Source organism: Gossypium raimondii, chromosome 3, assembly GCF_025698545.1.
Source record: "Gossypium raimondii isolate GPD5lz chromosome 3, ASM2569854v1, whole genome shotgun sequence".
NCBI lineage: Eukaryota > Viridiplantae > Streptophyta > Magnoliopsida > Malvales > Malvaceae > Gossypium > Gossypium raimondii.
In genome coordinates this window covers 20,862,717-20,923,664 of record NC_068567.1, presented here as the reverse complement: position 1 = coordinate 20,923,664, position 60,948 = coordinate 20,862,717, and the positions used below count along the sequence as shown (strand labels likewise).

The 60,948-nt window shown below is 33.1% G+C and overlaps 2 protein-coding genes across 2 annotated transcripts in view; both read right to left on the bottom strand.

Annotated features, from left to right (window-relative positions):
• Positions 1-8,949: 8,949 nt before the first annotated feature.
• On the bottom strand, positions 8,950-24,828 carry LOC105793836 (uncharacterized). The gene is made up of 3 exons (XM_052628193.1): positions 24,751-24,828; positions 24,571-24,638; positions 8,950-12,198 (listed from the first exon to the last, which is right to left on the bottom strand). Exon 3 carries the CDS (start codon positions 11,519-11,521, stop codon positions 10,727-10,729), a length of 795 nt encoding a protein of 264 aa, XP_052484153.1. The 5' UTR covers positions 11,522-12,198; positions 24,571-24,638; positions 24,751-24,828; the 3' UTR covers positions 8,950-10,726.
• A 34,184-nt stretch (positions 24,829-59,012) lies between these two features.
• LOC105793835 (rac-like GTP-binding protein 5) overlaps positions 59,013-60,948 on the bottom strand; it is a 2,118-nt gene continuing 182 nt past the window's right edge. The window contains exons 1-7 of the mRNA XM_012622694.2: positions 60,723-60,948; positions 60,259-60,346; positions 60,061-60,170; positions 59,897-59,960; positions 59,650-59,714; positions 59,498-59,563; positions 59,013-59,410 (exon numbers count right to left, since the gene is read on the bottom strand). The exon at positions 60,723-60,948 is cut by the window's right edge and continues 182 nt beyond it. Coding sequence (XP_012478148.1) covers positions 59,315-59,410; positions 59,498-59,563; positions 59,650-59,714; positions 59,897-59,960; positions 60,061-60,170; positions 60,259-60,346; positions 60,723-60,821 — 588 coding nt within the window. The 5' untranslated portion in view covers positions 60,822-60,948 and the 3' untranslated portion in view covers positions 59,013-59,314. The remainder of the gene's footprint in view (positions 59,411-59,497; positions 59,564-59,649; positions 59,715-59,896; positions 59,961-60,060; positions 60,171-60,258; positions 60,347-60,722) is intronic.

Below are 60,948 nucleotides of genomic sequence, written 5' to 3'. Positions count from 1 at the left end.
TTTTAAAGGCAATTGGTAAACATGCGTATTTACATTCTAAATTGAGGTTTTGAATTTTGTTTCTACAGATTCAATTTTATTTCAAATGGTTCTAGAATACGTTGCATGAGGATTTGAATTCGAAGCTTCACTTCAGTACAGCGTATCATCCGCAATCAGATGGTCAGTCTGAGAGGGTGATCCAGATTATCAAGAATATGCTTCATAGTTGTGCTATTGATTTTGGTGGCATCTAGGAGCGACATTTGTCATTGGCTGAGTTCGCGTACAACAACAGTTATTAGAGGAGTATTCAGATGACACCGCTTGAGGAACTTTATGGTAGAAGGTGTAGGATTCCACTATGTTTGTTGGACATGAAGGGTAAGGCGAAACTTATTTGTAAGCGGTTGAAGCCTACTTCAGACAGGCAGAAATCTTATGCTGACTTGAGACATCGAGATATCGAGTATCAGGTTGGTGATAAGGTGTTTTTGAAGGTCTTACTTTGAAAGAAATTTTATGCTTAGTTTGAGGTTCATTGGCCCTTACGAGGTGATTGAGCAGATTGGATCGGTTCCTTATCGTCTTCTGTTGTCGCTTGAGCTTGAGCGCATCCACGATGTCTTTCATATTCAATGCTTCGAAGTTATAGATCAGATCCTTCCCATTATGTTCTTGTTGAGGAGATTGAGGTTCGATCTGACCTTTCGTATGAGGAGGAACCGATTGTGATCTTAGACCGTGAGGTCAAGGTGCTGGGCAGTAAGACGGTTACATTGGTGAAAGTTTTGTGGCGTAACCACAAGACTGAGAAAGCTACTTGAGAGCCGGAAGATATCATGAGGCGTCAGTACCCATATTTGTTCGATTCAGGTAAATTTCTGGGACAAAATTTCTTTTAAGAGGGGGAGAGTTGTAAGACCCTAAAAAAGTCTAGTAGTTTTGGGTAAGTTTACCGGGTTTTGAATGAAAATTAGGAGTTAATCGGTTTTATTAGTGAATTTTTAGTTAGCTTAATTTCATTTAAAAATTGGGAAATATTATTTTGAAAAATAAAAATATTTTTAGAAAAATTAATTTTATATTTTTAAATAATTTTTGGGTAAAATAAATGTTTTGAGTCAAATTAGAATTGAAAATTAAATTAAAATAGGCGTTTAATTGAGAGAATGTAAAATATTAATTACATAGGACCATTTTACAAAAGAAAAGAAATATTTGGGTGGTTCTATTGAAAATGACCCATCTTTTTGGAATTTTGGAGGTAAAGGATTATTTAGTAAAACAAGGGAATTGTGGGAGTGGCTCGATGTCAATTTCCTCAATTTTTGGAAACCAGGTAGGGGTTTTTCAGTTCAAAAACATTGTGGCCTCCTCATTTCACACACAATTCTCACCCGATTTTTAAGCATTTTCTCTCATTTTTATTTTTCATTTTCAAAGTCCACATATCAAAGATTAGATCTCAGTTTTTATTCTCTCAAAATTCTCCAGAAAAGATTTCCAAAGTTGAGAAAAAACTCATCCGAGTTCTTTAAAGATCTTGATCCAATCTTCAATATTGGTGATTCCATATTGATTGAAGGTATTTTCTCAACTTTAAATTCATTCTAAGATTGTTTTTAATCATTATTTTCAATCTAAATTGCATAAAATTGTTTTTCAAATCTTGATCTCTTAGCTCTTGAACATGAGATTCATCAATGGTGAATTCATGGTTTTGGGTTGGAATCAAAGTTTAAATGAATATTTAAGCTCAAATCATGTTTATTAAAAGGTTTTTGATCAGAAAACAAAAGATCAAACTCATTTGGTTGATCAATTTTGACAAATCCGTTTTTAACTAAGAACATGAGTTGATTTTCTAGAAAATTATGAAACAACTTGTTTGATGAAATTGATGCTTAGGTTTTGTGTTGATAGATTAGGAATGATATTTAGAAATGATTTTTGGTGCAGAGAAGTTCATTTAGGGGCTGAAATTTTTGTTTCAGCTAGATCGTGAGTTTTCGGTAAGGTAGTTTGGAAAGGTGTTTTGAGACCTGTGTAGCTCATGATTTTTTTATTTTCTTATTTTTAATGATAGCTTATACCATGTATTTTACCTTTGTTTAAGATCCACATCGAGGAGGGGCCACTGCTAATCAGAATTGAGGTCCAAACATAGCTACTTAATACACTTTGGCTTGAGAAGCAAAGTGTGAATGTGAGTGGTTTTTAAAAGGCAATTGGTAAACAAGCCTATTTACATTTTAAATTAAGGTTTTGAATTGTGTTTCTAGATATTCAATTGTATTTCAAATGGTTTAGATTTCAAAATTGATTTTAATTTTATTAAAGCATATTTGTAAATGATTTATGGAAACTGTGAATAGAGTTTTTGATATGGTTGATTTGAATTATATTGATTAATAATTGGATCATGGATTACTATATATTAGAGCACTTGATGATGATTTTATAGTTGGTTTTAGATCCATGGACAAAGAGACTTATTGAACTTATCTATGTAGATGTTAAAATTGCCAAGTGACATGCTTTAAATTAATTTTTTATATATTGAATTAAGTGCTTAAATATCAGTGTTTATGCCTTATGTGTTTTGTTATATTGGCAATATTTCATGGTGGATCCATTAGATATAGATGGTGTGCCATAGGATTAGTGATTACTCACCACTATATGTGTTATATGTTAGCATACGGCTCTAGGAGTATTGATTTTGCTAGAGTGAATAAGGGAGTGTTGAGCCTTTTTTGCCACTCAATCATTGGTGATTTCAAGGTGACATAAGGGAGTGTGTGGCTACGCCCCACTCAACTGGAGTATTGTATTCGATATTTGGGAGATTTGAGATCTGTTTATCTAGTGCATGATCACATGTTTATATTTTGCCATGGATGTCATTTGCCAATATAAGTGTATATATTATATTATCATATGCCATAATAAACATGATTTTTACTTATGGAATAACATGTGTAATTATGATGTTATGATGTTGCATTGCTGCTGAAAATTTTAGTCAATTGAATGCCATAGTTGAGCATGAAAATATAATTGAAATTATGGATGTTATACTTGAAATTTGAGAAATGATTTGCCTTGGTTTAAGTATATCTTTTGCGTGAGTTACGTATTGAATTTATTTCCATTCACTAAGCTTTTTCAGCTCACACCCTCACAGCTTTGTGCAGAGTTTTTCAACTTTGGGGAGTCGAGGAATAAGGGCAAGGCTGATCCAAGTTTAAGGCTACTTGGTAGTATAGATTAAGGACTTTTCTATAGATACATTAGAGGTTATTGTGGCACTCAATTAGGATAATTTGATACACTCGTAATGGATGTTTGAGACTTACATTTGGATATTAATTTTGAGATGTTATATGTGTTTTAATGTTAGATTTTATGGTTAAATGTTGAGTGTATTATTGTATGTTTCTAAGTGATAACATGGTGATTGAAAACATGGTGATTGAAGCATGAAATTTTCACTAATATATTTTAATTGTAGTTTGTCCATGAGTGAATAGCTTTGTGACTAAGGTAAGTCCATTGTATGTTTTAATTGTTGTTTGTTAAGCATGATTTTTAATGTTTAAACTATTATACACATGTTATTTATTAGTTGTAATTAGATTAATTAGAGTTGTATGTATGAATTACAGTAATAAAACTTAGAGAATATAGCCTTAATTAATAAATAGATTAAGGAAAAATGGCTAATTAAAAAAAATTAGATAGTTATTAGTTAGAATTGACGTGTTATAAGGTTGGGGGTGTGATTTAGGTGATTTTGTGCTAGAGAGTCACTTTGGTGACTAATTTGTCGCTCTAGATTCGGGTCGGTCAGTTTTGGTTGGATTTGGGGTGTCACAAGTGGCGGTGCTTATTGAAATTTTCCCTTAATTTCCCTAAAAAATCGGGGGGAAAAAAGAAAACCCATTACTGTTTGACCAGTCATGGGGAGGGTCAAATCATTTCAGTTGACTCTCAACCAATCCCGTTACAAGAACCCACTTGAACAGTGCTCAAGCAAACCGAGCGTACTATACCTTGGCAATGATTCGCATATGGCGTGGTCTTAAATACAATTAAGTCTCCTACAACTTTCTCATACACTTGGTAGACTCTTCATGCTCAGCAAAAACTATGGGGCATACTCTTTGTTACCTTGAAATTAAATCCTTAGATACCGCTAACGAGCGAATACTTTAACGTTAGTATGTGTCAATACTCTAATTCGTTAGCAAGCGAGCAGGGTGGTGGATTATGCTACAACAGTGCGCCAAAATAGTTAAGTTGGATACCTCACTCTCATTTTTGGATCTATCATTTTTGGGGTGTGACAATTAGGGTTCATCAGGTAAAACAAATTACATAAATTGAGAAATTGAAATGAGACATAAGGATCTTGATATTCACTTGTGAAATGTAGAACTTGAACTTGAATAAGGTATTGAAGAAATGAAATTACCATGTATGGAATTGTTTCAGTCCATGGTTGTATAAGTTTTGAGCTAGTTAATCAAAATGACATCAATTTGGCATGATATGTGATTGTGGTATTTTATGTTTTATTTACAAGTTAAAACTAACCTTATTGATGCGTGGTTTGCTATGTCTAGCCAACTATGTCAAGCTTAGTAACTTATTGTGTTTAATTGAAAGCTAAGGTAAGATTTTGTTTAATACCTATGAACTTACTAAGCATTTTATATAGTTACCTAGTTTGTTTTCCCTTTTTCACTTGTAGATCGACACCTTGCAGAAAACGTCAAGTCAGACATACCAAAGCTCACACTATCTTATTATCGAATTGGTAGCTTTTTTTTCATCTTGATTCAAGGAATTGTGGCATTTATATAAGATTTCTTAACGTTATCCTTCTTGTATATAAGTCTTTACGAGTTGATTATGGTATTGAACTTGGTTTATGAGATTTAAATGTTGGTCCTGGTATGCGGTTTAGAAATGTATAATTTGACATTTGTGATGCCTAGTTGAAATTGTATATTTTGATTTATAAGCTTAAGATGTATTACATATAAAATTACATATTTTAAAATGGATAGGCATAGGTAAAGTAGGTATGAAATGACTTGTTGAATTTGTGGTAATTTCTATTGATTTGTTGAAGTTTAAATGATGTACATGTAAGGAATGTTTTGATGGAACCTTGAACATAGATGGTTGAACTATTTGGTATGTTTGGTAAGGTTTGAGATAATTGGGAATGATATTTTGATGCATCTTTGAATGATTGAAACGGAAAGTTTGAAATTGAGACTAAAAATGTGTATTTTTCCCAAAATAGAGACTTAGTGGTCTGTTTCGTTGTCGCGATACCATACCCTTGATATCGTGATATCGACCCTATTTTATTTTGAAAACTTTACAATTTGATCTTTAGGTTGGGAAGTTTGGCTACTGTCTTCGAGATCGCGATACCAAACCCTAGATATCGCGTCACCTATCTAACATATTTTGAAAATTTTTAGTTTAGTCATATTTCGACCTCGGGATGGTACTGAGCTTTTGTAAGCTCGATTATGTAACCCCTAAATAATTTAAGTCTGTTTTTGTGAAATATGACACAACTGTGTATCTACTTCAGTGGTTAAATGTTCTGGGTGTGTGTATGAGGTCTTGGGTTCAAGTCTCATATTTGGGAAATTTTGGTTATTTTTTATCCTAGCCTTATCCATGTTGAGTTGGCTTATATAAATTTTTTTGTTAATCCATATTAGAATTAGCCTACTGGTTCGAGTGGTAAGGAGTTGTTGTGCTAGAGGTTCTGTGTTTGAATCTCTACGTGAGCTTAGGTGATAATTTTTGCTTCGGGTGTCTGATAGAGGTTGGAAAGAACTGAAATTCTGAGGTGGTTGTGAGTTAGTAGGTTAGTGGGGAATGGGGAGTGAGAGAAAAATTAGGGATAGGTTATTAGATTTTCTGAGTTGTAATTTTAGTTTTTTCTCTTTTTCAAAAAAAAAACCTCTTCCCATTTTATAACATTTTTATTTTTGTTACCCACTGTCAATTTTCTCTCTTTTTCTTCCCATTGATTTCTATCTTCATCTTCCTATTAATTGCAATGTTTTCTGTTCCCTGTTTTTGTACGTTTTGGTAACCGGTGGTAGTAAGGTTTTGCTCGAGTTAGGGATGTTTCTTTTAGTGCCGTTTATATGATGTTGTCCTTTTCGTTAGTTTGATTTTTGGGTTTTGGCAGCAGTGAATCGTGAAGAATAGGAATTTCCTATCGTGGAATCGTACTCGGAGTCGTTTGAGAAATCGGGTAAGCAGTAAACACTCGAATTTCACCCCTGTCGGTTTCGATAGTTTGGTTTAACTGTGAGTTTAGACTGATTTTAAAAGATTTGTTGTATTGATTTTAGGTGCTGGTTGGCTTGGGAGTGATTTCGCATTAAAACGTACCAGGTGTGTACTCCTAAGCACATAAAACTGAGCTTTGGCGAAAGCCAAAGAAGCATTCTGTTGATGCCACATGGGCATGTGTCTAGCCATGCGCGAGACACGGTCGTGTGTTTGAAAAAGGCGTGGTCATGCGTAGGACACGACCATGTGATAGTGTGAGTGTGGCCATGTGGGCTACACGAGCATTCCACATGGGCGTTTGGGTTTTAGGCTAGGCCGTGTGGGCCACACGGGTGAGGCCAATCTGGGCGTGTGGGCTCACATGGGCATGTGGCATAATTCTAAAATTTTCCCTAGGGTCGCACTAGTCATTTCGATCAATTGTGAGCCTAATCTAAGGTTGGTAAGGGCTAACCAAACCCTATTTTTGTGTGCTATGATATTTTGATAGACTGATCTGAGTGGGGTACTAAATGTATGTCTAACTGTACTATTTGAGAATGTATGTTATATATATACAAGCATGTTAAGCATGTTAAATCTGTATCTGTATTCTGTATCTGTGTCGGGGTGAGTCTTGTATTCGTGGAAGAAGTGATCTGTATGGCGACACTTCACATATATTCTGATAGCTTGACTGCATATTATCTGTAATGTGTCGAATCGGCACTATATGGTGTGTAGGACTGGGTGGGTGTTTTTAACCCCACATAGTGTGATGGGATGGTCGAAGATGGTGTGAAAAGGATGGGGGTAGGACTCAATATATGTTCTGTTTATCTTATTCTGATAACTGTATCTGTTATGAACTTAGGTCCGAATTTGTATCTGATTGATCGTGGAAATCTGTGTATGTTGCATGTCTATTCCTATTGGGTTACACACTAAGTTTACAAAAACTCATATCTGTTTGTCTGTTCTGTTCAGGTAATCCACAGACTTAGACGGATCGGTGTGGCGGAGTCTCACGGTGACCATGAGTTCATAAACTGTTTTAAATAATGGTTTTATTTAATTTAAGGATTATTTTATGATAGTTTGTAACTATTGGACTCTCTAGACTATTTGGTTTTTATTTTGGTTTTTGATGCGTTTTAATTTTAATCAGGACATTTGACTAAAATCACGATTTTACGAAAACAAAGGTTTTTCTGAAAAAACGAATTTGATTTCCAAAATATAACGATTTCTAAGACTTCCACTGTAAATTATGTTTTGGCAAACGTATAAATTGAATAACGCTTACAGTAATAGTTATAAAACTTGGATGATTTATTGAACAACTATACAGCTTTATCGTAATAACACTGTTTTCAAAACCCTTCCTTGTAACACTTCCGAATTCGGCCATAACGTCTAGGCCGGGTTTGGAGTGTTACAGATTAAGACATGGAAATGATTGTTTATCATATTTGGAGTTTGATTAACACTTGATTACACGTATAAATGCTAGTATGTTGACTAGTTGACTGTAGTTGCTCCGGTAACGATTGTAGCAGCTTAGAATTCGGTCCTCATGGGAATGGTATCTTCTTTATCACTTTATTAATTGATTGATACGTACACTTGCATTACAAATTTTCATACATCATGATTAGATGTGTTCATGGGTCGGGCTAAGTTGGGCTCAACTAAAAGTTTAGGCCTATTTGTTAGGCCCAACCCGGATAAAAATGCTAAAACTTGGGCCCAGCCCGTCTGTATTAATTTTTTTATATTATTTTTAAATATATATAATACATCAAAAATAATAAAAACATCAAAATAAATATTTTCCAACAAATTGAAAATAAATTTAAAAAATATGTATATTTAATTTACACTAAAATATATGCAAATTAACAAGCAAATGCCTTTAAAATAATAACAAAATTAACAATAAAATAACTTTTATATAATATCCAAACAATAACAACAAAATAGTAGTAATATAATGATAAAATGGTAGCAAAATAGGGAGAAAACAAGAAAATAACATTAGAAAACTAAAAAAATAATTTTTTTGTCCTTTAGTGAATTCGGGCCGAGCCCGGGCAAAAAATGCCTTACCCGAGGCTCGGCCCATTTTTTAAATAGGCCTTTTTTTCTAAACTCATTTTTCGGGCCTATATATTTGCCCAAACTCTCTCACATTTCAAGCAGGCCTTTGGGCCAAGCCGGGTGACCCGACCCATAAACAGGTCTAATCATGATGCTACATATTTATTTTTAAATTCATTAAATAATGTAATTTTATTTCTTGCAATTAATGGAAACTAGTATTATTCAAACTAGGTTTTCTACTCGACTTTGCTCGAATATTTTAAATATAATCATAAATATATTTAATTTTATTTATATTGAATAATTATATTTTAATATTTAATTACTAACGTGGTAATCTATGTGTACAATTTTAAAATTTTTATAAATGAAATATTAAAATATTTTTTTATAAAAACATCATTAGTCTTTGCTTTTAAGTCTATATTTTAAAATTGTGAGAAAATCATGCGTGAATCATAAATCGAATTATTATCAGAATCTAAGACAAATGTTTTAAATATATCATTTAAAATTAACATTTTAATATCTTTAAAATTTTAATATTTTTAGATAATTGGAATGACCCTAAATCAAGAAACTTTTTTAAATGCAGAATCAATAATAATACATTAATTAAGAGTAAAAATATTTTTCTCAATATTCAAAACATTATGTAGCAAGTGTCACGGGGCTAGACCTTTCGTCTCGCGATCCGTGCGGCCTTAGGCGATCGGTTCGTCCAAACTCACTTAAGTCAGCCTTTACTCAAGTGAGGATTCCTTAAGAACTCCTCCAATGCACCAAATTAAAGAGCGGAAGCGATTTATGCCAAAAGAAGAACAACAAAGAACAACAGAAAGAGCGCACGCAAAGTGTTTGAATAAATGCTCTCAATTCTCTTATTCACAAAGAATAATGAAACAATGAATGGAGTGAGTACAAATGAGGGGGAGGCTTTCTATTTATAGTTGAGCTCCCCAAAACCGACGGTCAAGATACATTTACATCGACGGACGAGATTAACCATATCCCTTTATTTTAGGGATTTAGAAGATATGTCATATCAAAGCTAATCTAATATTTACAAGATATGATTCCCTCAATCTTCTAAGATTAGTTACCAAATTAGCCTAAGTTGTCATATCTTCATTATCGGGCCAACCAGACTTCAATCTAACAGGTTTCTCCAATAATTCTTTGAATTGGGCCAGTACTCGTGGGACAAATAATCCTCATATAAACAATAGACCTCCATTGGATGCATTTGGTACGATGGTCACGGGCTTTGAACTACGGCCATGACATTCTCCCCCACCCATTCTCGCAACGCTCTCGTTGCGACTTCCAAATGGCACTGACTTGATTCGCCTCGATTTCGTCTCGACGCTTTAGCTTTTCCCTTCTTTCGAGACTTTTACCTCAGCTTACATCACTTCTTAACTCAAGTCGTCCTACTCGTTGCATTTACTCTGGTCAACTATCCCACATGCATCACTTTTTTTTCCTTGAAGTTCGATGCACCACCCACATTTCCCATAGGTGGAAGCCTTGTCGATGACTCGGCCAACTCCAACGCTTCACTCAATTTGAGTCTCACTGGTCCCAGCTTCGTTGTTTTCATCGCAATTTTCCCTTCTAAGTTCGATGACAAACTCACCTCTTCCTTAGGTGGAAGCCCCTCCGATGACTCCCCAAGCTCAGACGTTGCCTTTCCTTTAACTCCAACTTACTTTGGACAGTTTCGCAACTCATGCGAACCACGGCACAAGAAGCACTTTACTCGCTTCTTTTTGCTCCTCTTTACCCTCTTGGCTTCGGCTTTTCCCTTGCTCAAACCAAGCTTCTTGGGCTCATTGTCTGCTCCATTGTTCCATTCGATAACAGACTTTCTCGGACACTTCCGTAACCTATGCGGACCATGACACAAGAAGCACTCCACTGGCTTCTTCTCATTTTCGGCCTTCTTGCCTTTGACACCCCTTGCGCTAGAACCAAGTACAAAGGCCTTACCCACCAGCTTTTCTTTAAGCGCGAATTTCTTCAGACATTTCCTCAAAATGTGTGGATTATCGCAAAGAAAGCATTTTTGCCTGTCCCTTTTCCTCTTGGGTTTCTTCTTCCCAACTTGTGGTTTCCCATTAGCACTATTGTCGCCGTTGCCATTGCCATCAACATCTTCCTTGTGGTCCGTTTCACATACGCCTCTTTCCTCGAACTTGGAAGACCTAAGTTTGTCTTTCCCTAGACCAAGCTTGACCATGGACTCAACTACCGTCATGGCTTCCGACAGCTTTTAGACACCTCTTTGTTCCACCTCCTGTCTGACCCACAACTTCAATCCATTTTAAAAAGAAAGCAATGTTTTTTTCTCGGTTACATTTAAAACTTGGAGCATGAGTTCATTGAACTCTCGAACATACTCCCCCACTGTGCCCCATTGCGTTATCCCTTGCAAATTTGCCCGAGCTTCTTCCTCAGTAAATTTTGGGTAAAACTGTCCTTTCAACTCGCATTGGAACTCTTGCCACCTCCCAATCTCACCTTGCCTTTTATCTGTGGTCCTGCCTCGCCACCATAAAAGCGCAATATCAGTAAGAAACATTAAAGCAGTGTTTACCTTAACCGCATCATCCACGATGCCTTTGGCACGAAAGTAATTTTCCGTCCTCCACAAGAAATTGTCCACATTGCATGCACAACTTGTTCCCACAAACTCTTTCGACTTCGGGACATCCTCGTTACTGAGTGCTGCACTTGACACTCCTTTCCCTACGGCTGCTCGGCACAAGGCCAGCTCTCCCTCGAGCTCATCTATTCTTGTGCTCAAAGCCATCGTCGTGGCTATTGTTTCCTCCTTCAAAGCCTTCACCATGGCTTTGAGAGAATCTTTCCTCTTTGTCAGCTTCTTCCTTTGGGAATCTAGCAACTCCTGCACGCTATCCCTTTGATAAGTGAGACACATGGTCACAAAGTCCCTGAACTGCTCCTTTAAGTCTTCAATGCTTTCCCCAAGCGAATTGTCTGACTCTTTTACATCCTCCATGAACTCCTCAAGTTTACCCACGCGTTTCTTAACAGCCGACAACATCTCCCTCAAAAACTTTCTCGTCCACATTTGTTTGAACTCTTCTTTCGACATCCCAATGATGCCTTCGAACCAATAACTCGGATATCACTTGGTTCTAACCTACGGCTTGGATACCACTTGTCATGGGGCTAGACCTTTCCTCTCGCGATCCGTGCGGCCTTAAACGATTTGTTCGTTTAAACTCGCTTAAGTCAGCCTTTACTCAAGTGAGGATTCCTTAAGAACTCCTCCAAGGCACCAAATTGAAGAGCGGAAGCGATTTATGCCAAAAGAAGAACAACAAAGAACAACAGAAAGAGCGCACGCAAAGTGTTTGAGTAAATGCTCTCAATTCTCTTATTCACAAAGAATAATGAAACAATGAATGGAGTGAGTACAAATAAGGGGGAGGCTCTCTATTTATAGTGGAGCTCCCTCAAAACCGATGGTCTAGATACATTTACATCGACGGACGAGATTAACCATATCCCTTTATTTTAGGGATTTAGAAGATATGTCATATCAAATCTAATCTAATATTTACAAGATATGATTCCATTAATCTTCTAAGATTAGTTACCAAATTAGCCTAAGTTGCCATGTCTTCATTATCGGGCTAACCAGGCTTCAATCTGACAGGCTTCTCCAACAGTTCTTTAAATCGGGCCAGTTCTCGTGGGCCAAATGATCCCCATCTAAACAATAGACCTCTATTGGATGGATTTGGTGCGATGGTCACGGGCTTTGAACTGCGGTCCGTGACATAAGAACATGAATAAATTACTTTAAAAAATTTTAACATGACTTATAGTAAAATTAGATGGATCGATACATTACTCAAACACAATGATTAAAAAATAAATAATTAAAATATGTCATAAGTTCTTATGTTATTTGTAAATTTAGAATTTAGTCTCTTTATTTAGAATATTTTTTAGTTATATTGCTATCAAGTATTTTTTTAATTTTAAAATGTCTCATAAAAAATATAACGAAAAAAAAACAATGTTAACCATTAGACCTAAAATTTAAAATAAAAAAGTAGAGAAATTAAATTTAAAAAGATAAAATACAAAAATAAATTCCAAATTTATAAAAAAGACTTATGAAATATTTTAGCCAAAATAAATACATTAAAATACACATAAAACAAATCATGAAGTTGCAAAATTCATATAAATTTATAGTAATACTTTTTTATCAATAAAAATATCGAAAAATAAAATAGATTTTTAAGTTTCATTCAACCAAAATCTAAAGAACAAAAAGCCATTGTCAATATTTGAAGGCCACAAGACTTGATGTATTATACTTTTATTTATGCTATAGAATAAAAAGTGAATTATATAAATCACAATGTTTAACTTCAAATTTAATAAAATATTTATAATGTTAATTTAGTAATGTAATGATTTAATTTTAACATAGATATAAAGAAAAAGAGAGAAAATTAATAATTTTTGCATATATTCAAAAAATTATTAGTGTTTAGAAAAATTAAGAATAGTATATTTAATTTTTATTTATTACTTTATACTATCAAAAATAAAAATGGTATAATAATATTGGATGTGCATTACATTATGTTTTGAGTTGTTAACTATGAATAATCTTGTGATTTATTTTTGATCTGAGAAGAAAGATCTGATGCATGTAGTAGGCTCTACTTTTGGAGGAATATTAAGGCCGGAGATAAAGAACGAAGCTTGTAGACTGAAAGTCCAATTGGATGCTCAGAAACCTCTTCGGAGAGGAATCTTTATTGCAATTGGTGATCAAAGAAGAGTCTGGCTCCCTTTTAAATATGAATCATTACCGAATTTTTGCTTTGGCTGTAGAAGTATGGGACATGTCGCGAAAGAGTGCACTAAGATCTCAAAACTGGGGAAAGAAATAAGGGAAGACGACATTCCTTACTCATTAGCACTGAAAGCTTGATCTAATCTAGTTGGTAAAGAGAGTTTGCAATTGGGTGTTTCAGGAAGAAAATTTATGGAACAGTGCTTATATACCGGGGAAAAGGAAGAATGGGACACATCAAAAATTAATTTGGTAAAAGACATCATCACCAATAAATAACAGATGGCGACACAACAAGGGCAGGACATACTACAAAATGTAATAACTCCGACAGATCTGGGACATGTGAGGATATCTAGCAAGTCTGAGAATAGCGAGGCAAATAATCATGGAAGTCTTGAACTAATTGAATCTGGTAGCACAACTCTTAGAACTTTATTCGTGGAAATTGAACAGCCTCGGGAAACAGCAAAAGCCAGGAAGAATACTATTGCAACTGAGATAGGTATGTCAGAAAACTTTACAAAATTAAGGTGGAAACGTAAGGGAAGAGCAGGGTAACTTAATGATGTCTAGATGGAAACTGTAATATGCAAAAGAAAAGGTTTTTCATCTGAAGAAGAAATTCCAGAAACCTGCTTAGATGGTGACAATAATCACAAAAAGGCGCGCTTGGAAATTGATGTAGTAAATTCTCACGTCCTGGAGAAATTAGAAGATCACTTGAATGTGTCTTCACAATTAGGATCGGCGGCTGCCAATAGGCAAGCTGACCGGAGCCAATGAAAATAATAAGCTGGAATGTTCGAGGATTGAAGAGTCCTCAAGCAATTAGAAGGCTTCGATTCGCACTGAAGTAACACAATCTCCAAATGGTCTTCTTCATGGAGATGAAAGTGAATGGCATTCAAATGGAAAGGATTAGGAGAAGCTGTGGATTCATAAATGGCTTTAATGTTGAGGCAGATGGTTCTCGAGGTGGACTTTCATTGGCTTGGAAACAAGATATTCAAGTCACGATCATCAGTTACTCCGAAAACCATATAGACGCTATTATTAAATAAAATCAAGGTAACAAAGATTGGTGTTTCACGAGATTTTATGGAACTCCTTTCACTAATGAAAGGAGCAACACTTGAAATTTATTAAGACAATTGAGAAGGATTCAGACTCATCCCTGGCTTGTTTGTGGAGATTTTAATGAAATTCTATACTCATTCGAGAAGAGAGGAGGGGTACCAAGTGATGAAAAGAGAATGAAGGCTTTTCGTACTGTTCTAGATGAGTGTCAACTCATGGATGTAGGGTTTTTTGGTTTATGGTTTACATGGGAATAGGGAAACTTGCCAAAAACAAACATACGGGAAAGGTTAGATAGAAGGGTGGCGAATGTAGAGTGGTTTTCAGCTTTTCCACACGGACGTATTCAGCATTTACCCTACTCACATTCAAACCATTTTTCTCTTTTCATTCTTACAGAGTAGGAAAGTAGAAAGATTCGTAGGGTTTCCTTTTGGTTTGAAGCATGGTGGCTGTTAGAAAGCTCTTTTGAGAAGATAGTGGTAGATTCTTGGGAAAAACTTACAAGGCCACTACCAAAAAAACTTAAAAATCTAAAATAGGGAATACTTCAATGGGCAATTCAAATACGAAAAGGAAGGGTGGGGATCAAGTAGAAGTTAAGCAAAAAATTGGAGAGCCTGTTAGACAAGGATAGGAATGATGAGAACTTGGCTGAAATTATAGACACAAAGATACATCTTAATTTAGAAATTGATAAAGATGAAGCTTACTGGGAGCAAAGAGCACGTGTCAATTGGCTGAAATTAGGGGATAGAAACACGACATTCTTTCATAAATGGGCCACTCAGCGGAATAGGACTAATGTTCTCAGTAGCTTACGCAATAAAAATGGGGAAAAGGTCGATGATGAGGTCGGGATGGCAATGATAGAAAAAAACAATTCAAGAACTGTTCATGTCGAGAGGTATAAGCAACACCGAACTAGTTTTACAATGAGTTGAGAGAAGCATAATTGAAACACCGAACTGGTTTTACAAGGAGTTAAAAGAAGCATAACTGAAGCTATAAATTTATAGCTTACAGCAGAATACATCGTTGAAGAAATTTGGACAACTTTGCAAGGAATGGGTCCTACAAAGGCTTCCAGAGACAACAGCTTTCCAACAATTTTCTTCCAAAAATATTGGCACATAATATGTATTGAGGTAACCTCTTTTTGTTTGGAAATTTTAAATCAAGGACAAGATTTAGAAAGTCTTAATGTCACAAACATTGTCTTGATTCCCAAAACTTCCCACCCCACAGATATGACAAATTTTAGACCTATTAGCCTATGCAATGTCCCATACAAAATAATAGCTAAGGTAGTAGCTAATAGATTTCAACAAGTGCCTTCGTTCCAGGACGATTAATTACTGATAATGTGCTAGTGGCTTATGAAATCATGCATACTCTGAAGAATAAAAGGGTGGGGAAAAAAGGGCATATGGCACTCAAACTTGATATGACTAAAGCTTATGATAGGGTTGAATGGGACTTTATAAGGGTTATGATGGAGCAAATAGGTTTTGCGCAACCTTGGGTGGCTTTTATAATGAAATGTATTTCGATGGTCTCTTACTTAGTCCTTCTACATGGAAATAATTGATATCGTTTTAGGCCAATGAGAGGACTCAGTTAAGGGGGCCCTCTTAGCCCCTATCTGTTTTTAATTTGTAGTGAGGGTTGTAGTGAGGGTCTGTTGTCCCTCATGTGTTTGGCCTTAAAAAGATGAGAGATTAAATGATTAAGGGTAAGTAGGCGAGGCCCACAAATTTCACACCTCTTTGTGGATGATTGTATTATATTCAATTAGGCAACGTATTTAGAAGCTTGACAAATTAGAGGAATATTAAAAGAGTACGAATTATGCTTTAGGCAGTGTGTGAATTTTGAAAAGTTTACGATATTTTTTAGCACTAATAGCACAGAAGCTGATAGACTGATGGTCACGGGTTTGCTACGAGTGAGAAGATCGAATGACATTGAAAAGTATCTTGGTCTTCCTAATTTGATTGGGAAGAGAAAGAAAACCTCCTTTCAAAACCTAAAGGACCGAATCAAAAACCGAATTGACGGCTGGAGCTTAAGATTCCTATTTCAATGAGGAAAGGAAGTTTTTTTTCAAATCAGTCTTGCAAGCGATTCCTACCTATTCCATGATATGTTTTCTACTACCAAGAACCTTGTGTGGAGAAATGGAATCAATTATAGCTAAGCATTGGTGGCAAAAAGGGCATGGACGAAAAGGAATACATTAGTGCAGTTAGGAGAAAATTTGTGAATTAAAACAAGGAGGGTTGGGTTTTAAGAATCTGGCCAAATTTAATGCCGCCCTTCTAGCGAAGCAAGGATGGCGTCTAATTGATCAACCGGACTCTCTGTTAGCACAAGTTCTAAAGGCAAAATATTATCCGTCAACTAATTTTCTACAAGCTGAGCTAGGTCGCACACCATCATACACATGGAAAAGTATTTGGGTAACAAAAGCCTTCCTTAGAGAAGGACTGGGTTGGAGAGCTGGTACAAGAGAAAGTATTCTAATCAAGGAGGATGCGTGGCTGCCCAGGGCAGATAATTATAAAGTCCATCATCAAATTACTAACACAGATATTACTACTATTGCATCTTTAATTAATAGTACCAATAGAGTGTGGAGGGAAGAGTTTATTCGTAATGCCTTCAAGGAGAATGATGTGGACAGAATCTTACAGATCCCACTAGCAAGAGACGGGCATACTGATATGATTATTTGGTGTGGTGAGGCCTCGGGTACGTTCACAGTCTATAGTGCCTATAAACTATTATAGACACAAAATAATACAACTAGCTCTAATGCTACACAGAATACAACCAAACAATTTTACAAACTATGGGAACTCCAAATCCCAACAAAATCAAGATCATGATATGGAGGGTGTCGTGGAACTTCATTCCCACAATGGTCAATTTAAACGAAAGAAGGGTGGCTCATAGCAATAACTGCCCCAGGTGCAAAGTGGGTGTTGAGACTTTTTGGCATGTCTTTGTCGAATGCCCTATAGCAGTAGAATTATGGAAAATCTTAAACTTCGGATGGATAGGTCAAAGTGAATCAACAGAATACTTTGAATGACTTACATGGATTTTTAGCAAATGTTTGGAACCCCAACGTCGCTTGTTTTTCTGTGGAATATGGGTGCTTTAGTTGGACAGAAACAGAAATTTACATGAAAGGAAATCTTATTCAGGAATAGAAGCAACAAATTATGTTAAACATTTCATTTGTGAAATTGATGGATTGACTTGGAGAAAGATTAACACTATTAGGGAAAAAAAAGAAATGGAAAGCACTTGAGAACTTGACCATCAAAATTAACTTCGATGCCTCTTTCGACGGTACAAGTTACAAATCGTCATCAGCGATAGTGGCACAAAATGGTAAAGGAGAAATCAAGATTTCTAAATCTTGCCTTCATACATCGGTGAGCACGACCTTTGACATAGAAGCCATTACATGTTATGAAGTCGTCCTCACAGGAATAGATATGGGTCTCACAGATGTTATTGTGGAAGGAGACTCCAAATCCATCATCAACAAATGCATGACAAAATTGGTTGATAAATCACGAATCAGTGAGCATATCAGAAACATCCAAAAATAAAAAGAAAGATTTCAATCAATTGCTTTTCACTTTGTTCCGAGATCGGCTAATTAGTTAGCCCACATCATCGCCACAACAAGTCTTAAACAGAAAGAAATGGTTTACCTGATTGGAGAGGTCCCTTGATACACTAAAAAACAATTGGAAATAGAATGGCCAAGAGAACCAAATTGAAGCAGAGAGGTGGGAAGAAGAGAAAAAGAGAACTGAGAGGACCTTCATCTAATCTGGTCAAAATCTCTCAGATATTCAAATCCAATAAAAATCGAAAAGAGACTAATGAGACTAGGTAAAGTTGGAGACAGGTGATTAAAGGTAGACGGGGATTTCGAAGCTTTTATTTTTTATTTGTTTCATTTTAATTACTTTTTTCTAGAGTATTCTATTATTTTTTTAACGATTTGATTCCAATAAGTTTTTAGGATATTTTTCATTGGCTACTTTGTGAGGTCTACATTTGTTTTGTTTATTTTTCAATAAAAATCCCAGTTTGATTTCAAAAAATGATAAAATTGTAATACTAAAATGAAAAATAATTAATAAAATAAAGATAATTAAAATTATTTTATATTACTATTAATAAAATAATATAAAATAATTATAATTATTTTTATTTTATATTAATAATATTTTATCATACTTATTTGAAAAGAAACGTAAAAGTAAAAATTGCATGCACAAATTGTTATTATCATATAATAATTAATAATTCATGTATTATCTATATACCATAATTTAATATAGATACAAAGTTTAATTAAGTCATAGTACTTGTAACACTAATAATGAAAAATTAAAAGTCAAGAGTGTTCTCTCTTAGTCTCCCAGAAAAATAATGCTGGCTGTGGTTGGGTCTGAGTAAGGTGGTGACTTTGAAAGGAATGGAGAGGGATGAGATCTCTCTCTTGGAGTAGGAACTGATTCAGTTATCCCTCAAAAGTTCACTGGTACTTCCAGATGGAAAATCGATGTTGTTATGCATAGTATGGACGAAAAAATCTTACAATCCAGATAGCTTTTGGGCTCAATTAAAATGTATTTGGAAGACAAAGAAGAAATTTGAGATACAGGTGACAAGACAATTTATTCTCGATTTCATTTGAAGATGAAAAAGATCTAAAGTTGATCTTGGAGGGACGGCCATAGCTATTCCGGCGACAATTGATTATTTTAGATAGATTATTAGAACTGATGGGACGAAGAAAAATTAGATTAGTCGCGTCTCCTGTTTGGGTCAAAGTGGGTCCTTGTCCCCTAAAGTGTGATCCAAAAGATCTTATGCATGCAATTGGATCTACTTTTGGGGAGTGCTTAGATCGAAAGTCAAAATGTGATTTTTGTAGTATTAAAGTGCATATGAATGTGCAAAAACCTTTAAGAAGGGTGATTTTTATTCTAACGAAGATGCAAGAGAAAATCTGGGTCCCTTTTAAATATGAAAATCTGCCTGGATTTTACTTTGGATGTGGCCGGATGGGGCATAGTATTAAGGAGTGTATTGAGGTTACAACAGAGATTAAAAACCTGCAAGAGGATGAGTTACCATATTCGTTGGCTCTTAAGGCAGAAATAAATTTATTAGGTAAGGAGAGTTTAAAGCTTGGATCTGTTGCTAGAAAATCAATGAAGCAATGGTTATATTTGAGTTGAAGTTGAAAATGTGGCGGAGCAAAATAAAATCGAGAAGGCTAGTCCATTTACTAAAGGCGTGGAGTCAAATGTCAAATCGGCGCATAAGGGAGCTATGGTGGCGTTTGAGTCTGACTCAGATACTACATGTGAGAGGAGTGATTTTAAGAATGGATTGGATGATAAGGTTTGTAAAACTGATAGAATTCTATCTTTCCAGGACTTTGTTAGGGAGAATATGGATCATGATGGATCTCTTCCTATGACAAGGCTCGATTTGAATGTGAACGAGGTCCATTATGAGGTCATGCATAATATGGAAGATCGTCCCCAGAATGTAAAAAATAGATAGCCGAGATTAATCAAACCTGATAGATCAGGATATAATCGATTGGATGGTAGCCATGGAAAAAGAAAAAGGACTTGGGAGGAAACTGACGAGTTAAGGAATTTTTTTTCAAACTTTGAGGAAAAAAAAGAGCAAAACTTGTAAAGGACTCAGATGTTTTAATGGTTATCATTATCAGAATTAATTTTTTGAAGATTTTGCTCCACTTTATCAAGAATCGGCGGCTGCTAAAAGGCAAGCTGACCGGGCGCAATGAATATCTTATGTTGAAATGTCTGTGGTTTGGGAAGTCCACAGGCAATGTGTCGCCTACGACATGTGCTGAGGAAATTCAATCCCCAAATTGTCTTCTTTATGAAGAAAACTTGATGGAAAAAGGATGGAAATGAAGATGAGACAGTGTGGTTTTGTTAATAGGATTGACATAGTGGATGAGGGTACTAAAAGGGGCCTTTGTTTAGCGTGAAAAGAAGAGATGTCTATTGATTTGAGATGGGTTGCACCAAATTTTATTGATGTAATGTCAGGAACTGTGAGAAGGATTGGTGCTTCACAAGTTTTTATAGCTCCCTGTTTGCATGTTAGAGGAGTAGTTCATGAAATGATCTTAAAAGGCTAAGGTTGAATAATGGTCCCCCGTGGTTTATTTGTGGTGATTTTAATGAAATTATGTATGCATTTGAGAATAGGAGGGGTTTGCCGAGGGAAGAGAAGAGAATGGAACTGTTTAAAGAAACATTGAAGGATTGTCGACTTTTTGGTATAGGGTACTTAGGGCTGTGGTTTACTTGAGAGTGAGGTAACATGCTTGAAACAAATATTAGAGAAAGGTTAGACAGGGGGTAACGAATGAAGATTAGGTAGAAAGTTTCCCAAATGCATTGATTCGTATAATTGGACTACGAGGAAGGAGGGAAGGTAGTATAATTGCCCACTATTAGTATAATTATATTTTTTCTCGAATCATTGCCCACTATTAGTATAATTGGACTACGAGGGAGGAGGGAAGGTAGTTAGAGACTTTAAATTTAAGATTTGGTGGACTATGGAAGACTCGTTCGAAGGAGAAGTACAAAAATCTGGGAAACAACGAAGGGGGATATTTTTACAAAATTAGATAGGCTTCGGTTCAGCTTGAAAAGATGGGCTAAACGTATTAAGGGGAAAAAGGAGTTGAAAGAGCAATTAACTAGGAAATTAGAGATATTAATGGTAACAGATCACGACGATAATTTAGCTGACCTTATTGATACAAAAATTCATTTAAATATGAAAATTAAGAAGGATGAGATGTTTTGAGAGCAGAGGGCAGGAGCAAATTGGCTTAAAGCTAGGGATAGGAATATCTTTCTTTCATAAATATGCTTCTCAACGAAGGAGAATGAATAGTATTAAGTGTTTGGATTATGGTGATGGTAGATTGACTGGGGATCACAATAAAATAGAAAACATAGTGAGGAATTGCTTTGGAAATCTTTTCACATCAAAAGGAGGGGTAGTGGAGATGGACCAAATTTTAATGGAAGTTGAAAAACATATCTCTAAAGAAGCTAATATGGCTTTAATTGCGGCTTATAAGGAGGAGGAAATTTTTTAAGCTTTGAGAGATATGGGTCCCACCAAGGCACTGGGAGCTGATGGTTTTCTGGCTATCTTTTTTCAAAAATGCTGGCATATTGTGGGTAAAGAGGTAAGCCAATATTGTTTAGGAGTTCTTAATAATGGGATGGATTTGAAACCTATGAATGTTACAAATATAGTTCTTATTTCAAAAATTCCTAATCCTATTAGTATGGCAAATTTTAGACCGATTAGTCTATGTAATGTTATATACAATGTGATTGCTAAATGGTGGCTAATCATTTTCAAAAGGTCTTAGAGGATTCTATTGATAGTTCACAGAGTGCCTTTGTGTCGAGGAGATTGATTTCGAATGATATATTTCATAAGAAGTTCTTCATACATTTGCCTATTTCGAATGATATATTTCATAAGAAGTTCTTCATACATTTGGCTATAAGAGGAAAGGTAGGAAGAGTTTAATGGCACTTAAGCTGGATATGAGTAAGGTATACGACAAAGTGGAATGGGGTTTTGTATGTGCCATGATGGAGAAAATGGGTTTTCATAAAGCTTAGGTGGATATAGTGTTGAAATGTATATCGTCAATATCGTACTCGATTAGTATTAACGGAAGAATGGGATGATCTTTTCGACCAAATAGAGGACTTCGACAAGGGGACCAACTGAGTCATTTTCTTTTTCTTATTTGTAGTGAAGGGATTTTGTCCCTTATGCGACTTGCTGGGAAGGAAAGGTTAATTAAGAGGGTTAAGGCGAGTAGAAGCGAGCCATAGGTTTCCTGTCTTCATTTTGCTGATGACTGTATTCTTTTCAGTGAGGCAACAATGAAAGGAGCTACTATATTAAAAAATATTTTGCGGGAGTATGAAGTTAGTTCGAGACAATGTGTGAATTTTGATAAGTCCACAATCTTATTCAGGATGAATACTTGTGAATTTATGCGAGTAAAAATTTCCAACGTTTTGGGGATAAGGTACTTGAACAACCCAGAAAAATATTTAGGTCTCCCTAATATGGTGGGTCGAAAGAAAAAAGCCTCTTTTATGATTTTGAAAGGTCATATTAAGCAGAAGATTGATAGTTAGAGTATTAGGTTTTTATCTCTAGGAGCAAAAATGTGTTTATAAAGTCTGTTCTACAGGCCATTCCAATCTATGTGATGTCTTGTTTCCTCCTCCCAAAATCTGTGTGTGGAAATGGAGAGTATTGTAGCATGACTTTGGTGGCAAAAAGGTCATGGCAAAAGAGGAATACGTTGATGTGAATAGAGTAAACTATGCAAGTTAAAAGGAGGATGGAGGGTTGGGTTTTAGGAGCTTTACTAAATTTAATGTGGCCCTCTTAGCCAAACAAGGGTGGAAACTTATTTCTAATCCTAATTCATTATTGGGTTGGGTGTTGAATGCAAAATATTACCCAAATTCGGGTTTTCTTAACTTAAGTTTGAAGGAAGAAGCGTCCTATATGTGGAGAAGTATCTAGGAAGTGAAGAAAACATTACAAGATGGTCTGTGTTGGAGGGTAGGTACGGGCAATAATATTGATATCTTTAATCATGCATGGGTCTCAAGTTCCGCTAATTATAAAATTTCTTATCCAATTAGTAATTGTAATATGGTATTAGTTGTTGAGCTCATTAATAGTGCTACTAGAGAATGGAGAAGTGAGGTTATTACCGATACTTTTCGTGCTGATGATGCTGCCAGGATTCTCCGAATATCGCTTGCAAAAATTCCGCATGATGATGAATTGGTGTGGAGAGGTGAACCCTCTGGTGAGCTCATTGTTAGAAGTGCCTACAAACTATTACAAGCTGAAACCTATACTAGAATGTTCTATGGAAAACTATGGAGCCTTAGAGCCCCTTTGGATACCAACGCACAGCAGTGCGTTGAATTTTTTCCTCTTTATTATCAACTTGACTGCACTGGGGTGGACTGAGACAGCCTTTGGATGCCAAAGCTTCCAAAGACAAAGTGAGGGAATTCTATTGCGACCGACGACCTTAAGTCGATCGGTGATAAAAGCATCAGTTGGGTGTAGCTGGGGCAATAGATATTTTTAGAAGACAATAACACCCTTGTTGCTGATTCTGTTGTTGCTGCTATTGCTGTTGGTATTGTTGATAATGGGAATGGGAATGGGAAATGGGAATGGGAATGAGAGGAGAGAACGGTGGAAGAGGGGAATCGATGGAAGAGGGGAGATGGGAATGGGAAATGGGAGGAGGGCACGGTGGAATGGGAAATAGGAAATGGGAATGGGTATTGCATGGGAATGGGAAATGGGAGAAGGATACGGTAGAAGAGGGGAATGATGGAAGAGGGGAGATGGGATTTCATTGTATTTAAAATTTTAAAAATAAAAAAATATATGTAATGGATTTTAAAAATAAAAAAAATACATGTAGTGTATTTTAAAAATAAAAAAATATATGTAGTGTATTTTAAAAATAAAAAATATATGTAGTGTATTCTAGAAATAAAAAAATATATGTAGTGTATTTTAAAATATATATATGTAGTGTATTTTATTAAATGAATTTATAAATTCACATATTTTAATAATTTAAAAAAAGTAAAATAATTTAAATAACTTCTATTATATATCAATTCTAATCTGATGTCCTTAATAATCATTTTTTATTCTCACCTCACCGCTACAGCTGCGTTTGAATCCAAACACACACTCCACCATTGTTTCTAATCTCACCGCTACAGTATTTAATCTCACCGCTACAGTAACTAATCTCACCACCACCGCTATTTTTAACCTCACCGAAAGTAAACACACCGCCCATCCAAACTAACCATTAATCTACCTTCTAGACTCAAAATTACAGTTTGGCATATTTCAAACAAATTTATCCCATCTATGTCAAATTTATATTTCAAAAGACTTTCAGGTACTGCAATATGCCCTAGACGCGGGGATGGAGTTGAATCCTTAGCACATGTCTTTTGGGGTTGCCGTGTTGCAAGTGAAGTTTGGGGGTTAGTGGGGTTATCAGTGGTTCTCTCGAATGTTGATCAGGGGTGGTTTGAGTGGCTTACCTGGGTTTTTAATATTAGTTCAACATCGCAATGCCGGATTTTTTGTTGTACCCTTTGGGATCTATGGACTACAAGAAATAAAAGAATTCATGAGCATATTATTCAATCTGGTAAAGAGATTTCTAACTTCATTCATAGATATATTTGTGAGATAGATGGAATAGAGGAAAATGTGCATACCAGGGTGGTCGACATAGCAAGACGGGAACCCCCTTCTGGGGATTGGGTCAAGATCAACTTTGACGCGGCATTTGACAAGAATCTTTTTCGGTTAGGATCGAGGTTTGTTGCCAAAAATGCAAGAAGGAGAGTGGTTGCCTCCGGTTCTACTATTCACGAGATGTTGGTTCGGCTTTTGCAGCAGAGGCCCTTACCTGCTTCGAGGCAACTCAAATGGGGATTGATTTGGGCATAACAGAAATAGTTTTAGAATGAGACTCACTTTCGACTATTAAAAAATGTAAATCAACTTCTACAGACAAGTCACAAATTTCTCCCTATATTCGAAACATTTAGAGCATTTTCGGGAATTTTCGAAGGATTTGTCTCATGCATGTCGGAAGATCGGCGAACAAGCTTGCAGACAATTGCTTCTAAAAGTTTGAGTAAAGGCAAGAAGTTTTACTTGAGAAGCACTGTCCCGAGATATGCTGTGGAGATTCTTGAAGACGAATGGATTCGCGAACCTGATTGAGGCTTGTTGAAGAGATCAAATTTTGGGTCCCTAGGTGAAACAAAGGCTTTGTAGATCTAGTCTTGATGAAATGAAGCTTTTGGATGCAGGGATGGGAATTTGGAAAGTTTTGGGAAATGGAAACCGTCAGTCATTAATGAAGAATTAAGGGATGGGACGGCTAAAGGTTTCCCAAGCTTTAGGCTACGACCTTTTCTGTTTCTTTTTCGCATTAGCATGGGTTTTTAGTCTTTCGTTTTCTTTCTAACGGGCATGTCTGGTTTAAAGCCCATTTCTTAGTACTGTTTGTTTTAAATTGGCTTACTTTATACATCTAACTTAAAAAAATTTAATATTTATAAAAATAACCTTAGTTTAAAAATATTTACTAAAATGACTTGAAATAAACAGTAGATTTAAGTTTTGGGAACCCAATGGCCGGCACTACCTAGTGTTTTGTCCCCATGATTGCATGTTGATTGTATCAGGCTTTAAAAAATAATTTTTTTTGAGTTTAGGAACCCAATGACTGGCACTACCTAGTGTTTTGGCCCTATTATTGCCTGATGCAGGCTTTAAAAATAATAAATTTTTTTGAATTTGGGAATCCATTGGCCGATACTAGGGTATTTTTTTAAATCGTATCATACTGATATACAAAAATACCAATATTTTTAAAAAAAATTGGTTCTAGCCATGTAATGGCCGGCACCAAACAGATAAAAAAAAATTTTGGTGCTGGCTAGTAGATAGCTGGCAGCAGGTATAATTTTCGCTTCCCAAAACACTTTTTTTTTTACTTTAGGACACTGATGGCTGGCACCAATGTATTTAGAAAAAAAAATTTGGGTGCTAGTCATGTAATGGCTTGGCTTGCTGGAATTACAACTTGAATGGGATCCGGTTCAGCTATCTCCGCGAACAACTTAACAGGGCTGAGATTTTCTATCTCAGGGGGGTAATAAATTGCTATCATTGTTACTAGATCATCATCTTCTTCAAGCTCCATTTTTGAGAACTTGATCGGATTTGTTGAAACTAGACATTTGTAAAATAGTCTCAACATTTGCTTTCCGCAATGGGTTGCTATTTTTGAACTGATTTTTCATTTTAAATCCACCAGCGAAACACGCTTGTTGAATCCCATTCCTATTTTTTTTCGACTTTGAAATACACAATCTTCTTCAGTTGTATTTATCATTTCTGCATTAAAATGAACATAAACAAACAAAATTTGGGAACTTATCTTAAAAATATTTTGCTTCCTTCTCAACAAAGAAAAAACTAATATTTTTAATCTCGATTTTCAACTAATAAAACAAACAAGAAACAAACAAAAACTCAAATGGAAGACAAAACACCTATATATAACTGACCATTTGGAAGACAAATTTTTTAAATGACACTGGTGCCGGTCATTAGTGTCCCAAAGTAAAAAAAAAAAATGCATTTGGAGCTAAAAATTGTACTTGATGCCGGCCATCTACTAGCCAGCATATAAATATTTTTTTTTTCAAATACACTAGTGCCACCCATCTACTGGCCAACACCAAAATTTTTTTATTAAATGTACTTGGTGCCAGCCATTACATGGCCAGCACCAAAATTTTTTTTTAAATACACTGGTGCCTGCCATCAATGTTAAAAAAAAAGCATTGGGAGCCGAAATTGTACTTGGTGCAGGCCATTACATGGCCAGCACCCAAATTGTTTTTTAAATACACTGGTGCCGCCTATCAGTGTTCCAAAAAAATGCATTGGGAGCCAAAATTGTACTTGGTGCCGACCATTACATGGCCTACACCCAATTTTATTTTAAAATACACTGATGCTGACCATCAGTGTCCCAAAGTAAAAAAAAAAAGTGTCTTGGGAAGCGAAAATTGTACCTGGTGCCAGCCATCTACTGGCCAGCACAAAAAAAAATAATTTTTTTATCTGTCTGGTGCCAGCCATTACGTGGCCAGAACCAATTTCTTTTAAATATTGGTATTTTTGTATACCAGTATGATACGATTTAAAAAAAAATACCCTGGCGTTAGCCATTGGGCTCCTAAAATTCAAATCTACTGTTCATTTCAGGTCATTTTGGTGAATGTTTTTGAATTAGGGTTATTTTTGTAAATATTAAATTTATTGGGATTAGATGGATAAAATAGTTGTGCATTCTAATAATAGCCCAGGCTTTTCTTCAAAAAAAAATGAAAAATTATTAATAAAATAAAGATAATTGAAATTTTATTATTTATATAATTATTGTTATTTCATATAATATTTTATCATATTTATTTAAAAACAATCACGAAAGTAAAAATTGAATGTACAATTAGATTACTTTTATTATTATCATAAGATAATTAATAATATGTGTAATATCTACACATCATTTATCTAAATGGTTTTATTATTAATTTATCTAATTATATTCAATAAACTAATAGTTAATTAATGTTACATAATAGTTAATAATATAGTAATAAATTTTATTCTAATATCAATTTAATAAGAACAATAAAAATATTTTAGTTACTTTAAAATTTTCTTCAAAATTTTGCATATATATAATATTAGAACTCTTTTGCTTTTTAAATTTGTATCAAATTAATAAAGTATCAAAATTATTTTATACATTTTGGGTTCTTATTTTTTTTAAAAAAATCGTTTACTTTTCTGTTAACACTTGTAATTATTAATTTACAAAGAACATTAATCTTTATAATTTATAATTTTATTTAATTATTATATGCTATTTAAAAGGGTTATAATTGAAAAAAAAGATTTACTTTTCTTTTCGCGTCTTAACCAAACAAAAAGAAAAAAAGGTTAAAATTACTTCTTCTTTTATTAACTTCAGCTATCCAAACAATAAATAAATATCTCCTTACCATTCTTTAACTTTCCTTTCCTTTCCTTTATTATTAATTATTCAAATACAGGGTCAAATTAATTAATTTGACTTAATCAAGCATTTGAAAATTTTGAAAATGTAACATTAAAAAGGATTTTAAATGTTCTAAAAACATTAAATTTGTTATAGAAAAATAAAGAGAACAACACTACGTGAAAAGCACGAGAGAATTTCCCACATATCACTTTCACTTATAATGGGCTTTATTTATAAACTTCCTTACATTCAATTAAATACATATTTGAAACATCTAATTTACTCTCATGATCATAAATGAACTATGGGGTTATCTCATAAATTAAAAAGGGTTTAAAAGGTGTTCTAAACATCCACTTTTAATGTACTTACAACACTTTCCATTAGATATCTATTACAGAAAAATGTGTCTCATTAAAACCTTATTAGGAAACCCTGGGGATAAAAAACCTAATAAAGGAAACAGGAGTACACAATCTCTCATCATAAATTGTCTCGTTAAAAGTCTTTACCAAGAAAATTTATTGGGCCAAAACCTTGACTAAATAAAAGAGTACATGTCTTGGATTCCCCCCGATGACAATGTCACTTAATATCTTTGAGTTAACACATCTCAATTTTGTATACCAACCTTTCAAATGTTGCATTTGATAATGCCTTTGTAATATCCCGAAAATTACTACTGTAATACCCCGAAAATTACTACAGTAAGAAAGTAGGTATCCTTGATAGTAAAATAAGGAAATAAAGTGACAAAAAGGGAAATTTTGAGTTATGGCAACATTGGGAATTATATTATGACATATTAATTCAAGAAAGGATTAAATCGCAAAAGTGAGAAAAGCTTTGTTGCCCAAGAGTAAATACTCGAAATTTGAGAGGTTAAAGTGTAAATACGAAAAATTTGAAGGACCAATAGTGTAAATATTTTAAGGGTGGAATAATCTAGAAACTAAGGAAAATGGATGAATTAGGACCAAATTGAAAAGGTGAAGAATTTTGAGGGACTAAATCACAATTTTACCAAATTAAGTGATGACTCAAGAATGAAATTTTTAAAGATTATGAAGGGCAAAATGGTCAATTAGAAGAGAGAAATCTAGAAGGCAATGATGATGTTGGTGATATTTTAGATTAATTAATTAAATAAATATTAGTTTATTAATATTTTAATTTGATTTTTTAAATGATATTTTATTATTTTATTATTATTCTATTTAGTATATATATGGAAGGAAAGATGAAGAATCTTCATCTTCTTCTATGCAACCAACGTGAGAAGAGAGGAAAAGAAAGAAAGTTTTGCTTTCTTTACAATTTGGTCCTTCCACAAAAAATTTACCATTTTCACTTAGAAATCAAAAGAATTTCCATAGCTTCCAAGAGAGAAAAATAACAAAGAGACAATGGGGAGCTAGAATATCAAGTTAGATTCAAGAAATAGAAGCTAGAGGAGAGAGAAAATCAAGTTAAAGATTGAAATCAATAGCACAAGGTAAGAACATCAAGATTTCAATATATTTTTAAGTTTGATATTATTGAAAAAGCATGGAAATAATGTTATAGTAGAGTTTTCTTATATAAGGTCTTATTTTCTTGATATATTAGTGAAGAAAAATAAGTGAAAGTGATGGGAAATATTATAGAGAAAGGGAATAAGGAGTTATACACCTAGTAATCAACATTTTGCAAGAAAACAATTTTGGACAGCAGCAGTAGTCTAACTTTGAAAAATCACCATAAATTGTGAAAATTGAATTAGAGGATGAAAAAATAGAATTAAATATTATTGAGTTTAGTTTCTCATAAAAGAAACGATGTAAGCAATAGAATTTTAAATCATAAGTTATAATAAATTTTGTGAGATAAGGTCAGAATGATTTCGGGTTCCCTATTCTGACTTTGAAAAATCATCAAAATTTGATAAAATTATTATGGGCTTAAATTTACATTTTAAAATATTTAATGAGTCTATTTTCAATAGAAATAGACGGAACATTATCCTAATCTTGTACGAGGAGATAATTACTTTTAGTGAAGAATGGTCAAAACTGTCAGACAGCAGAATAGGGATGAATTTAAAGAATAAACTGTACTTATTGGTTAAACAAAAATTATGAAAATTTTATGGTAAGAAGATATGTGAGTCTAGTTTCATAGAAAATTTTGGATCTTAATTTGGAGTTCTTTAGCTCAATATATAAATAATTTTGTGACAATGACTCAAGTGGACAGCTTTGAATGAACAAATAAATAAATAGTGAAATTATAGATAATGTTACATATAAGAATGTTATATACATTAAGGATGTGGAACGGAGAGGAGGAGGAGGAGGAGGAGGAAAATATATGATTATTCAAATAACATGAGTTTTCATTAAAATGGCTAATTTGCATGTTTTAGGTTCAGGGACTAAATTGAATAAAAGTAATATTTTAAGGGTAAATTTGTAAAATGTCAAAAAGTGACCAAATTGCATGAAATGAATTGTTTTATTATTTAAATTAATAAATTGAATGAAATATTAATTTATATCAAGATTGAGTGGAAATTGAGAAAATAGAAAATTACCAAAATGTCCCTAAATTTTGGTATTTCGCAATTTAGCCTTAGTAAGTTCGTGTAACTTGAATTATATTCTTAGATGATTGAAATATATTTATTGGATTGAGAAATTGATTTGAATTGTGAACATGAGAAATTGTGAATTGAATGAAATGGAAATGAAGCTTTGAATTACATGTGTAAATATCGGGTCTCGTAGGCCCTATTTGTTATGAATATAATATTTCGAGGATATGTTGTAAAGAATTATAAAAGAACGTTAATAATTTAAAAGTTTTAATTCGGATGAAATTTTGTAACTCGGTTTAATACGTACGCAAATGTATGTCTTCTAGTAATGCCTCGTACCCTATTCCGGCGTCGAATACGGGTAAGGTGTGTTACAATGTGACATCATCAGATTCGGTCATAACGTTTAGACTAGGTTTGGGGTGTTACAGCCTTGGTAAATATATATGTCAAATTACCAGAAACAAATTTGTTGAACTTCAATATCACCTTTCTTCTCAATATCATAAGTGAAAAATAATTTCGATGAAATATGTTTTATTCTATCTCCTTCGATAGACCCCCCTTTCACTTAAGCTGTACTTTCATTATCCTCATATGAGATAGTTGGCACCTTTTACTATAGAGTAAATTACATGTAACAACCCGTTTTTCAGTGGTGTAGAAAACAGTGATTTCGGGAGCACAAATCCAACAAGTAAGTTCGTATACTTAGTATTTAAATTATGCGAGTCAATAGTAATAATTTTTTATATTGAATTTTGATTTGATGAATTCTAATTAAATGAATTAATGGTTAGTATAAGTGGTTGTTTCGAAAGTCAAGTGGTTTCAGAAAATAATATAACGAGACCTCATTTCTGTAAACCGAGCTCGTGAATATTTTTATTAAATATTTACAGAGTCGTAATATAGGTGAATTGAAGTTTGGTTCGGTAATTTTGACGATTGAGTGCTTAATTTAGGTAAAATGACTAAATTGTAAAAGAGGTAAAAGTTAATCGCTATAGATTTAAAATGCTAAAGGGACCAAAATGGTGATTAAACCATGGTAAAAAAGTCCAAGTGGTGGTGACATAATTAAATCCACTAATACATAATTAAATCCACTAACTTTTGGGCTATTTGTTCATTTAGTCCTATTTAGTTTAGGGTTAATTTGAAATAAAGCTTAATTAGTTTAACAATTGAATAATTGAAGGACCAATTGTGCAATTGGACCCTCTTTAATTAGTCAAATGGTGGGAATAGTGGAGAATTCTCTAGAATAATGTTTAATTTCTTTATTTAACATTTAAAATGCTTAAATTAGATTAAAGTAAAAGTATAGTAATAAATTAAAAAGAAAACAAAAGATAGAAAAAAAAGCTTATCTTTTCCATTTTTTCTTCTAAGTTGGCCGAACCACCATTGTTAGAGGAGAAAGAAGCTTTGGCCTAGCTAGGGTTGCCTATTTGGTATGTGTTTGATGCCCGTTTTTAGTAATTTTTATGTTTTTGAGTTTGTTTTAGCTTGATTAGCTAACTCGGGACTAATTTGTAAAGTTGTCAAATGTTGTGGATTATACCATTGATGAGTTTTGTATATTCTTAGAATTTTATGATGGACTATTAAGTTTGGTTGTTAAATAGGACTATTTTGAAAAGTAGTTTTTGTTAATTTTAATGTTTAAGCACTAAAATGTTAAGGTGATAAAATTATAATGACTTGATGTGAAATAAGAACAATTATGGACTGTAGTAAGGTATTATACAATTCTCCTAAACTTGGAATTTATTGAAAATGGTTAAATTACGTGTTTTGGACTTAGGGACTAAATTGTATAAAAGTGAAATGTCACGGGTAATTTTGTAAAAATTTTAAAAAGGACTTAATTGCATAAAATGAGTTCATTTTGCTATTAGAACTAGTTAATTGAATGAAACTATTCTTTTAGTTCATGAACAAGCTGATAATCGCGAAAAAGAGAAAATTTCAGAATAGTCTCTGTACCTTTGTCATCGCTGCAGTTTAGTCAAGTAAGTTCGTTTGGTTTAATTTTAATACATTTTTAAATGTATTATATGAACTTAATTATATAATGTTGGATTATATTGATGCATGTAATTGAAAATGGAAATAATAAATTGATATGACATTGATCACTGATTGAGATATTTTGAGCCGATGAATGTTTGGTTGTTGAACTATTGCTTGCATATGGAATATGAGATAGTGAGATATTCACGTATTGTTCTATGATGGAATGCTCTGAACCAATGAACGTAGGATAGAGTACGATTGGCATGCTAATAGGTTATTATGCGTGCGATACGGGTTGTTCTAAGTAGTGAAGATGATTTTTATATATTCTTTGTTCACTGGATATGCCAAGGTCCTGCATTTGTTACAGACTATTGTGCTATATTATAGTGTTTCTAGTGTGTTGGATGGTATTGGCTCTTATGAGCATCTGGTGTGCTGGATGATACTAGCTCTTATGAGCATTTGGTATGTAACACCCCAAACCCGGTCTAAACGTTATGATCGAATCTGGCGATGTCACATTGTAACAGCCCTTACCCGTATTCTACGCCGGAATAGGGTACGAGACATTACTAGAAGACATACATTTGCATACATATTAAACCGAGTTACAAAATTTCATCCGAGTTAAAAATTTTAAATTATTAACGTGCTTTTATAATTTTTTTACAACATATCCTCGAAATATTATATTCATAACAAATAGGGCCTACGAGACCCGATATTTACTCATGTAATTCAAAGCTTCATTTCCATTTCATTCAATTCACAATTTCTCATGTTCACAATTCAAAATCAATTTCTTAATCCAATATATATATTTCAATCATCTAAGAATATAATTCAAGTTACACGAACTTGCCAGGCTAAATTGCAGAAATACTAAAATTCAGGGACATTTTGGTAATTTTCTATTTTCCTCGAATTTTCACCCAATCTTGATATAAATTAATATTTCATTCAATTTATTAATTTAAATAATAAAAAATTAATTTCATGCAATTTGGTCACTTTTGACATCTTTACCAATTTACCCTTAAAATATTACTTTTATTCAATTTAGTTCTTGAACCTAAAACATGAAAATTGGCCATTTTAATGAGAACTCATGGTAGTTGAAATCATTTATTTTCCTCCTCCTCCTCTCCATTCCACATCCTTAATGTATAATATGCTTATATGTAACATTATCTATAATTCCACCATTTATTTATATATTAATTCAAAGTTGTTCACTTGAGTCATAGTCACTAAATTATTTATATCTTGAGCTAAAGAACTCCAAATTAAGATCTGCTAAATTCATATGAAACTATACTCGCATATATTCTTACCATAATATTTTCAGAATTTTTGTTTTAAGCCAATAAGTAAATTTTATTCTTTAAAGATTCCCTGTTTCACTATTTGACAGTTCCGACCCTCTTCACTAAAAATTAATTATATCTTTGTAAAAATTTGGATGATATTTCTGTTTATTTATATTGAAAATAGACTCATTCATTATTTTAAACATATAAATTTATGCCTCTAATTATTTTTATTCAATTTTTATGATTTTCCAAAGTCGAACAGGGAACCCGAATTCATTCTGACCTTGTCTCAAAAAATTTATTATATCTCATGATTTACAATTCCATTACTTACACCGTTTCTTCTATGAGAAACTAGACTTAATAATATTTAATTAAATATTTTATTCATACTCTAATTAGATTTCCACAATTTATGGTGATTTTTCAAAGTTAACCTACTGCTGCTGTCCAAAACTGTTTTAGTGCAAAATGTTGATTACTAGGTGTATAACTCCCTTATTCCCTTTCTCTATAATATTTCCCATCACTTTCACTTATTTCTCTTCACTATTATATCAAGAACTTAAGACCTTATATAATAAAACTCTACTATAACATTATTTCCATGCTTTTTCAATAATATCAAACTTAAAAATATATTGAAATCTTGATGTTCTTACCTTGTGCTATTGATTTCAATCTTTAACTTGATTTTCTCTCTCCTCCAGCTTATATTTCTTGAATCTAACTTGATATTCTAGCTCCCCATTGTCTCCTTATCAATTTTTTCTCTTGGTGGCTATGGAAATTTCTTTGATTTCTAAGTGAAAATACTGAATTTTTGGTGGGAGGACCAAATTGTAAAGAAAGGAAAACTTCTTTATTTTCCTCTCTTCTCACGTTGGTTGCATGGAAAAGATGATAATTTTTTCATCATCTTTCCTCCTTTTTATATTAATCATTTAATAATAAAATAATACTAAAAATCTTAATAAAATATTAATTAAATAACATTTATCTATTTAATTAATTAAAAATATCACAAACATCATCATTACCTTCTAGAATTCTCTCTCTCTCTCTATTTGACCATTTTGCCCTTTATAATCTTTTGAAATTTCATCCTTGAGTTATCACTTAATTTGGTAAAATTACAATTTAGTCCCTCAAAATTCTTCACCTTTTCAATTTGGTCCTAATTCATCCATTTTCCTTAGTTTCTAGATTATTCCACTCTTAAAATATTTACACTATTGGTCCTTTAACTTTTTCATATTTGCAGTTTAACCCCTCAAATTTTGAGTATTTACTCTTGGGCAACAAAACTTTTCTCACCTTTGCAATTTAATCATTTCTTAAATTAATATGTCATAATATACTTCCTAATGTTGACATACTCAATATTACCCTTTTTATCACTTTATTTCCTTATTTTACTATATCAAGGATATTATCTTACTTTCTTACTGTAGTAACTTTCGAGGTATTACATGGTATGTTGGATGGTCGACTGTGTACTCATATTCGTATATCGTTCATCGAGCTATGTTTTATTGAAATCTAAATGTTATTGAAATGTGGAAACTAATTTGTACTATTGCATTGAGCAATACTCACCTGTCGTGAGTTGTGATTTACAGGAATTCTGTTAATAGCCTTGTGACAAAAGCTCATTAATTAATTAATTAATTAAAATTATTATGTTTAATTGGGTAAGATTATTCGTTTAATCGATGAACTTACTAAGCTATATGAAAGCTTACTCGTGTATTTGTCTTGCTTCTTTATAAATAATGTCTTGTGGATAATCGGGAGATCAGATCAACTTGAAGAATCACTCTATCCGGGGATCATTTGGTAGCTTTTGAATACAACTTGGCTTATATGACATGTAATAGGAGAATTTGATTATGTATTGTAATGGTTCATAAGTACTTGTATGGTGTTGTTTTTGTGCATATGATATTATGGTATGCGTGGCTATGTGTGGTAAGCATGCTTAAATTTTAAGATAAAGCATAAGTGGTTGTGCATGAAATGGTAAGTTTGGCTTGAATTAGGTATGACATTTTGGGATTGAATGTAAGTCATTTTGAAGGTGTTTTTGGCTTGTATATTTGGTAAGGAAATTAATTGGGTTAAGTAATTGTATTGTGGTGTCATGGATGACATATTGGTTAGACACTTGGATTGGCTATTTTGGCATGTTTTGAGTGTCTTTGAATGCCTCTTGAAAGCTTGATTTCATGCACTTTTAGTATGTGGAGGTATTTAAGCATTTAGGAATGGAAATGATAAGTTTAGGGTCAATTTTGGGCACACACGGCCTGAGGCACAGGCTGCCACACGGTCATGTACACACACACGGGCAAACCACACGGGCGTGTGGCCTGAGTGTGTTAGGTGCAGGGTTCACATAGGCCAGCACATGACCTACAACACGGCCATGTGACCCAACTCAGTGAGCTACACGAGTAGACACATAGGCGTGTGGAGTAGCCACACTAGCATGTGGGATAGCCACACGGCCATGTTTAGAGCCACACAATCTGGGCTCTGTCACATGGCTTGGACAAACGGTCGTGTGACCCTTGATGTGGAAAATTTTAATTTTTCCTTAAATTCTTTTGATTTGTTTCGAATTGGTCACTGGTAGTTCCTAAACCATTTTTAGAGCTTCGTAGGCTCGAATTAAGGTTCGTAAATGTATGTTTTATTCTATTATGAATAACATATGTACTTGTTGATTTACTTTGATAATCATATGCTATCTGTTATAAAATGTTTCGATTTATACGGTAATACTCTGTAACCCTATTTCAGCGACAATAACGGTTTATGGGTGTTACATTATGTAACTCCAAGATATGTTGTGTCATTAGCATTATCCAAATACATTCATGACTAGCCTTGGGTATTGCAATTATTTCTATATGATTTGAAGATGTAGTAGCTAATGTTTGTTTTGGTGAACACCATTATATGATTGTACCTCTACACGTAAATGATATCTTTTTTAAGATTGTCCTTTATACATATCTAATAAGAATCCAACATCGACATATTTAACTAATTGAGGCTATATATCATTTCAGTAAAATAACCCCATATCAATTTTCCTCCTAAGATATCTAAATATATGTTTAATTTCATTCTAATGCCTACGTTTTGGAGAAAACTTAAATCTTCCTAACAAACTTACAACAAATACTATATCAGGTTCTGTATTGTTTGCTAGATATATTAATGCCCCTATGGCACTAAAATACGGTACTTAGAACCAAGTAGCTCTTCATTATCCTCACAATGATGAAAGGGGTCGTTATTCTTTCAACCATTGGGGTGCTCAATGGATGAGCTTTATCTATGTACATTTTCTTACTAATTGACATGTATTTCGTCCTTTAAATGATTGATCTGTAGGTCGAGACAAAACATTTTTTTCCAAGAACTTCTATGTCAAATTCTTTCCTAAAACAATTTATTGCATTTTGGAGTTGTAAAAGAGTACCAATAATATTTAATTCATCAATATAAAAAATAATTATCACGAAATCTAATCTAGATCTTTTATAAAAAATATATGGGCATGTATAATTTGTATAACATTCTTTCAACAAATATTCACTAAGATGATTGCACCACATTCGTCCATATTACTTTAATCAGTATAAGGATTTCCTTATTCTAATTGAGCAATATTCTCGAGAAACTTTGTACCCTTCTAGGATTTTCATACTAATTTGTCTATCTAGTAAGTCATATAGAAATTGTGCAACAACATCTATTAGAGACATATCAAGTTTTTCTTATATTTCTAGACTTATTAGACATCTAAACATGATTACATCCACCTTAGGAGAATATATCTCCTTATAATCAATGTCGGGCCTTTCCAGAAATCCTTGGGCTACAAGTCATGCTTTATATCTAACAACTTCATTATTCTCATTTCATGTTCACAGAAATACCCATTTATACCCCACCAGCTTTACATCATTAAGTGTTTGGACTATAGGTCCAAAAACCTTACATTTAGCAAGCGAATTTAATTCTGCTTGTATTACGCCTTTTCAATTTGAAAAATCTTTTCTATTTCTATATTCCTCAACATATGTAGGTTCAGGATCTTCATTTTCTTCTATTGTTATCAACAACAATATTATAAGCAAAAATGTTGTTGACAATTATATCTTTCCAATTCCATCTTTTTCCTATTGTGATATAACTTATCGAGGTCTCTTCTTAGGCAATCACCTCTACAATATGATCATTTAGATTACTTACTCCTTTCTTTTTATGCGGATTCTTATCTTTGGAATCAATTAGTCTACCAAGCTTCAGCGACACTTACTTTCATTTGCACTAGTAGATTGTCTTACAGGGATATCAATTCTTATTAGAGCATTTTCAGATAATATATGTGATTTAGTAACTCTCTTTAGGTCAGTAAATACATTTGAGAATTGATTTACAATATTTTGCAAAAGTATTATCGTCTGAACTTCCAGTTCACTTTGATTTGTTTAAGGATCTAAATGGGATAATAATGATGCATCTTATGTACTTTCCTTTAACAATTGTTTTTTTCTCCCCTTTAAAGTTGGGAATACTATTTCATCAAAATGAGAATTGACATACCATGTCGTTGATCGCCTATAAACAAGTTATCATTTATAATAAAATATAATATCAAAAAATATAAGAGATTAAAACGACGGTGCCCGCAAGTGCACGAGTCAAATTATAATATAGTTTAGTACAATGAAATGCTTTGGAAGTATTTCGAGGATCATACACAAGGGAGCATGAAATAAATTATGAAAATGTTTTTACAATAATAAGTCTAAATAGTACTAATTAATTCCTATATTACAATAAACTATAAAATATAATAATGAGATAAAAATAAATAACTAAAATAAATAAATAAGAAAAATAAAAAAATGAATTAAATCAAAAAATGAGTCAGGAAGATTAACTCGTATCGGGGTTTGTAACTAACTTTAAATTAGGGTTTTAAGGTGGATTAGCTATCGATTAACCAACTATTACCTCCCAGCCTCTAATTAACTAATCGATTGGTTGATACTCGCTTATCTCTCTACCTCACTTTCTCAACCAGGATAATTTACAATTTACCCGGTTTGACTTATCTCCCGACCTCATCTAGCCTATGGTAACTTCCTAGGGTAGTCAATCATAGTGGTTTAAGCACATGTAATTCATACCAAGTAATTCCTCTTGTGAAACCTTAAATCCTCCATTAATCACATCCCTATCCACTCATTAATCTCCCCTAAGGGATTTAGTCACCTATGTTATTCATAATCTCAATCTCAATTGAATAAATCATGTAAAGAACACGATTGATTCGGAAGGGAAAAAAGATTTGAATAATAGTGGATTGAATATCAAATGGGGAACGAAGTAGCAAATCAATCGATTGGAATAAAGATTTGAATTGAATGAAAAAGAAAGCAAACTGAAATACTTTAATACTATTGGTTCACATTCAGACATACCTAGATCCAATTCTGTTCACATACCCATACTGATAACTCACTACGTATAACATCTAGATGAACTCCATATCGTGTTATAACAGAATCTCATAATTCAAAATAACATTGACTCAGATTCAAAATAAGTTTAGAAGAAGATGCGACACCCCTTACTTTTCATACTTATAGATCATCATAACAGATACCCTTCTTGACATACAGATACACATATCTTTTACATGGAAAACCCTTAAAAATTTATTCAACTCTTATTCCAGAGCATATCAATACTTTATCTTGGTCATACTTATTATAGAACTACTATAATTTACTCATATCTTACCATAGAGATAGACATTCAAATTTATAACTTACTAGATATTCTTAACAGTTCACACCACATAGACTTAGTAGAAACACCATACATGCAATTAGATAGAGTACGCCACTAAGGTGATCAATTTAGAGTTTGCCACAAAGACATCCCTTTCAGATTTCGTCACAACAACTATTCTTTTTAGAGTTCGCCTCAAAGGATATTTTTTTCAAAGTTCTCCACAAAGACTATTCTTTTCAAATTTTGCCACAAAGACTATTCTTTTCTATCGTGTTTATGTTATGGATTTGCCTAAACTCACATTATGTGAGGTTTGGCCATCAACGTCCCTAGACATACAGAGAACCCCATTGGGTAATCACCATTCCTTTCAAAAGATGCTATGGCCATGGACTTTTCCTTCAGAATTCATATCATAATTCATGTTTTTAGTCTCGAAAGACTCCATTAGACACCACTGCTGTGAACAGACACAGACTCACTTGACAGACTCTTCATGGATTGAGACAATCTAAATTCGACCTTTTACTTCATTAACATAAATCCAAATAGAACATGCATCTTGTAGTATACATTTGAGAAATATACATACTCAGCCATACTTCAATGTTTCAATACTCGTACCCCAATGTTTCAACATACTCTTCTTGACTTTGGATCCATAGTTCAATCAATTTTTTATGGATGACTCGCAATATGAACAATACAAATGTAGGGTTCAATATATAACTCACCTGAATCTCACCTACTGTAGTTCAAAGCTCCAAATCCAGATATCTTTCGAACCAGCAGCAACCACCTGATGCGAAGTAACTATTGATCATAAAAGAACCTTAGCCTCTAAATCATTGAGGTGGGATACATTAAGATTTAAGAAAGGTTTTAGTATATACCACTTAAGGAAAAGAAATAAGAAGAAGAAGAAGAAGTAAGAACCCCCTTTCAGAACACACTCTCCCATATAAATATGATTCATCTTCCTTAGTGGAATTTAACAAGTGTCATACGTATCAGAACTTACCTTCTTATTGACCTACAATTTTTGAGAAAAGTATAAATAAGCTCCCTTCGTCAAACTTATCAAGTTGAACTATACAATTTAGTTTCTAACCAGATTAGTTAAAATCTAACTAGCATAATATTCCATTCAGTCTAGGTGTACTATACCTTTGGCGAATACTCATCCCATATTTCCCTTTTATTCCTTAACATGGACGTCTCCTTAATACATGGTGAAACATTAGAAAATTAAATTCTTACTTACTCTTGCGGTGCTCACTACTCGCCCACATGTATATGCCAAAACAATCTTTTTGGCGGATAACGCTACGCCAAATAGACTATTTACTGCTATACACCGAAAATTTAGATCCTCCAAATCTGGCGTGTTACAAGAGGGGTGAATGACTCACCCTTGTATTTCTACTAGGGTTTTCACCCCCTTCATGTTATATAAGGGGATTTAGGCCTCTCTCACATCGGGTCCAATTATGAGTACTTTTTGGGCTTTTTTACCCAGTACTCTGCATTATGATCCAACCTGATTCTGTTTTCCTATTTCCCAAAATAAACTTTAATATCTACATATTAAATAATTTTCTCACCCTAATTTTACCCCGGTAAAATTTTAATGATTTTACCCTCTATAAAATATCGAGAAAATTCGTTCAATATGTCACAACTCAACATATTCACTATGACCGAACAATTTAATTTAATTTTCAAGTTCCAAAATAGTTTAAAAACGTAAACTCATTCTTCCATCATTTTTTAAGGAATCCTATATAGGATTGCAAGTTTTCATTTCATTTTTGTTTCCATTTCTATTTTTACAAACCTACATTCATTTTCAAATGATTCCATTTCTCCATTTCAGAGAAAACCATAATCATTCCTAAATTTTTCTCATTTTCTATTCATTCCGTTCATTTCTATTCAAACACACAATTCATTTATGGTTTCAACGAGCTAGCAGAGGGACTGATTGGACATATGTGGTTGAAACTCAAATGATTTATAATTAAATTTTTATTTTTCACCTATTAATTATAAACTCATTTAGTCACGAAGTCATTCCACTATAATATTGTGACTAAGCTCTCCTTATCGACATACCATTACGAAAACAACTACTCAGTGCTCGTCCAATGACCTTGTCATAAGTGTGTTACCCTCATAGGATATCTTTAACCTCTTTAGGATAATATCCGTTCTCCCAATATGATCCTATTTTATCTCATGATAAACATTATATCTTCCTTCATGAAAAGTCAATCACTATCAAATAGTGATCAAGTCATCCATCACAAATACGAATAACTCGTGGCCATACTTACTTTTCATCAACCATGTAATGCCAATGAGAGGATATCATTTACCTATGTTTTGGGTAATAATTCCATTATTTTAATGACGTTACATACTACAGATGTCATACACTCAACACATCAGCTTTCGGTTCCTTATCTATTTGAACTTAGGCTTTTACTTACATCAAAGTGTACGAGCCATGCATACATAGTCTGTCATCCACTCAAAATTTAGGTATGTCACACTATGAACGTCACAAGTGAATAAATCCATAAACGGATTAAGGATCTATTATGCTTGGGTCATGTCCGATGTACTGTCAGTCTAGTTAATCACATTTATGTCTTTATCATCTAGGAGTCATCCGTTCCGATGCCCAAGACAAGACATCTCCCCAATTGGACTTGATAGATGAAATATTAGTATTTCTATTGATTTTCTCATTTTTTATTAGACTAAGGACATGTTTAGGTTTGTTTACTAATACAAGTTGTCTATAACAGCCCATTTTTCAGTAGTGTCGAAAATAGTGGTTTCAAGGCCACCAAATTCGACGAGTAAGTTCGTAAATATTATTATTTAATATTTACGAGTCAAATATGGTTTTTAAAAGATTTTTGATTGATAATTTATGTTTTATAAACGATTTATTTAGTTCAAATGGTAAGACCCTAAGGTCAAATGGTTTTAGAAAATGAGGTATCGAGACCTCATTTCTATAAAACAAGTCATAAATATTTTTATAAATATGTATGGAGTGTCATTAAGGTGGTACTAAAGTTTCGTTGAAAAATTTAATGTTTCGATAGAGAATTAATTAAAAAGGACTAAATCGTAAAAGATGTAAAATTTGATCACCATTTGATTTGAGTGATGAAATGGCTTATTGAATAAAGGAAAAGGAACTTAAATGGTAATTAAACCATGGTCAAAGTTTCAAAGCGATGGTTTCAGGATTGAATCCACTAGCTTTTGGATTATTTGTTCTTTTAGTCCTAATTAGTTTAGGATTAAATTATAAATAAGTTTATTTAGTTAGAATTTAATTTAATTAAAGGTCCAATTATGAAATTAAATCCTCCTTATATGGTAATTACACCATATTTTCACGTGATGGAAAAATATGAACATGGAATTGGTGTTTTATTTAATTATTAACCAAGGTTAAAATGGCAATTTGACAAATTAATTAAATTAAACAAAACATAAGTAAAATAATGGTTGACATGTTCCTTTTTCTTTTTTTTAGCCGAATGAAGCCATGGATATACCTTGAAGCTTTGGCCAAGCTTCCGTGTATGCATGTAAGTCTGTTTTAGCTCTGTTTCTAATAATTTTTATATTTTTGAAATCGTTGCAACTAGGTCCAGCTAGCCCGTACCTTCGATTTTGAAATTGTTTAAGATTTTTATGTGATTTTAGTTATTAAATGCTGAATTTGAAATGTTGTTTCATATTTAAAAGTATTTTACTAAGTAATTTTGATGAATTTGAATTGTTGAAATAGTAAAATACAAGGATTTGAGGTGAAATTGTTGCAAATGTGGGCTGATATAGGTGCCATGAATATTCAGTTGTCATAATTTGGCGTTAAAAATGATTAATTTTCAAGTTTTTAGCTCAGGGACTAAATTGAATAAAAGGAAAACTTTAGGGGTAATTTCGTAAAAAATTCAAAAATTTCCAAAGTACATTAAATGAATTTTTTTACTGTCTAAATTAATACATTGATTGAAATTATTAATTTAGGTCAAGATCGGATGGAAAATTGAGGAAAATGGAAAATTACCAAAATGCCCTTGAACTTTGGTATTTCTATAATTTAGTCAGGTAAGTTCGTATGAACTGTACTATGTATATTGTTCATTAAATTTAATTTTATTATATGAATTTTATTGAAAATGAATGGATATATATATGTTATTATACAATTTATCTTGTAATGAAATAAGGGAAATTTAACCGTTTGAACCATAGGAATATATAGGATACAAATGGCATGTCATTAGGGTTACCATGTTTTGGGTACTGGTCCTAAATGTCCTACCGGTGGTTCAGTTTCCAGCACGTGTTGCGGTTACTTGACAACTTGTGTGACCAACACCATGTAGCTACGTTCCGACCTACAGCTTGTGTGAGCAGATCCAGGTTACCATGTATCGACTGCTAGTCTTAAATGTCCTATCGATGGATAAGGTCAGCATTAGACAACTTGTGTGAGCAACATCGTGTAGCTTATATTCTGACTGACAGCTTGTGTGAGCAGACCCATTTTACAGCTCGTGTGAGCTGTGACTATATGTTTAGCACACTTCGTGTGAGCTTCCCCGTGTATCTAGTATTATTCTAAGTGGTTCAACAAGCATGAAAAGAGATGAATCAGTAAGGGTTTTGATTGATTTCACTACGACAATTATAGAAAGGTTTGATGTATCGATGATTCAAGTAAGAACATTCATGTTTATGAAAAGTATGATTTAAGTGATGCTATGTTTATGTATTATGTGTTATGCAAATGAAATGGTAAAGAAAACAATATGAATTAAGACATGAAACTATGAATATCCTTGATATGGTGATACATGGAAATTATGTAAGTTAAGATGAGTAATAGATTCAAGTGATACGTGTTGACATTAAACGGCTATTCATGCTAATGTGCTTATAATTTGTATCATGTATACTAATATGTTTGGTGTGAATGTTTAGGCTTTGACCAAGCTTTGGTTGGATCATGCCATGTTAATTTATAGGTTATGCATTGTAATGGTAAGTGTCCAAATGGAAATATGCTTCTGTTTATGAAAGAGTGGTAAGGTTTAAAATTATGTAATTTCTTATGAAATGATTTATCATGTGATTAATTCCTAAAATATTTATGTTTAAATGCACTAAGTTGTGGCTATATTTGATGATATGCTTATGTCTTGTGTGTTATGCATATGAAACGGGTGTGGAAAGGTAACGAAAGAATAAGTTCATACTTGAAGTGTAAAATGATGAAAAAGGGAATGGTGAGTTGTTGAATATGGTTTAATGAATCATGCAATATTGGTATAGGTTTACTCCTGATATGTATAAATTTCATATTTGAAATGGATTGATATGACTAAAGTTTACATGAGCTTATTAAGCACTCATTGCTTACGTAGTTGTGTCTCCTTTACTTTTCAGATTATCGGAATCTCGATCTGGTTAGAAGTTCATCAGAAATCTATCACACTATCCAACAATTATATTTGTAGGTTTTGATATATTGGTTAAGGTTATAATGACATGTATAGGTGAATTTATGGTTGATGATTAGTTGAATATTAGTTGATGTGTTTGGCATGTATATGTCATTTTGGTTGATGTAGCCTTGGTACATTTAGTGCCTTGTTGATATGTGTCAATTTAATAATGTGTCAAAGCATGTTTGAATAACCAAAGTGATATATGATTATATGACCTCAAAATGGTCAAGATATGGTATGTTTTGGAAAGGTTTTGAATTTAATATGGTATGTTGGTTATATATCAATTATGTTATGTTTTGGCATGAAAACAAGTTAAGTGATAATTGGTTAAATATGCACATGTATAGGTATTTTGGATGTTAAAGTAGCCATTTGTTTTGGCTTTTGTTTATGGTATTTTGGATGATAAAATGGGGTTAGTTTTTGCATGTATATAGATTTAGCCTTAAAGTGGTTGATACATTGGTTCATGATGCTTGAATGATTAAATATGGAATGGTGGTTTATGATTCATGTTATAAATGTCTTGTGATATGTTTGAATGTGGTGATTTGATACTTTTGTTATAAATGACATATATATGGCTATTGGTGCTAGTTTTTGAATGGCACATTTGGTATCATTTGGTGTGTAATGATAGGTAAACCAAATGGTATGTTTTGATATAATCTTATTCAGAAGTTAGTGAACATTTTGGCCAATTTAAGTATATGGCTATACATGTTTAAGTGTTGAGATTGAGGTGCCCTTTGGGCATGTTAGTTGTATGTTTATATACCTTATTTGTGTAGCTTGATGATATATGTTTTACTGCAAATTAAAGGCTTGTTTATAAGTGAAGATTGGATTCTAGATATGTGCTAAATTGGGTGAGAAAAATGGCCTGGAAATGACCTATTTTTTGTCCAAACGGGTAGAGACACAGGCGTGTCTTAGCCGCGTGTGACACACGGCCTGGCGACACGACCATGTGTCCCCTGTAGCTTTCAAAGGGTTGCAAGTTAGGCTGTTAGTCGGCCTAGCACACAAACTGGCACACAAGCGTGTGAGGTTATTTCGAAGGGTACACGACCTAGCACACAGGCGTGTGGCTTGGCCGTGTGACCCAAGTCAGTGAGTTGCAGGGCATGGACACGGGCTGGGACACGGTCGTGTTTCCCTACTTCGAATGTCCACATGGCCGTGTGACCTCCTTCAATTTAAGAATTTTCATCTTTTTTCTACAAAAATTTATAGTCTCAATTTATTTCTAATGTGTTTTTAGGGCCTCGATGGCTCGTATAAGGGACAATATGTATGTTACTGATGGAATTTGCTATGATTGATGATGTGAAGTGAATGATTTATATTTTTGATTATGTTGAAATGTAATATCAGGTAATGCTCTGTAACCCTATTGTGGTGATGGATACGGGTTTGGGTTGTTACATTTAGTGGTATAGAGCTACGATTTACTCGATTCTCGGACTGAACGTAGCATGTATTAAGAATAGAAATACATGTCATTATATAACCTATGATAGTGTGATATCTCTCGACTATGATGAGATTTGTTTTACTATAGACAGATATGTTTTCCAACTGAGCTAATTCCGATAATGTTGAAAGCGATACTCAAGTATTTGAGTAAAAAGGTTGCTTATGATGAGTCAGAACTCATAAAGGTATGAATGAAAGTTCATAATATTACATTGATGATAAATGTTATGTTATATGTGTGTATATATGAGAGTCAAATTTTGAGGCTTTACGACCTTCACCCTTTCACCTGCAAAGTCTTATACAATGGAATTCACAAGAATTATGTTAATTAAGCTCACAAGTATGAAACCGAAGAGTTTAATGGCTGAATAAATAATAATGTGACCAGAGCCGAAGATTGGTTAGTAAATAAAGAGAATTCTAGAAGAGATATTAGATTTCTAAAGATCATTTGGGATACGCAACGTTGCCATTAAAGAAGAAGTTATTCATGAATAATTGACTTGTTTAGGTATAGTATCTAAAGAATGGATTAACCAAAATTTCTTTTGAATTGATTTCTTTAGTGAAACGGGATAATGTGGGATTATTGATAACTATAATAATCAATGGAATAATGTTTGGATTGCAAAGATATTTGAATGCAGCAGTTATATTCGAGTATCTTACGACGATCTCTTCGAGGTATTCTATATGTTATTTTATCTTCAAAGATATATGCAATTGTTCATTTTCAGATGTGATTCTTATCATATGAGAATGCTAGTTAACCATAATGTTAGATGGAAGTATTGTTAGGCTGGTTGATTTATGATCGATGTTGCTCTTTCTTTGGCATTCTATTCTATTATGTTCGGTAGAATATTCAACGAAAAGATTCGTCTAATGTTATTTTATTTCTTTTACTGGTTGATGCTCTAAATTATATATAAATGCAATTTATGTTGTCTCTGTCATGACTGATTCCAGTGTATATGAGTGATATTCTTCTTCTAGATTTTCTCTAAGGTATCATTGATCTCTTTATCATTCAATATAGGTTGTATTCTCGAAAATTTAGTAGAGTTCCACATCTTGGATTTTATTATTTCGATTTTCTTATCATTCTTATTGTTTAATATATCAAACATGGTTTATCTGTAAAGGATATTCATTGGTGGAGGTAATTATATCTATTACGGTTATAATTCCTGGTTCGATCATGGGAGCACGGTGATATACATCTCAGAGTATAGAGGTTGTATTACTGCACTTGTTATTATTGGGACTACATTCAATTTTCCCCTTTTTTTTTAGAGTGCACTATTGACAGTTAAAGTATTGTTCTATCTATATGATGGTAACGTCAATTTCATTATAGCACTATGCTTTTAATTCATCTGATGGTTACGGCTTCGGTATGGTTCAAAGTTTCGATGATATTGATTGAGATAGTTTCATTATATATCCCATTTCTAACTTTCATGAAAGGGTTAGGTGACGCTAAAAGTATAGATGTGGAAGATCGAGCTTAATCTCGTATTATAGTTCTCATTTCTCAAGTAATCTCGAATTATGTCAATAAGCCAATAACGGGATGTTATGTTTCGTTTGAGTTAATGCAGTTTGTAAAGATCTTTGATTGATATTCTGAGGGAATTATGATAGACAGTATATGTGAATTATCTTGACAAGAAGAAAGAATTATTCTGAAGTGTTATTATTCGGTTGATAGATTGACTTAATTGTGTTAGTCAAAATGTGTTATTCATTTGAAAAGTTAGTTAAGTTGTTTATATTCGAGCTTATTTCTCAATTTGGGAATAAATTTTTTGGATTCACGGGTAAATTGATGGACAGTCAGAATGAGGGATTCATATTATAGAAGACATGAAATATATCTATCAGATCAACTATAATCGGAAAATGTTATTATGGGTTAAAGTCGTCTGATAGTTGAAGCTATCGCACTTAGGTTAAATGATGTTGTTTGAAGCTTTCCATGAAAGGGAACAATTATCAGTTGAAAGTTACAAATACAGACATGTCGAAAACATCAGTCAGAGTTTGATAATTTGGATTTCATGGTTATATTTCGACAGATGATTGCTGAGAATTTCTCGGCTATTGTGCTACTAATGATAAAGTTATGGTAGAAGAGCATCAAAGCTATTCAGTCAAATCTAGGTATAGCATCAAGATTTGATATGAATTCTAATGTGAGTTCTGAATCGAGATGGGTTATAAATGATTTATCTGTGGATTACCATTAAGAAGATGACAAAAAGATTTGATGTGATGACTTTTATCATGTAAGAGACCATTTCTAGTGAAATTGGAACAGTGGTTTCGGGACTACAAATCTGAAGTCAGAGAAAAATTTATTTTATTATTATTTTATGGTCTATAGTATGATATAAATATCGTATAAAAATTTCGTTAAGAAATTTTACCGCTTACATGCCTAATTTGATAAAAAGGACTAAATTGGATAAAGTGCAGAAGTTGAGTTCTAATAGCTAAATGGACTAAAAAGCTATAGAATTTTAAATTGGAGGTCCTTACATGGTAATTAGCCATTAATGTTTATTAATGGTTAAGCATGAATAGTCATCATTGGAAATTGAATAAATTATTAAGGGTAATTTTGGAAATTAGTAATTAAAGTTAAGATAAATAAAATAAAGAAAAGACTATCATCATCATCTTCACCAAAATAGAAAAAAAAAAAAAACCTAGCCATGGAAGCTTGAAAATTTAGGCAAGCTTATTTTGCTTAATTAGGTATGTATTCTGGTCCCATTTTTTTTATGATTTCTATGTTTTCGACATCGTAGTAGCTTAATCTAGTTAGCTCGGGGATTAATTTACAAAATTGTTAAAGTATTAGGTTTTTGCCACTGATGAATATGCTTGAATTTTGAAGTTTGATGATAGAAAATGTATGGTTGTTGTTAGATAAACAACTTTTGTAAAGAGAATTTTGATGGAATTATCAATTAGGAATTAAATTGAAAAAGATGATAAATTTATGGTAAAATTTGTGAATTTTGTGAAATTTGTGGGCTGCTATTAATATATATAAAATCGGCTAGGCTTGAGTAAGAATTAAATTGTATGAATTTCAGTTTTCGAGCCTAGAGACTAAATTACAAAGAAAATAAAAGTGTAGGGCAAAATGGTAATTTTGTAAAAATTTCATGTTGGATTAAATTGAATAAGAATTATATTGAAATGAGTTAAATTCATTCATATAGATCCTGTCAGACCTCGTACAGAGTTAGATCGAGGCAAAGAGAAAATATCTGATTAGTTGCCTTCGTATGTACGTTCACTTGTCGAGGTAAGTTCGTGTAATTAAATTGAGTATTTATATGTTTTAATTGAATCATATGTATGTGATTTGTATAATTTCCATGTATAAATACAAATCGCATATCCAATGATTACCGAGTCCCATTTGAACCTTAGAAATTTGTAGGATACAAATGACATGTCATTAGTGTTACCGATTTGGTTTAGGTCCTGCATGTGTTGCGAACACACCACAGCTCGCATGAGCTTCCCGTTATTCAACTCACATGAGCTTCCCGTTATTCAGCTCGAAGAAGCTTCCCATTTACAGCTTGTATGAGCATACAAGTACATGAATTGACAGATTACAGTTAAGCACACTTCGTGTGTACTACCCGTGTATCCAATGATAATTTAAATGGTTTAACAGGCACAGTTCTGTTATGAAATTATACGAGTTCGATATGAACTATTACCGGTATATACATGAAATTCATGAAATGTGATTACTTGATGAATTCATCCATGTGTGTTGAATCTTATATGTGATTTTCATGACTAATATGTTGGTGATCACGTGTTTAGGCTTTTGGCCAAATTGGTTGAGATATGCTATGTTTACTTACCTATTTTATGGATTAATGGTAAGTTAAATTTCGTGTTATACAAACTTACTAAGCTTAAATGCTTACTTTATGTTATTTTCCATGTTTTATAGTAATTCGAAAGTTCGTTCGGGTTGGAAGCTGGTCAGAACTATTTCACACTATCCATCGGTCCTTTTGGTGATTTCAGTAAATTAATTCCGATTATAATGGCATGTATAAGTTAATTTGGCCAATGTTGGCATATAATTGTTTTGTTGAGATTAGCCACTTATATGGCTTGTGTTTGGTATATTTTGATGTATATATATATGTGGCCTTACCATATTTGATGTGTGTTTAATATGGTAGAATGATGAAAAGTAAAATGTGATTTGAATATGCATATATGTATTTGGTTATTTAGGCAAGTTTGGATATTTGGTTGTATGTGATGATATTTCTTGTTTAAGATTTGATTCTGGCTTGTTTTGAATGCCTTGTTATGGCTTGTTGATGTGCAATTTGTTCTGTTTAGGTTTGTACCAAATTGGGTGAGAAATGTGGCTTGTAAAATGGCCTATTTTTGTCCACACGGGTAGAGACACGGGCGTGTGTCTCAGCCGTGTGACACGGTCGTGTGTCCCCTGTATTTTTAAAATTGTGCAAGTTAGTATGCTCACACGGGCGTGTGGCTTGGCTATGTAGCAGAAGCCAAGGAGTTACATGGGCACGGACACGGGCTGGGACATGGCCGTGTGTCCTTATTTCGAATGCCCACATGACCTGAGACACGGGCTTGTCTCCTGACCGTGTGAGTCACACGGCCTGGCCACACGGCCATGTGACCCCTGTAGCTTTGAAAAATTTTAATGTTTTCTGAAAAATTCTTGGAGTACCCGATTTAATCCCGACTTGTTTTTAATGCGTATTTTGGGCCTCGAAGGCTCATATAATGGATAATATGTTTGATTTTGATTGGTTTCTGACATGAATATCATATGATGTGAAATGTTTGAAATTTCTTTCTATTTGTTCTGTAAACTCTGATAATGCTCCGTAACCCTGTTCCAGTGATGGATACGGGTTAAGGGTGTTACATATTAGGTGAGAAATTTCGAGGACGAAATTTTCGTAATGAGGGAGAGTTGTAACAACCCATTTTTTAGTGGTGTCGGAAACAGTGGTTTCAGGGCCACCAAATTCGACGAGTAAGTTTGTTAATACTATTATTTAACATTTACGAGTCAAATATGGTTTTTAAAAGATTTTTTATTAATAATTTATGTTTTATAAATGATTTATTTAGTTCAAGTGGTAAGACCCTAATGTTAAGTAGTTTTAGAAAATGAGGTATCGGGACCTCGTTTCTATAAATCAAGTTATAAATATTTTTATAAATATTTACAGAGTGTCATTAAGGTGCTATAAAATTTTCGTTGAAAAATTTTAACGTTTCGATAGAGAATTAATTAAAAAGGACTAAATCATAAAAGATGTAAAATTTGATCACCATTTGATTTGAGTGATGAAATGGCTTATTGAATAAAGGAAAAGGGACTTAAAGGATAATTAAACCATTGTCACAGTTTCAAAGCGTTGGTTTCATCATTGAATCCACTAGCTTTTGGATTATTTGTACTTTTAGTCCTAATTAGTTTAGGGTTAAATTGTAAATAATTTTATTTAGTTAGAATTTAATTTAATTGAAGGTCCAATTGTGAAATTAAATCCTCCTTAGATGGTAATTATGCCATATTTTTATGTGATTGAAAAATATGGACATGAAATTGGTGTTTTATTTAATTATTAATCAAGGTTAAATTTGTAATTTGACAAATTAATTAAAATAAACAAAACATAAGTAAAATAATGGTTATCATGTTCCTTTTTCTTTTTTTTTTCCCATCCAAATGAAGCCATGGATATACCTTGAAGCTTTGGCCAAGCTTTCATGTATGCATTTAAGCCCGTTTTAGCTCTGTTTCTAATAATTTTTATGTTTTTGAGATCATTGCAACTAGGTCCAACAAGCCCGTACCTTCGATTTTGAAACTGTTTAAGATTTTGAATGATTCCATTGATGAATATATGTGATTTTAGTTATTAAATGATGAATTTGAAATGTTGGTTGATATTTAAAAGTATTTTATTAAGTAATTTTGATGAATTTTTCAATTAGGGACTAAATTGTTGAAATAGTAAAATACAAGGATTTGAGGTGAAATTGTTGCAAATGTGGGCTGATTATGGTGCCATGAATATTTGACTGTCATAATTTGGCATTAAAAATGGTTAATTTGCATGTTTTGGGCTCAGGGTTTAAATTGAAGAAAAGTAAAACTTTAGGGATAATTTTGTAAAAATGTCAAAAATAAAAAAATTGCCTGAAAAGAATTTTTTTATTGTCTAAATTAATATATTGAATAAAATTATTAATTTAGATCAAGATCGGGTGGAAAATCGAGGAAATGGAAAATTACCAAAATACCCCTAAACTTTTGTATTTTTGCAATTTAGCCGGGTAAGTTCGTATGAATTGTACTATGTATATTTTTTTATTAAATTTAATGTTATTATATTAATTTTATTAAAAATGAATCGATATATATATGTTATTATATAATTTCTCTTGTAATGAAACGAGGGAATTCAACGACGTACGATGACCATCGAGTCCCGTTTGAACCTGAGGAATATATAGGATAAAAATGACATGTCATTAGGGTTACCGTGTTTCGGGTGCTGGTCCTGAACGTCCTACCGGTGGCTAGGTTTCCAGCATGTGTTGCGGTTACTTGATAGCTTGTGTGAGTAGCACCGTGTAGCTATGTTCAGACCTACAGCTTGTGTGAGCAGACCCAGGTTACCATGTTTCGGGTGCTGGTCTTGAATTTCCTATCGATGATGTAACACCCCTAACCTGTAACCATTACCGGGACACGGTTACGAAGCATTACCAGAGTTTACAGAACAAATAGACAAAAATTTCAAACATTTCACATCATATAATATTCATGTCAGAAACAAATCAAAATCAAACATATTGTCCCTTATATGAGTCCTCGAGGCCCAAAATGCGCATTAGAAACAAATTGGGACTAATTCGGTTACTGAAGGAAGTTTTTGGAAAACATTGAAATTTTTCAAAGCTTTAGGGGTCACACGGCCGTGTGGCCAGGCCGTGTGACTCACATGGTCAGGAGACACGCCCGTGTCTCAGGTCGTGTGGGCATTCGAAATAGGGACACATGGCCGTGTCCAAATCCGCGTCTGTACCCGTGTAACTCTCTGACTTGGGCCACACGGCCAAAGCACACGCCCGTGTGTTAGGCCGTGTGAGCATACTGACCTGCGCAATTTAAAAGATAGAATGTACACACGATCGTGTCACTTGGCCATGTGTCACACACAGCTGAGACACACGCCCATGTCTCTGCCCTTATGGAAAAAAATAGGCCAATTTCAAAGTCACATTTCTCACCCAATTTGACATCAACCTAACCTAACATTTTTGCACATCAACAAGCCAGAACAAGGCATTCAAAACAAGCCAAAATCTAGTCTTAAACATGAAATATCATCACATACAACCAATATGCCCTTAGGCACCTCAAATAACAACTTAAAGGCATGTCAACCAAGTATCTCAACTTACCTAAATGACCAAATTCATATATGCATATTCAAGCCACATTTTACTTTATTTCATTCTACCATATGAATTACACGTCAAACATGATAAGGTCATTATATACACATTAAAATATACCAAAAACAAGCCATATACATGGTTAACCTCAACAAAACATTTATATGCCATCAATGGCCAAAATAACCTATACATGCCATTATAACATGAATTAATTTACTGAAAGTACCAAAAAGGATCGATGGATAGTTTGAAATAGCTCTGACTAGCTTCCAACCTGTACGAGCTTCTGAATTACTATAAAACATGGAAAATAACACAGAGTAAGCATTTAAGCATAGTAAGTTCGTATAACACAAAATTTAACTCACCGTATATCCATAAAATAGGTAAGTAAACAAAGCATATCTCAATCAATTTGGCCAAAAGCCTAAACACATGATCATCAACATATTAGCCATGAAAATCACATATAAAATCCAACACACATGGTTGAATTCATCAAATAATTATATTTCATATATTTCATATCGAACTCATATAATCTCGTAACAGAACTGTTGAACCATTTAGAATATCGTTTGATACATAGGTAGTACACACGAAGTGTACTTAACTGTAATCCATCAATTCATGTACTTGTATGCTCATACGAGCTGTAAAAGAGAAGCTCATGTGAGTTGAATAATGGGAAGCTCGTGCGAGTTGAATAACAGGAAGTTCATGCGAGCTGTGGTGTGTCCGCAACACATGCAGGACCCAAACCAAATCGGTAACCCTAATGACATGTCATCTGTATCCTACAAATTTCTAAGGTTAAAACGAGACTCAGTAATTGTCAGATATGGGATCGGTATTTATACATGGCAATTATACGAATCACAAACAATTAATTCAATTTAAAATATATAAATACTCAATTTAATTACACGAACTTACCTAGACAAGTGTACGTAGATACGAAGGTGACTAATTAGATATTTTCTCTTTGCCTCGATCTAACTCTGTACGAGGTCTGACAGGATCTATTCGAATGAATTTAACTCATTTCAATATAATTCTCATTCAATTTAATCCAACGTAGAATTTTGGCAAAATTACCATTTTGCCTTACACTTTTAATTTATTTGTAATTTAGTCCATTGGCTCGAAAAATGAAATTTATACAATTTAATCATTACTCAAGCCTATCCGATTTTATACATATTAATAGCAGCCAATATATTTCACAAAATTCACAAAATTTACCATAAATTTATCATCTTTTCAATTTAATCCCTAATTGATAATTCCATCAAAATTCTCTTTACAAAAGTTGTTTATCTAACAACAACCATTCATTTTCTATCTTCAAACTTTAAAATTCAAGTATATTTATCAATGAAAAAACCCTAATACTTTAATAGGTTTGCAAATTAATCCCCGAGCTAGCTAGATTAAGCTGCTACGATCTCAGAAACATAAAAATTCACAAAAACGGGACAAAGATTCATACCTAATTAAGCAAAATAATCTTGCCCAAATTCAAGCTTCCATGGCTAGGTTTCTTTCTTTCTTTTTTTTTTGGTGGATGATAATGAGAATAGATTATTTTATTTACTATAACTTAAATCACTAATTTCCAAAATTACCCTTAATAATTTATTCAATTTCCAATGATGACTACTCATGCTTAACCACTAAGCACCCCTAAAGAAATTTTCGTCCTCGAAAATCTTACCAGAAAAGAGGTTTGGTTATTGCTTTCTCATAGCTTCCTTAGGTTCCCAAGTAGCTTATTCTATTTTGTGTCGCTGCCGGAGAACATTTACTAAAGCTATGTTTTTATTTCTCAATTCTTTCACTTCTTGTGCCAAAATTTTGATCGGTTCTTCACTGTTTGTCATGTTAAGTTGAATTTCAACATCCGTCGGAGAAATAATATGTGAAGGGTCAAATCGATACTTTCGTAACAAAGACATGTGTAAGACATTATGGATTCTTTCAAGTTTTGATGGTAAAGCTAATCGGTACGCAATAGGTTCAATTCTCTTTGTAATCTCATACGGCAACACCGAAGCATATCTTCAAGAATCTGAATCACACGCTCAGACTGACCATCAATCTAAGGGTGAAATGCTGTGCTAAAATGTAATCGCGTACATAGAACTTCATGTAACTCTTTCTAGAATCGCGATGTGAACTGTGGATCTCTATCCAAAATAATGGAGACTGGCACTCCGTGTAGTATGACAATCTCCGGAACATATAACTTAGCTAATCTGTCAAGTGAGAAATCTGTACGTACTAGAATAAAATGTGTAGAATTTGTCAAACGATCAACGATAACCCAAATGACATTTTTCTTTTTCGAAGATAAGGGTAACCCCGATACTACACTTAGGGCACTAAATCCAACATCCCATGTATTCGAATCATTTTACTAAGGCTTACTGGGGGCTAAAAGCTTATTTCATATTATTAAGTTCCAACCATTTGTGGCATAAAAAAAATTGAGAAAAGCCAATAAAGCTAAATGATTATGCCTCTAAATGAGAAAAAGCCAATAAGGCATGATTTGGGATAAAACTTATCATTCTGTATGCCCTTAATAAAGAAATGAGTGATGAAATGTATGACTTGCATAAGGAACTAATGACCATAAGTTGAACTTATGTGTGAACATGTTAAGAGACTACGACTAAAAAGGGATAAACCTTGGGGTTAAATATTAAATGAAATTTTTGTTGGAAAAATTCGGTTTAGAAATCGATTGTGCTATTTATAACAATAAACCCTAACTAAATTAATATTTGTGCTTTGAGTTAAACAGTTTAAAACATTTCCTAACTTTCAAGCAAAACGATCTTCTTTATTAATCTTGTACTTTAGTTTGTTTAGCGTGTGGGCTCTAATTTCACAAATTGGACGCACATAATAAAAATTTTGTTAATATTCAGTGGAATATTAATTTTCTCAATGGCTAGAAATTGAAAAATAAACTCTCTCAACATATAGTATTTACTTCGAAAATAAATCATGCTAAATTTTGACATAGTGATGCTTAAGTGGTGTGTGCTTGACCTAACCAATGATATCCATATAGAGAGAAAGATACAAGTCTTAGTTGAACCATGAGTAAATAAATAATAATATTTTAATAGAAAAATACATGTAAAGCCTAACTAAGACACATGGGGGGCGACAACTTTCTATCAACACTAAGGTTGCTGTCCCTTGTTATGTAGATGCCTCTTGGCCTGTCTCATATATTGATATTTAATTATATGTGTTATTTAGTCTTTAAACCATCTAACATAGTTTTACTAGTCTAATAACTATTTTTCTATTTTAAATTTAATTAATTTCCTAATTAAGTTATTTTTTCAAATCAATTTTAATTTTATTAAAATCATGATGATTTTACTGTACTAAAATTTATAAGTAAATAATTTACCCTTCCAACTTTAATTACTTATTAAATTAAAATATCTCCAATTCAAATGTAAAATTTAAAAATATTATATTTACATTGTTGTGTAATTTAAAATTTTTAAATAAATTTTAATTATAACATAAATATTTTATTTTTAAAACTAGTTAGGATTGTTTTATATATCCCATGGAAAAGAAAATTTATGTAACTAACAGCAACAGTTAGGAACTCATGCCTGTTTTGCTAGCCAAGTGCGTTAATGCAAAAGTGAGGAATCATAATACAATTCATATATTTAGAATTTAATCTTTTTATTTTTAAAAATTTAGTTCTTTTATATTTTAGAATTATAGTTTTACTTTCAAATTTTATATAACTAAGGAATATTTTAATTGAATGATATTAACTATTTGAACTAATTAATTACATCATAAAATATTAACCTAATAAATAACATTATAAAAATATAGAGATAAAATTATATTAAAAATTAAAAATAAGTATTAAATCTCAATTTTAAGCATATTAAGACCAAAACTAAAAATTAATTAGGAAAATAATATTAATGATAACATGGGGTTAAACTAGACCTGATCCTAGCTCGAACCACCCATTCAAGTCCGAAGGTCCACTCGAAAAGTGAAAAGATTTGAAAAGAAATATAAGTCTGAAAAATGAGCTTAAAAAAAATAAGACTCATTTTCAAAATGGGCCAAGTCTTGAGTAAGATTTTTTAAGCCAAGCCCGGCTTAAATTTGCCTAAATTTTTTTCACCATTGTTTACTAATATTTTACTATCATCTCTTATTTTATTATTAATTTTGCTATTATTTTAAAAATATTTGCTCGCCTACAACTATTTTAGTATTATTTAAGTATGATTTTTTTAATTTATTTTGAATTTATTGGAAACATTTATTTTAATATTTTTAGTGTATTTGATGTGTTATATTTTTTAAATTTATTTTTATATAAAAAAATTTTAATATGAACAGGTCAAACCAGGCTCGAATTTAGCATTTTTATCTTGGTCAGGTTTAGGCAAAATTTTAGGCCCATTTTTTTAGCTAAACCTGAGCCTAAAATTTTCATTGATCAAGCCCATGATCAGGTCTAGTTCTCATCCTCTTTTCAAATATTATATTGATAAAAAATAAAATATGAAATGGCATCAACATTCAACAATACTAATCATTTAATCAAATTGCTTAAAATTAAAGCATAATGCAAGAAAATGGTTATTTCTTAATAGGTATGCATCTGGTTTACACATGAGTGGAAGTTTAAACATGAAAACCAGAATGAGGTATGCATGTTAACATGAAATATTTATCATCATCACCTACAGACCATGGCAATAAGTAAAACACGAAACAACCTGATGCTATCTTGAGACTATACATGATGGCTTCTGCTGCTTCAAAAAAAGGTGACAGTGGTAGAGATACGCACAGCAAGAAGCTGGCACTTGGTTTCATCCTTGAATCTTCCACTGATCATAATATTGAGCAACCACCAGATTTTTTCTTCTTATTTTTCTTAGGAGGCTGGAGCACTACCTTAATGGCTGCATCAAACACTGCCTTCACATTCTGCAGTAACAAGATTCCATCACATACAAACGGCTTCATCACAATTTTTTATTAAAATCCATGAAGAATATGACGAGAACATTTAACCTGCTGTGATTTTGCACTGCACTCGATGTAGGAAGAAGACTCTATCTGTTTCTTTAACTCCTCTCCCTTCCATGAACAAGTTACGCAAGATCAAATAATATTTTAAACAAGTGGAACATATTCTCATTGAAATATTATATACATATATGTACCTGAGCTGTAGAAATTGGCAGTGCACTAGGATGATCTGCCAAGTATTGCGAATCATCCCGGAGATCTACAAGAGCAAATAGTAGATAACATGAGAACCTTTCATGAAATAGAAAGACTTCCACAAACATCAATATAAAATGATAAGTTTTTTGTAAAAAATCTTTCACTTAGAGAATCAAACCTTTTGCAGTTCAGAAAAAAAATATATATGTAAGGATACCTTTAATAAAAGAGTAAGAAGCATACCAAGCTTAGTTCCGACCAGAACTATCGGAACACCGGGTGCATAATGGTTCAATTCAGGAATCCACTGATATGAAAAGCAACGTCAGCATTGAGATGGCATTACAGAGACATTTCATAGTGCACAAAATTATTATATAGAGACAGAAGGTATTCAAAGTTGAAACCTTCTTGGTAACATTTTCGTAACTGGCCTTGCTGATGAGAGAAAATGCAAGAATAAACACATCAGCCCCACGATAGCTCAGAGGTCTTAATCTATTGTAATCTTCCTGACCTGTTTCAAGGCAATCATTTCAAACCAAAGCAAGAAAGAAGTCAAACATACTAATAAAAAGGAACTGTAGAAGCTGTTTCCAAAATACCAGCAGTATCCCATAAACCTAAGTTGACAGTGCTACCATCCACCACAACATTTGCGCTGAAATTGTCGAAAACTGTCGGGACATAGTCCTGTTACCATAGCAATTATCAAAACAAACAAATATATCAATAAAGAAAATCAGTAAAACCTAAATCCCCAATCTTTGATTTTAATTTTGAGCAGAATTAACTTCAATTAACAGCGAAAATATCTCGTTGCACATGATTTGCCTACAATGTAACCGGATTGGGCCCAATCTGATAGAACAAATCTCACAGAACACAAACAATTTTAAACAACTATTCTTTCGTATTAATGGAACATAAATTTTCAGCTTGTATTATGGATTTCTTTATCTATCAGGGAAGCAAACGAGAATTTTTTTTAAATGAAAAAAAAAAAGGTCAAAGCGAGATGCAACAAAGATCCGAAAATTCAGGAAAGAAGAGAGCGTAAAAGGCTGACCGTGGGGAAAGTATTGCTGGTGTAAGAAATGAGCAGGCAGGTCTTGCCGACGGCGCCATCGCCGACGGTGACACACTTTATGAATCTGGAGGCGCTCATTTTCCTTGGCCGGCGTAGGAATTAAAAGAAAATGAGAATAGCTAGTCGCCTAAAGAATACTCTTTCTTCAACTTCTTTATTTTCTTCCAAGAAACTGGGGGGCTGTGAGCTCCCCTTTCTCAGATTT

What these genes read in the sequence shown, in the direction of transcription:
- LOC105793836 (XM_052628193.1), bottom strand. Translation starts at nt 11,521, where the DNA reads ATGTCGAAAGAAGAGTTCAAACAAATGTGGACGAGAAAGTTTTTGAGG.